The 72,089-nt window shown below is 33.0% G+C and overlaps 1 protein-coding gene across 1 annotated transcript; it reads right to left on the reverse strand.

Moving 5' to 3' along the window:
- Window positions 1–12,569: 12,569 nt before the first annotated feature.
- Window positions 12,570–18,677, reverse strand: LOC131046518 (endonuclease 2). The gene is made up of 9 exons (XM_057980277.2): window positions 18,308–18,677; window positions 15,979–16,153; window positions 15,103–15,210; window positions 14,939–14,994; window positions 14,689–14,772; window positions 13,613–13,705; window positions 13,401–13,468; window positions 13,007–13,080; window positions 12,570–12,913 (listed from the first exon to the last, which is right to left on the reverse strand). The coding sequence occupies exons 1-9, from the start codon at window positions 18,434–18,436 to the stop codon at window positions 12,786–12,788; spliced, it is 915 nt and encodes a 304-aa protein (XP_057836260.2). The 5' UTR covers window positions 18,437–18,677; the 3' UTR covers window positions 12,570–12,785.
- Between the last annotated feature and the right edge of the window lie 53,412 nt (window positions 18,678–72,089).

Genomic DNA, 72,089 nt, shown 5'->3' on the forward strand with positions numbered 1-72,089 from the left:
AGAGAGATCATTATCCCCCAAGTATAGGGACAATGAGAAGATCTTACTCAATCTTATAGAGAGAGAGATTATACATAAGCAAATCTACATTGTACTTACGCATGCAAGAAAAGACATTAGTACATGTAAAATACACATCCCAAGAAGTGGTAATATTCTTAAGAGAAGAGAGAAAGAGCATCACATATTCCCCAAGGGGAATTAGTCATAAGAACATACCATTGTAAGAAATGAATCACATATGAAAAATGCAGCCCCTAAAGGAAATAATGATAAATGAGATAGAAAGAAAGAGAAAGGAGCGTAATCCTTACCCCCCAAGTGAGAAGAATAAGAAGAAGCATTACACATCTTCTAATGGTTATAAGTTTTCCAAGAGACTGAAGGCAAGAGAAGAAGTGGATTACTCATTAAAGATACTCCTCTCCAAGCAAAGAGGAAAACCAAAGAGCAATTATATGCTCACATAAGAATAACCTTATGCAAGAAAGGAGATCTAATAATGAACAATGCACAAAGATAGAGATAAATCCATGGAAAGAAGAAGGAAAGTGAACTTCATGTTGCTACCCCAAGGTATTTAAAATTGAAATACCACCACCCAAAATGATAGAGTCCCAAATTAAGTTGGCTACTTATGTCATAGGGTGAGGAGAAACATGAAGAGAAAAGAAGTGCTAAGGCACTATGTTTTTACCAAGAAATACAACTAGATCTATTTTAAGAGAAATTCTTCCAAGATCATATTGCTTTTGAAAAAAATTCTTAAATGCATGACATTTTCCAAGAGAATGTAAATATGAACCATGAAAAATGCAATATTCGTCACCTTTCACTTGCTCAAGATTGTTGTTCTTCTTTTTAGAAGGAAAGGAAATGTTCTTATCATATTTCAATCTCCAATATATTCTTGTAGCTAGTCTTGTAGGATGATTTAAATATGTTTTAATTCATCTTCTTGACATGGAGGAGAAAAATTGTTAGAAGAAGAAGGATCATTATCCAAGATTCTAAGTTTGCCATTGTCTATGCCTTCTTGAATATATTTTTGAAAATCAGGGAAATCATCAGCATTGTGATCATGGGTTTGATGAGATGAGCAAAAAGGACGTTTTGAAGAAGAAGCATTCTTGCGAGCTCTTTTGATTTGTTGTCTTTGGAGATGATTTTTAAAGTTTTGGAGCCTAAGGAGTTCATCCATAGGGAGAGGAGTCTCATTTCCTAGCCCTTCTGTAGTAGCTTGTGTGGGAGGGTTTATAGGGACACTAATTCCTTGTTCAAACTTCCCAAGTCCTTGTCCTCTAAAACCTTGTTTTGCTATTATATAAAAGCGACGACTGTAATAATGTTTCAAATGACTAGGTGGGGGAATAGGGTCATGAATTTCTTTGAAATATGATGTATAAAGGGGAATAAAAGGATTTGTAAATGAAGAAGGAATATCATGTGAAAGGATACTCTTCTTTATTTCATCATGCTTATCCTTTTTTGGGAGGTTGGGGATGAAAATCTTCATCATCTAAAGGGTCAGTGTGACTTATTTCTATGTGAGGAGAAAGATCATTAATAAAATGCATAACATCATCCTCTCTACAAATATTTTGATGTTGATGATAGGCCCTAGGATAATAAGGAGGGTCTAAAGAGGTAAGAATGTTAATATATTGATGTTGCCCCCCCTTTCTCAAGGGTATGTGTATGAGAAGAAGATGGGCCCATGTTGGTTTCCAATGCTTTCTTTCTTTTAAAAAGATCATTGGTGGAAGAATTACCTCTCATCCCATTCACATAAGATACCCTAGGAGTGTTAGAGTTATCTTGTATTAGCTAATAATTATTTATTTAATTATTAGTCTATTAAACTCTACGCTTAAGCTAAACTTAGGCATTTAATAAATATTGTAGGTATTTAATAATTGTTCTAATTATTAAATACACATTATCCCTTTAGGGTTTCTTTAGGGTTGCACATATTTAGGGTTGCTATTATCCTTTTATAAGGATTGTATTGTACTTGTTAATTAAATTGATTCCCTTTCTGAATGATAATTTTCTTCTTCAAAGCATTTATGCTTTTTTGCTTTATGTGCTTCCATTCTTCTCTTGTGACAGGTATTTGCATGCAGGTATTCTTGGGATCTCTGAAGTTGTATTTCCTCAACTTCTTCATGGTATCAGAGCCTACATTTATTGCTGCTTGTTCCTGATTTTTCAGAAGATTTTTTGGAGGAGGGTTTCAAGTTTTTTTAGAATTTTTTATTGGATCTGGGGTAGCTGTTTTGTTTCTGATCATTTTGGGTTCAAACAGACCTCACTGTTGAGCTTAGAACTCCCCAAAACCCCCATTTCCATATAAAATTTATAAATTTTTGACAAATTTGGGTTCTAACATTTTTTTCTTTGGTTTTGCCTTTTTTTGGCACGAATTTCGAGAAATTCATCAAAAAAATCATTAAAAAAATAAGAGCAGTTTGAGCCAAAAAAGACCTCACCGTTGGCTTCCGAAGGGCATTTCTAGTCATTTTGATATATAATTCGACCTATTTCGATGACAAGTGCATCTGGGCCATGATTTTTTCCTTGGCACATTTTACGAGGCACAAAAATCCATACGGCTGTACCTGCAAATGCATCAGAAAATTTTCGTCGAAAAAAAAAAACAAAACATTATTTTAAATTTTTTTTTTACCCTTTTTATGTCCAAAAATAGGGTTTTTTTTCTTTTGGCCATATCTTGGGCATACGGAGTCATTTTTCGAAAATGAATAGGCGTCGGAAAGCTGGTTTCGAGCCGAACCTTGTCATGTTGGTAATTTTTCCAATTTCGCTGTTTGACTATGTTTTTTTCCAGTCATAGTGGGGTCTCTTTTTTGCACTCCGGGAGCCATAGAATGAGCATCCGAACTTCATTTTTCGAAAACTTTATATCATTGGAAAGCTTGTTCTATGCACTTTCCAGCCATATGATTTTTATTTCCAGATTTTGCTCCATGCATATTTTATTCAGTTTTTTGCTTTTTAGCACTCTGGTGGATATCTTGGTTGTTTCAGGTCCTGGGATCTCTTCTCTGGGTAGGATGTCTCTATTTTGGTTCTCGTTTCTATTTCCAGTCTTTTTATCATTGTAGCTTCATTTATGCAAACACACTGAGATAGAGTGTCATCATGCATTGTTTACTTGGGATTGTACATGCACTACTTATAAAGTGCCATGGGGGGGTTGATGTTTGCCTTGTTTGCCATCTACCGTTGTCCAGTGAGTGTCCCTTCCATGACATTCGCCTCATGATGTGTGTCAAGTGAGTGTTCCTTCCACGACACCATGTACTTTCTCTGCACCTTCGGTGTTCCTGGTTCTTCATCATATAGTTCTTGTTGGCCGTTCTTTTCAGTGTACCTGTCCCTCTCCTTTTTCAGCATTATGGGGAGGCTTGTCCTGTTGGTTCTAATGCTTCCTTGGTTTGATTGATCAGCTCTTCAGGCTTTGGTGTCTCATGCCATCTATATCTTCTTCGAGTTCAGTTGTTTGCCTTTGTTTGCCATCTGATTTGAGTAGTGTCATTTGAGGGCACTCATGCAGATTACAATCTTCTCTACCTGGTCATGTTATATTTCTATGGAGGTTCTTCAGATCAGCAGCTACTCTTCAACAATGTTTGCATCTATTTCATGCTTCAGTGGTGTTCTTCTTGCTTTTCCATCTTTTTTTGGAGTAGAGTTTTTTCCCATGTGGTTTTCTCTATTTCTCCAGTTCATAGAGATTTGGTTGTGATTGGGTACCTCATCAGGCCTTGTTGCTGGGACCCAAATTTGCCTTCATCATGTAGTTGCAATTTTTGCTTCATGCATTTAGTTTTTTAGCTACTCCCTAAGTTTATCTTAAGGGGGGGTCTTAGAGTTATCTTGTATTAGCTAATAATTATTTATTTAATTATTAGTCTATTAAACTCTACACTTAAGCTAAACTTAGGCATTTAATAAATATTGTAGGTATTTAATAATTATTAGTCTATTAAACTCTACGCTTAAGCTAAACTTAGGCATTTAATAAATATTGTAGGTATTTAATAATTATTTATTTAATTATTAGTCTATCTAATTATTAAATACACATTATCCCTTTAGGGTTTCTTTAGGGTTGCACATATTTAGGGTTGCTATTATCCTTTTATAAGGATTGTATTGTACTTTTTAATTAAATTGATTCCCTTTCTGAATGATAATTTTCTTCTTCAGAGCATTTATGCTTTTTTGCTTTATGTGCTTCCATTCTTCTCTTGTGATAGGTATTTGCATGCAGGTGTTCTTGGGATCTCTAAAGTTGTATTTCCTCAACTTCTTCAAGGAGAGGTACAAGGATTATGATCTCCAAGATTGCGATCTAGAAAAGCCTTAAGGTGATTAACATATGAAATATATTTTGTTAATAACATCACCATAATGCAACATAAATGATATATGAAAGCTTTGAGATCAAATTGAAAAGGAAATGACTTTGAAATCCTAACAACACAATATGACAAAGTACTATGAATGAAAAGAAGCAACATGAAATAAAAGAAGCCATTATCCAACACATGATTGTAATAAATATATGTGAAAAATAATGTAATCATATGTGAAATAGCAAATAAATCTAGTCCATTGATTGCCATTGAAAGTCTCTTAATTAAAATCTTAATTTGCTGAAAAAGAAGATAAAAAATTAGGACCCTTTTATGAAAGTTAATTTAAAAGGTGAGAGTGTTGAAATTTGAATTTGTGTTCAACCTTAAGAGGTGTAAAAATTGATAAAGTTTACCAATTTCTTGGATTTAAGAAAAACAATATAGTCAATTCCAACCCCCAAAATTTTGGGAAAAAAACTAGGGACCGGGGGCAAGTTGTAACCGGTTCGACCAACTTTTTCTGAAATTTTTCAGGGATGATAGAAATTATGATTTTATTGCAGATTAAAAAAACAGCTGATTTGGAGATGTCTAGATAGGTCAAATTAGCAGTCAAAGGTCAAAATGAGAGATTCTTAAAAATTAGGGTTTTGTTGTTTAACCACTTAATTTTCAAAATGAAAAGATAGTTTTGAATTGCAATTTTGAAATAGAAATCAAATCTAAAATAAGCAACTAAAATGCTAATTTTCACAAGCTTAATTTCCTCAAAATGAAAAATTAGGGTTTTTTATGCAATTAACCTCTAAAATTTGCAAAAAGATCAAACTTGGAAATGAAAATTTGAAATTCAAATTGAAATTATTCAGATCTAACAATAAGAAATCAAAATTAAGGTGTAAGACGTTGGGTTCACCAAAATGTAAAGTGGAAAATTGGATCGTAGTGGTTCCCCACATAGGAGAGAGAAAGGAACCCACTAGGATGATTTTCACTTGGGAGATACTTTACATTCAAAAGAGGGGTTGAATCCACTAGATCCAAATCCAAGGGGAATAAGGATGTGAATGCTAAGTGGATTGCAAGTGTTGGAATATGATTTACCCTCTTTTGTAAATAGATATGTTGACTTGTTGACTATTCAAAAAATGAAGATAAAATGGATGAAATAAGGAGCTACCGATTCTAGATTGCGCTATAACTTAGGATCTGAGATATTTAGATTGATACAGATCTGCCCTATAAATTTGGAGAAGTCATCAGGACTGGGTTGAAGTTGCACCAGGTCCTCCAAAAAATCCACATGCTGAAAAGGGTTTTTCCGTCTCTGAAAAATGAAGCTTAAACATGCAATTACAGTCGTGCACCTACAACCTACACACAAAAAAGAGAGGAAGAATGGTTGTACATAGGGTCATAGGGTGGAAAAAGAGGTGAAACTGGAGGAGATTTGGAAGGATGATGCAGAAAGGGGTCCCAATTGAGTAGGGAGATGCAGTCGCTAAGGTGAGGACCTAGAACGTAGTTAAAATTGCCAAGGTCGCAATTTTATGATGCTACAGGGTCATATGGTGTGCTAACACACGTGTGGCCCCTTAGTTACCCTTATGACCCCTAACGACACCATATGACTCCTAAGGACACCATATGACCAGTCTAAACACCATATGAATGTCCTAAGGGATCATATGGTGTCCTAAAAGGTCATGTCATGTATTAGGATGTTAAAGGGGTCATATGGTGTCTTGAGAGGTCATATGGTGTCCAAAGGGGTCATATGGTGTACCAGGATATTAAAAGGGGTCATATGGTGTCCTAAGGGGTCATATAATGTTCTAAGGGGTCATATGGTGTCTTGAAGGGTCATATAGTGTCCTAAGAGGTGATATGGTGTTCTAAGTGGTCATATAATATCCTAAGTGGCCATATAATGTCCTAAGTGGTCATTTTAGTGTTGTTAGGGGTCATATGGGGTCCTAAGGGGTCACACATGTGTTAGAACACCATATGACCCATTAGGATATCATATTGTCCTAAGGGGTTATATGGTGTCCTAAGGGGTCATATGAAATCCTGAAGGGTTATATAGTGTCCTAAGGGTCATATGGTGTTCTAAGGGGTCATATAATGTCCTAAGTGGGCATATAGTATCGTTAGGAGTCATATGGGGTCACACATGTGCTAGCACACCATATGACCCATTAGGACATCATATTATCCTAAGGGGTCATGTCGTGTACTGGGATGTTAAAAGGGGTCATATGGTGTTGTTATTGGTCATATGGGCTACACATGTGTTAGGACACCATATGACCCCATAGTATGGGGTTATATGGTGTCCTAAGGGGTCATGTCAAGTACTAGGATGTTAAAAGGGGTTATATGGTATCTTGAGGGGTTATATGGTTTCCTAAGGTGTTATATGGTGTTGTCAGGGGTCATATGGGTTTCTAAGGGGTGACACATGTGTCAGAACACCATATGACCCTTTAGAAGATCATATTGTCCTAAGGGGTAATATGGTATCCTAAAGGGTCATATGGTGACCTAAGGGGTCATGCCATGGACTAGGATGTTAAAAGGGGTCATATGGTGTCCTAAGGGGTCATGTTGTGTACTAGGATATCAAAAGGGGTCATATGGTGTTCTAAGGGTTCATATAGCTTCGTTAGGGGTCATATAGGTTCTTAAGGGGCTGCACATGTGTTATAACACCATATGACCCCTTAGGACACTATATGACCCATTAGGATCCATCATATTGTACTAAAGGGTCATACGATGTCTTAAGGGATCATGTTTGCACTAGGATGTTAAAAGGGGTCATATAGTATCCCGAGGGGTCATATGGTTTCCTAAGGGGTTATATGGTGTCGTTAGGGGTCATATGAGGTCCTAAGGTGCGACACATGTGTTAGAACACCATATGACCTTTAGGACACCATATGACCCCTTAGGACACCATATGACCCATTAGGACATCATATTTTCCTAGGGGGTCATATGGTGTCCTAAGGGGTCATGTTGTGTACTAGGATGTTAAACGGGTTCATATGGTGTCCTAAGGGGTCATTTTGTGTACGAGGATGTTAAAGGGGTAATATGGTGTTGTTAGGGGTCATATGGTGTTGATAGGGGTGATATGGGTTCTGAAGGGGCCACACGTGTTATAACACCATATGACCCCATAGGACACCATAAGAGAGATAATATTGAAAAGGATAAAAGGGGAAAAAGGGAGAGAGGTCCTAAAAAGACTTAAGGGAGAGAGAGAGAGAGAGAGAGAGAGAGAGAGAGAGAGAGAGAGAGAGAGAGAGAGAGAGAGAGAGAGAGAGAGAGAGAGAGAGAGAGAGAGATGTACTAGGATGTCTTAAGGGCCTCAAGATGTACTAAGGGCCTGGCTTATGTAATAGGATGTCTTAAGGGGCCTAGGATGTACTAAGGGGTCATATGATTTTTCTTAATAGGTCCTAGGATTTACTAAGGGTTCCTAGGATGTACTAAGATGTCCTAAGGGGTGGTATGATGTCTTAAGATGTACCACTTGGGGTCCTAGGTGTCCTAAGGGGTCAATACATGTCCTAGGATCTACTAAGGGGTTGCGCGAGTCTTAAGATCTCTTACAACGTACTAAGGGGTCGTATGGTATCTTAAGAGGTCCTAGGATGTACTAAGGGGTCCTAGGTGTCTTAAGGGGTCAAAATATGTCCTAGCATGTACTAAGGGGTCCTATAATGTTTTGATAGGTCCTAGGATATACTAAGGGGTCGTAAGTGTCTTAAGGGGTCAAAATATGTCCTAGCATGTACTAAGGGGTCCTATAATATCTTGATAGGTCCTAGGATATACCAAGTGGTCCTAAGTGTCTCAAGGGTCCATAGGTGTCTTAAGAGGTCCTAAGATGTACCAAGGGGTTCTAGGATAACATTTTAACATCTAACTATACATGTATAACATTTATACATAACATTGAAAACATCTAGAATGTATACATAACATTTAAACATATAAGAAAGAAATTTAAGCATTTAAGCATCTAACTAAGTAGGTAGGGAGAGAGAGATAAAGAGGTATATAAAGAGAAATATAGGTAGAGAGGGAGTTTGGGGAGGTGCATAGAAAGAGAGAGGAGACAAAGAGTAGAGAGTTAAGGATGTGTGAGAGAGAGAGGTGGAGAGATAGATATAGATTTTGGGAGAGAGAGGCGGAGAGGGATAGAGGAAGAGTAATATGGAAAGAGATAGGTCTAGAGCTTGAGGACGATAAAGAGAGTGATATAGAGAGTGTGATAAAATGCTGATAGGAGCCCGCTGATTGCTAGAATTTGATTGTCTGAAAATATATTTAGATCTTCTAAAATTTAGAATTTGCATTATAACTCCTAGAGATCTGAAACCACTCTCAAACATCCTACCAATATATACATGAAAATTAACTTAAAGTATAAGAAAGAAAAAAGACAAAGGGAAATGTGACTTATACTTAAATGTTATATTTCATGTATATATAGCTTATTTTTAATAAGAAAAACAAATAATAAAAAAAAGGAAACATGATCCTGTTTTCAAAATGGGATCCCATTCAAGATCCCATTTTATTTAAAAATGGGATCCCATTCTATTTTTAAAATGGGATCCCATTTTCTTTTTTATTTTTAATTATTGAAAATAACAAAACGGGATCCCGTATCCTAAATGGTAAACGGGATCCTGTATACTAAATGGTAAACGAGATCCCGTTTCTAAAAATTTTGAATTTTGGCCCAGTTGTTCCTTTGGATTTTGGCTTGGTAAATGGCTTGGAGTGCCTACCCTCTGGCTTGGACCTGGTTTGACTTGCAACTTGAAGGCCACACCAATCTTCATATAAAATAATGACTTCAAAAATATATTCGAACACCAAATTTTCTGATTTTTTTTAAACAAGGAAAACCCATTATAGTAAAGACTATCTAGATTCCAAATATATAATTTTATAAAAAAATGGTTTAATATTTTTAAAAAAAAATAATTTCTAATGAAAGAGGTCCATAAACTTGAAATAACAAGGTTTTTTAGTTTTTTAATAACTTTTTTGTCTTTAAGTTTTTTGAACAAAAAATTATATGGCATCAAAATAGAGACAATTCTATATAGTTTAAAATAAAAAAATAAAAAATGTTAAGTTTTGGTCAAATTATGCTTGCCGTACACGAGTATTTTTCAAAATAATGATTATGCCCAATAGAAAATTAATAAAAACAAGATGCAGAAAAAAATTACAAAAAAATATCCTCATCAAAGGTGAGTGAGTTACAAATATTTTCACAAAAGGATTCAAAAAAATAATTTCATTTAGGTCAAATTATGCTTGCGTATACGAGCATGGTATGGTCCTGAAAAGTGACTTTTAAACTATAGGTTTTATAAATGCCTATTTAAACTTAAATTTTAAGATCTAGGTATTAAAATAAATTACATATTTGGAAAGAAGACTTCGAGCACTACATTTTCCATTACTAACATTTTTCAAGATTCATTCTTTAAGTGCTTCAAATTTTTAGGTCAAACATAATGAAATCTAAAAAATAGAGAAAACACTTCCACTTTTTGGCCAAAAAGTGGACTCAACTTCTTGCAGTCACCCTAATTTAAGCCTCTCCACATAATTAATCAATTTAATTGCACGAGTCCCTTTCCTCTTAAAATTAATTAAATCAAATTCAATTAATTTTATCACTATAGTCCCATTATTAATTTATCAAAATTAATTATTCCCCATTCTTCTAAAGTCATCTCAATCATTAATTCTTCTAAATTCCTCTTAGTTAATTAATTAACTTAATTCATGTGATTCCTAAAAATCACTTCTCCCAGTCCTCACTTAACTTAATTAATTCTTCTTTAATCATGGTTACCATTATTCCTCAATTTTAAATTAATCCACTCATTCTCTCTCCTCATGTCACATCCTCCTATCTTTCCCACTTTCATTCTAATCCATCATTAAGCCACCTAATCATTCTCCTTAATCATTTGCACATCCCTAATCACTTTCATCCTTTATCCATTTATTCTTCCCACACATCCTCTTATTTTGGAATTTTTAATTCCTCCTATCTCCCCCTAAGGAATTTTATATTCTTTTTTCTCTTCCCAATGTCCTTGGAGCTCTTTCCCATGAACCTTGAGAGGTGTGGAGACAAGAAATGTACATCTCATGAATCCCACACCTTGTCCTTTCAATCCTTTCCTCCATTTCAAATCAATCTCAACCCTTCATTTTGAAATCAATCTTGGCTCTCCATTTTTGCCTCCTCGAATCTATAAATTGGAGTTTCTTCCCCTCATTTCTATATCCACTTTTCATACATCCTTATGGTAGCCTTTTATCTACTCATCATCACATTATCATAATGTCATTTCGATTTCAAAATAAATATCCATATTTCATCCATATACACTCATCCACAATATGTTGTTATGCTATTTGAGAGCATTCCACATTCACTCCATCTCTCTCCCACTCTCCATTAGTCAAACTTTGGAGTTAGCAAAGTTCATGGAGATGAGGAGGACAAGGAAGAGTTATTTGCAATGGGAGCTTCATGAGTATACTTTATTTTATGTTGTTTATCTCTCATTATGCTTTCATTTCAAATATTTCTTGATAATTTACTTAAAATGGTTTGATTTGCTTGACTAATCATACTAACCATTTTATAATGTTACAAGGTCAGCTTTCCCAAAATGGCAAATCAGGACTAATTAATAGTTTAGAAAATCAAATCAAATTTGATGACTTGGTTAAGTATAGAATTTTATTTTATCACAAAAGGTATGGAAATTAATTATTTTACCAATATCAGGCATTAGAAATTGGGAAGCAATAGATGGTTTATTATTTGGCATCTTGAAGCTAAGACAAGTTTTGACAAATGGCAAAATGCATACGAGAACGAAGAAAATAAAGCACACTTAGAAAGAGGAGTTACATGCACTTAATACAAGGTAATGTTTCTCTTTAGTCATGGGTTTTTGTCCCAACTTGGGTTTTGGAGCAGTTTCCAATAAGAAGGGCTTTTGGCTTTGTTTTGCATCATTCTTGTTGTAGATTTTAGCTATTTTTTGGCTATTGTTTAGATGCCATCAAAATTGTGGAGAAGGAGGCTCAAGAATGAAATTTTTGATGGTTTACAAGTGGAATAAGCATTGTATTCAGAGGTTCACTAGGGTGTAGTTTCACACAAAGATTACCATTGTGCCAAAAGGTTAAGATTTCATAGTTTTCTTATGCATTTTGGTGAGGGTTTGCTTGTAGTTTGTGTTTGTAGTTTTGGGTTTTCATTCTCAGATTAATATAGATATTATGAAATATTAGAGGCTTGATTTACTATATTTTCATTACTATAATTCAAATTTTAACTGAGATTAGATATTGTGAGTTTGGTTAAGGTTCATTATAGATAATGTAGATTTGCAGGGAGTATTTTGGGTATCTTTGTAGCCTGTTACAAAAGTCTATTGGCAGCCTCGAGGAAATGGATTTTATATTTTTGATTTTTTTTTTCATGAACTTTTACAATAAATATTTTATTTATAAGATTGGTGAAGTTTGCCTAAAATAGTGTTGTTTGGTAGTGCTTGTGAGCACCATATTTTGCTTTTAGATTTGAGTAAGTGTTGCATTATTTTGTTTTGTGTAATATCATTTTATAATAGTAAAAAAAGTGTTATTCATTGCTGCAAATCTATTAACTCATTTACACATTAGTTTTTATATATTTATTTGCATACCAACTGTGATTGTTCAATCAAATCCATTGTCAATGTTAGATGCATGTCTAGATTTTGGGAAAACATAAATTTTAAGGTTTTAATTATACAATTTATTTTCAAGAGATATTACAACTAATAAAATGTAACTGAGAGAATAATACATTGATATATATAGAAGATAGATGTAGTAGAATAGAAACCAACATATAGGATTTTATGTTATTGTTGGGCACATTTAATTGACTAAAATATTTGGGAAGAAGTATAATAGTCCTCTTAGGTTCTAAACCATTCCTTAACTCAAGATTCAAGTGGTAACTACAAATTTGCTCAATATAAACATATGAAGGAACTCTTGATCTATATGTTACATATTCATACCAAATATTAAAAAGAATATTTAAACCAAATATTAAAAAGAATATTTAAACTAACTAGTGTGAAACATTTTATTATGGAATTATATTTGTCATATACAATTACATTTGATGATTCCACAAGCACACCATCAAAATATTGTATGTTGTGGAAGTTCAAAAAATATTATGATATATGCTTTAGTTATGCATATGCAACGATAGTTATGTTCTACCTATATTACATAACTATTATTTTTAGTTGTTGTACAACATAATTTATTTTACAACTCTGAATGTACAATGTGGTCCATTTTTGAATCAAAGATACGATTGAGTGTTGCAGCCAATCTTATGCCTCCTTTTGCAAGTTGACTCTCGACAATGGGTAGACGTGAGAGGAAATAGTCATCTACATAGGAAATCACCAAAGTAGTTATGGTTTATGAAATATTAATATGAAGAAGATATAAGTTTGTTTAAATTTATATATTTATCAATCTACCTTCCAAAACATTGTCTTCCTCAACATCTTTGTAAGCCCACTTGCAAGCAAGAATGATGCTCTCATCTGCATACCTAGGTTCACAATTCAAATTCTATTCTATAAGTTACCAATGAATATATTGTATTAAAAATATATAATTTCTAATTAGTATGACATTTTCAACCTAAATCTGACATTTTCAACCTAAATCATTTCTAATATTCTAGAATTAGAAACATAACTTGCATATTATATCATATATAAACATTGATTGTTTCATGGAAATTTATTAGGCTCGTTTCTCTAAATTTGGAGTCCTTTTTTTGGTTGCATGGTTGAGAAATATAAATCTACAATATTATTAACATTATAATCATGGATTCTGGTAAATATAATATATTTTACTACTTACAATTTAGGACAAACAAGATCATTTGTGTCACACTGTTCCCAAGTAGTTACATCCTTTGACCAAATTTCCTGTTTTAAGTCAATAAAAAAATTATATATCAGAGTATTATTTGATAAATTAACAACCTACAAGCATAATAATTTTTTTTTTCTCATATTAGAAGTTAATTCAATGTGTACAACTAACTGTATAATGAGAAAAATGAAACATACAGTAATATTTTTTTGAACATCTTCTATCATAACTTCAAGATCATTGTCATAAAAATCTTTCATGGCTGTCTCAATGATCCCACTGTCCCAAACCTATTTTCAATAAAACAAAAAAAAAAAAATATTTAAGATTTAAACTTTAATTAACCAAAAAATAATAATTAATGAACATGCAACACACCTTTAAGTATTGCTTCTAGAAACTTGACTAAGAAATTTTCTATTTACATTTCCTAAATAACTATTAAACTCTATTATGAATAAATTTATTCGTATCGAATTATGAATGAAATAAAAGTGAAATAAAAGATTACTTATACACAAGTTTTAAAAATAAAATATCTATTAAAATATTTAATATCATAGTATATCTTTCACCCCTTTAAATTTTAAGATAAAGCTACTTTACCCATAGAATCATATTAACAAACAATTTTGGATGTGAAAAAAACTACCAAGAGAACAAAATGCTTATAAAAGAAAAATCCAACCTAACTAGTATCTTGAGAGATATGGAAATTTAAGGTGTAAACAAAACTCATTGAATTTTAAGGAAAAAAATCATTGAGGATAAATTGTAAACATCAAGCATTTATTTATAGGCAATGTCAATCAATAACATGCCAAATTTGAATAATTGGTGTAGAATTTGTAATATGACTTACACATAATAGACATGTAAAAAAAAAAATTGAAAAACAAAGGAAAGAGTATAGTAATTTAGAATAGATCATGATGGATAGATTTATAAACAAATCTTATAGAATGAAAAAATTACGAAAAATAAAAAATATAAGTAACATTTATTTTTAATAAAATTATAGGCTAAATATGAAATATGTTATTTATTTTATATATAAAGTTAAAATATGTAAATGATGAAAATATATTTAAATTTAATTTATATTAGATTTTCTATAAGAAAAAATATCAATTTCAAATAATATTTATTTTCTATTTTTTTTGACTAATAATAAAACTCAGATCATTACTAGTATGTCTTTGTATGAATAGAAGAAAAAAAAAAGTGTATTAGTACTATAAATTTTCAAGGTAAATCAATTAATATTACTTACATGATGCAAATTACTTTTTCGACGATACCAATGTAAATTAATTGAATTTCCTCCTCTATCTGATGTGAATCCCACATGTAAAGGCTGCAAAATTTTTCAATACATACAATCATTTATCAATAAGTCTGTATAAAAAAAATTAAATATATTTATTCAATAATAAAAAATCATATTTTCAAACTTGATTTCTTAAAAAAATTTAGATACTATATGATTTTTTCAATATAAATTATTTATTCTAAAAAATTACCTGATGAATGTCTCCCGTAAAATGAGATAGAAATAATAAAGCCTCTGTTAAATTATCTGTAAATTACAAGATTGAGATCATCCTCTAATGAAAGAATGCATCTTACTTAAAAACTCAACTAAGAAGAAAAATAGAGAAGATAGGAAATAAAAAGAGAAACTAACATTGCTTCCCACGAGACTTATGTCCATAAGTTGCAAGTTGAGAGGTATAATTTTTTATGGCTCCTTCAAGACACATCCCCTCTACTCCATGTTCATCATGACAATCCCCTATTTACAGTAATCAAAATAAATTTTAGAAAATAAACTATAAAATTTTATAGATAAGTTTTCATTCTAGCTAATAATTAATAGATCCATTATGAGTTTTCTCATGTTACTTTTAGTTCCCATGTAAGTTATACACTTATCAATGTTTTAATAAAATAAAATTACAATTTATTTTATTTTAAAAAAAATGGTTAAAATGTACAAGTCTAACTAATTGATCAAAGTTATAAGTAATAAATTTTTAATCTCACTAAACTTTTTATTTAATTAATGAACATATTGTAAAATTTGAATAAACCTTAAATAGTAATAACTAATAATTTGTACTAAAAGTAATCTACAAAGATAATTTTAAAAGTAATAAGGTAAAAAATCTTTAGAACATCTATTTTATTTTAAGAGTATTTTGTGAGAACACACATAATCTAAATATATTAGATACATTAAAAATATTCTAGTTTCCTACTTCACTAAAACTATATATATGTTATGATTATAAATGTATTTAAGAAAATCCATCAAACAATTATATTTGAACTTTGAAATTATTTTTATTAATTTTATTTTGAAATATTTAACAACCATCACATTTAAAATAATATTTAACAATATAATTAAAAAACAATATATAAAATTTTAAAAAACATATAATATACAAGATGTTAATTAAAGCATAATTTATAATTGTGACTAGATAACTTCAAAAAATAATTATATTAAAAAAAATAAAATTGGTTGTATGAAAATATAAATAATTCATGTACTTACTTGAATAGTCATATCCACACTTATCATCTGGTGTGTCAATGAAATGTAGTGAGTTGGCCCAATGATATCTAAATCGCATGTGATCCGCCCATGAACAAAGAGATGCAAGGTCATTTTGTGCATAATGAGGAAGTATATCATTCACTGCTTTCCAAGTATTTTTACTCAAAAATGGCTGCAAAACAATAAATTCAAACGCAAATGATTACAAACCCAATCAACACAGTTTAGCATGGATGGAAAATAAATAATTGCATTCTCTATAAAAAGGGTTTCTTGAGATTGTAATGATGCCACTTCAATATGGGTAGAAAATAAATAATGATGTTTATTTTAAAATGATCACACTGCAATATGGATAGCAAAAGGTTTGGGATGTAATGTCAATTTTATTAAAAATATATAATAGTTTAAAAAAAATATATTAGTAAAATAAATACTAATTTAATATATTAAGAGAAACAAGAAAATTATAATTTTTTAATTTCTAAAGAATACATATGATGATTAAATCATATAACTTGAGATTCATATATATTCATTATATGTAACTTGATATTTTCAAGAAAAATAGATTTGAGATCATAAATTTATTGGGACTTCTACAATGAAATTTAATATATCTATATATAGTTATAGATCAATAGATCCATAGATATATATTGATGGAGGATTTTATAACATTCACAAGATCAATATATAGGTGAGTCTTAGGTCCAAACCTTTTTTATTGAGGGCCAAGGACTAAAGGATACTCATTATGTAAAAGTCATACAAGGTATGATCTCAATCTCATCTCTTGTGATTTTGGAACCTTGCACTGAATAAGACTTAATCCCTATGGACTCGTTGAAATCTATTTAGCTTCACCAACCTTTGACAAAAAATATATATTTGATTCTATATATATTTATTGATCTATAGATATATATTGTTGGAGGATTTAATAACATTCACAAGATCAATATGGAGGTCAAAACCTTTTCTATTGAGGGTCAAGTAGTGAGGAGTATCTATTCTACAAATTTCATACAAGACATGATCCCGGGCTTAGCTCTTATGGCGTAGGGACTTTGCATTGATCAAGACTTAATCAGTAATGGGCTCATTTAGATATGTTCAACTACACCAACCTTTGACAGAATATTATATTTGTTTATATGTGTGTACATATATATGCATATATATACACATATATACATATATGTGCACACACATACATTAAGGGAAGATTTTATAATGTTGAGTTATCCATGCATCAATATGGAGGTGCTTGTATTAGGTTGAAACCTTTTCACTTGAGGGTCAATGAGTAAGGGGTATCCATTTTACAAGAGTCATTTAGAACATGGTCTCGGGCTCAGCTCTTATGGTGTTGAGACTTTGAACTCAACGAGACATTCACTATGGATTCATTCAGATCTATTCAACTTCACCAACATTCAAAAGAAGATTATATTTGATTCTATATATATTTAGATATACATGGATATTATATTGATGGAGGGTTTTATAATATTCACAAAATCAATACAGAGGTGTTCATATTTGTTGAGGGTCAAGTGGTGAGGGGTATCTGTTCTACAAAAGTGATATAAGACATGATCCTGGGCTCAACTCTTATGGTGTTGGGATGGTGTAATAGACAAGACTTAATCTCTAATAGACTCATCCAGATCTATTCACGTTGACCAACTTTTGACAAAAACTTATACTTCACTCTATATATATCTAAAGATCTGTAAATATATATTGACGGACGATTTTATAACATTCAGAAGATCAATATGGAGGTGATTCGTAGATCAAAACCTTTTATGTTGAAGGTCAAAGACTGAATGTTATCTATTCTGCAAAAGTCATACAGAATACCATTCCAACCTCATCTCTTACGGTGTTGGGACCTTGCAGAGAACAAGACTAAATTCATGATGAACTCATTCAGATCTATTCAACTTCACCAACCTTAAAACATAACCAATATCCAAATTATTAGGTGGACCATTCAGATCTACGACGTAAAAATTAAATAAGACCCAATATCAAAGTTATTATGCGGATTTCTAATAAGCAACCTCTGTTAAATTTGCAGACGAACTCTGGCAGAATAGATATCACAGTCCATAGGCTCTAACCCAAAAAAATATGGCTAAAACCAAAAGGAAAAAAAAAGAAAGAAAGGATAAAACTCCCCAAATAACATCAAATCAGATGAAAAATAAAAGCTGCATTAGAATACGTAGATCATGGGTACAAAGTGCAGACAAAGACATTGAGATTTAAACTACAGATATAGATTTCACAGGCTCCATTTTAAACACTGACATACCTCTGCAATCTTGCACGTAGAATAATGTCCTTCCTTTCCCCATCCCTGCACATGACCAGGAGCTACAGCAACCAATATCACCAACCCAACCAACATACAACAGCACAGGCCCCTGAATCCTCCCATCATAATAAGTTTGGGTCCTCCAAATCCTTTCAGTATCTAAAAGCTTCTCCTTTCGTGTTCTGCAAACCCTTTCAGTGTCTAAAAATGTTCTCTTTTCGTTCACCCAAAGAAAGAAACTGCTAACAGAAATTTTGGGTCTTCCCAATAACAACTCCTCGTCATAACTTATAGAAAATGAGAGCGCAAGGGATTTGTTGAGTGCAAGTCTTGACCGCTGTCCTACCTTGCGTGCACTGCTCTGTGTTGCGTGAGACTTTGCAATAGACTGTTGGGCCAACTTATTATTTTTTTCTGCTTCACACCTTGACAACCATACTTACATTAATTTAAACAGTCCGAGAAATTATCTATGATTTTGTAGAGTTGTGGCGCATGGCAATCAAGATTCGAAGGGGGTATATTCTTTTTTGGTGCTGGAATATCACTTACAGAAACGTTAGGTAATGGTAATATTCGCTTTGAAGTTTGGATATCTTAAAAAATACAGTGTGAACATCAAGCTTTGCTCACGCTGGCTGCCTGTTATGACAACGAAAGCTTTTAAAATGGGAAAATGTTTCAGACTACTTTTTCTTCTCTCTTTTAAAAAAATGATGATTAGGGTTTGGTGAAGTTTTTCTTCTTCTTCTTCCTGCTCATTAGAAATTATATTAAGGACGAGAAGTCTGCAAGTAACGTCTAAATGGTGTGAGATGACCCATCCAATTAAATCCAGACACAGTATGGAAACTACGGGGTATCTGTGCAGAATAGGATATTCATCACATTATTAATATTCTTTTTCTATTAGGTATTAATATGGCCCCACCTTTGTTGTTGGGTAGTATAGTGACAAGATAAAATTTGAATATATTAAAATTTCTATAATATAATTGGTTTTTGGTTTTGTGATGAAGTTAAATGGATTTTAGATGAGAATCAAATCTCACTGATATTATTATAATAATAGTAATTATAGTCTACATATGCTCTCTTTATGTTAATAATGTTTATTCCAATAATATTATTATTCAATAATTTCTCTCTTTATTGACTTTAAGGTGTGACATCATTTTTTATTTATTTATTTTATCTATAGATTAATATTAAAGATATATTTTTTTTACAAATAATGTATAAGACACTGAATCATCAAAATAAATAATGTCTCTTTTTCTAATGTTGATACCTTGCTTGGTTACACAATTGAGTTGACATGAATAAATTATCTAGACCACACAATATGTCACTTTTCTTAGGTCACTAAATCTTAATCATGTTTCTCTTTATCATAATATGAAAGAACATAACTTTACAATAGTTTATGTGAGCCAACACCCTTTTCACCAATCAAGTTACATTACAATTATTTTTTTTCTCTTTAATAAGTCTTAAATACTATTTTTTAATAAAGATTTTATATTACACATTTTCACATAAATAATAATCAAAACAAATGATGCCAATTATTTTAATGCTGATACCTCGTTTGAATACAAAACTCAGTTGCCATGAATAAATTATCTAGACCATACAATCTCTCATTTTTTAGGTCATTAAATGTTAACCATGATTCTCTTTATTATAGTATGAAAGAATAGTTTTTTAGGTCACTGAATCTTTACCATGTTTAGAACAAAAATTTACCATAATCTATTTCAGTCAACCCTTTTCATTCATCAATCAAGTTACATAACAAGTTTCTTTTTTCTTTAACGAATAAGTGTTAAGTACTATTTTTTAATAAAGATTTATATATTATTGATTTTCACAAAAATAAATCTATGTGGAAAAGGAATGATAAATCCAAAGAAAAAAAGAAGAAACAAAGCTACAAAGTGGCAAGAGCTAAAACAAAAGTTGAGAATAATTATGGTACTCCAACTTTCCAAAAACATTAGGAAGATCTTGGCCATTGAGAATAGACTTCTAACCACTAATCAAACCCTTTCAATTTTCCTCTTTAAAATAAATTTAGGGCAAAACCATAACAAATAGCTAAAAAAAAGAAAATAAATTTACCACTATATGATCATCTAGACACACCTTGGTTATAAAACTCAAAATAGGTTGATGGTAGTGAAGACGGTTGGGACCAACAATAAAAACCCAATTTACTGACTCTTCCTAGAGGGGCCTAGGAAGCATGTGATTCAGAATCATGTTCACTCTAGGAATTCTAACAATTTTCACCTCTACATCCTTGAGGAAAGGAATATCCGTAATAAAGTTTGGACTTAATAGAAACATAGTTACCACACCTTATACATTATCTTAGGGATATCATGAAATAATTTATAAGTGCCACTTCAAACCAATATTTATTCATTGGTGCTTGAATCTACATGAATGTACATTAGACCAGATAATAGCCATAACATAAAGATAATCTTATATCAACAAAATAACTAAAGAATATAAGATAATTTTTGAATATATTAAATAATTTTCTATTATACTTATAAAATATATTTTTGAATGACTAACGTTTTGAGATACTAGCCCAAGAATAAAATTATTAGAAAGACAAGGAAAGGGAGCCATGGTTATCAAAAAGAGACTTTAGCACAATTATTTTTCATGCCTCAACAAAGGAAAATAGGATCTTCAATTAGATATAATATATAGAGGGTTTGGACAAGAATATAACACATGGAAAAGAGGAAATCGAGACTGAGGTGAATAAGCACATCCAATCTTTTTTGGCTCTGAATAGAGCTTCGGATAATTATGACACAAGCTATTCCAGATGGAATTTTCAAGTGCATTTAAGAGCAGGAAAACAAAATTTTGATTGCTTCCATTACTAATGATGAAGTTCAAAAAGAAATAGATTAGGTACATCTAGACAAGGAACTTGGGCTAGATAGCTTTATGATAATATTCTATGAAAAATGCTAGCACATTTTTGGGAAAAGATATGTGGAAGATAGTAGAGGATTTCAAGAAGAAGAGACAATTTTTAAAAGATATCAATAACACAATTATTGCTCTCATTCCAAAGAAATAAAATTGTAGGATCTTCACAGAATTTGAACTTATATCCCTCTTCAAAATAATATACAAAATCATGGCAAAGGTCCTAGTGAATACATGAAAACTAGTCATTACTTCTCTGATCATAGAGGAACAAAATGGATTCAACTTAGGCAGAGATACCATGCATTGTATTGTCCAATGATGCAATTTGTTCGATCTCAAGGAATAAAACTAAGTGTATGTTGAGTAATCTATTTGTTAGTAAGATGGGGAATCTATCTTGTTAACTATGAGTAGGTTTGGTTTTGATTTTGTAATGCTGTAATTTGGAATTAGGGCCAATTAAGATAATAAAATGACTAATAGTCCAAATTAGCTAAATACATTGAAAGAGGAGTGAACCCAATAGATCTAGCCACAATCCAAATGAAGAAAGGGATGAAACTATGATTGGATTCACTAGTTGGGTATGATTATCCTCTTTGTTAGTTGAATTTGGAATGTAGTTATGAAATAAGAGCAAAATAGGTAATAATTGAAGAAAATTGACGAATATAGAATGCTACAGATGTCCCACATAGCTAAAGACTTGGATTTGGGCAAAAGAATAAATTCAGAACTTGTTCCCAGAACTTTGACTTGATTTTTCAGGACCAAATAACATATATTTACCTTGGTCCTCTGAATTTTCCTCTGTTGAAAGCTGAACTTGTTCATCATTGTTGACTTTGTAGGAATTCCTGAGTTAAGCTCTTGCACCTATTTCCTACATAAAAAGAGAGGGAAAGATGCTGTGGATAGGGATTTTCCAAATTCAAGCCTCGATTTAGGAATTCATCTTGAATGATAATGCAGATATTGAAATAAAATTTAAGGAGATATACCTTAGATCTATAACTATTGATTATGAAACAATGCTCTTTGGATGTAATCACAAATGTTGAATGTAATGGCATGAAAAATACATGAAGATGAAAAAACCTAATTGTACACATGATTGCATGAAGTTTGATGTAACTTTACTCCCCAATGCTTCAAGGATTAATATGTAGCCTTGAATCTCTAAAAATGGTTGATGATGAATGCTTTACAAATATACAAATATTATTGATAGGTAACGGATGGAGTCTTAGATCTAAACTGAAATGTTATGATATCTTTATATAGGGTTCCCTAGTTAAATTACCAATTAGGCTAACCTCCAATGACCATGTGTAGCCATGGGGAGTAGAAACCATCAGAGAGATAAAGGACCTGCCCCATTTCAAGATGGGGTTTGATTAAGAGCAACCATGGCATTTTGGGGTGCCCTGCTCCTCTAGCAAAGAAGACCAATAAAAAGAGAAATGAGAGAGGGGCCTTCAAGATGGAGCCCACCAAATGATGCTCATGACATCAAAGTTGGAGAATAGGGTCAAATTAGACCTAGAGAGTGGATGGAGATAGGACATGCTAAAGTAGGAGCACAAACATGAGGTGTAAACTGTATGAGTCATAGTTTATGATGCTACAAATATAATATGACTAAAATGGATGTTCAAACACACATATACATGCAACTATACTATCTATAACACTAAATGAATCTCTTTGTGAGTTCTTTGAATTTGCCAATAGGTTGAGGCATGGAGATTGATTATCTTTGGCCTCAATTTTTATTATGGCCAAAGTGATGGAGAGATTTTTCAAGAGATGGCGACATATGAACAAGTGGAATGGAATTCGAGTGACTGAATAAGTAGAAAATATCAGCTAAAGCTATTCTGGCTTGAAAGCAGACCTTTTGTACAACGTGATAGCGACGTGTTAGTCAATCGCAACCATTTATTGCAAAATCAACGGTGTAAAATGCACGACTAACATGCAAAATACCGAGGTTTCTCAGGTGTTTAGAATAGCTTTCCACAATGAGTTGAAAAATAGAAAAGTAAAACTTAATATAGATGAGCATACTAAATCTTGGTGTGGCTCAAGCCTGGGGACTATTCAGCAAAATTGGGATACCAGATTCAACAGGCTATGCAAAAGGACCCCAAATGACTAACATGCGTATGTTGACATAGATTAGTTTTTAGCAAAGGCTGGGTCCTTTTTATAGACTACTAAGCACAAATGTATACTAGCAAGGGATCACTCTGAAAAGTTAGGTGATGGTAATATTCACTATGAAGTTTGGATTTCTTCAAAAATATAGTGTGACCATCAAGTTTTTCTCATGCTGGCTGCCTGTCATGAAAACGAAAGCTTTTAAAATGGGAAAATGTTTCAAACCACTTTTTCTTCTCTGTTTTAAAAATTAAAAATTAGATGAAGATGTGGGTTTGGTGGAGTTTTTCTTGTTCTTCTTCTCACTCTTCAGAAATTATATTAAGGAAGAAATGTTCAACAAGTTAACATCTAAATGCTGTACTGTCAGATGACTCTGTGGAATATACAATGGGCCTATGGTTATCTATGTAGAATAATTTTTTTATCATAAGGAAAGGAAAGGATCTTTTATAGTCTATAATGTCAGCAATCTGTATATGGATCACAGATGGGTTTGAGAAATATGGGACTACCTCATACTCCTTGCGGTAGGCACCTAACTGTGCTACAAATGAAGCGTACATACCTTACCGCCCTTGTGAGATTTGAATTTGTGATATCTCTTTTTCAAGAGCACAAGTTCTCCACCACTAGGCAACCTGAAACTGAGCTTAATATGTATCTTTTATAGTCCACAATGTTAACATTCTTTCTCTATTAACTATTAACATGTTCCCACCTTTGTTGTTAGGAAGTGCAAAAAAATTTCAATATAAAATTTGAATATATTGGATTAAATTTTAATATTGTATATCTATATTTTTAATGGAAAACCTTACCGAAATTGTAATATTCTATACCTATATCCTCATTATATTAATCATTTTATTCCACTAATATTATTGTTCAACAATTTATCTTTCTTTTGACTTTAAGGTGTTATGTCATATTTATTTATTTATTTATTTTATGTATAGATTAATATTAAAGATAGGTTTTTAACAAATATTGTGTAAGATACTCATCAAAATAAATAATTGTCTATCTTTATAATGCTGATACATAATTTGAATGCAAAATTGAAATGGCATGCATAAATTATCTAGACCATACATAAAAAAGTTTTTTTAAATGAATATGTGTTATACACTATTTTTTATAAAGATTTGTATTACACATTTCACAAAAATAATCTAAGTGGTAAAAGTCACATCTCAAAGTCAAAGAAAGGCAAATTCTTAAATGTTAAATCCAAGGGGAAAAATAAGAAACAAATCTACTAAGTGATGAGATAAAATTCTCAAAGTTGGAGAAAAATTATGGTACTCTAACTTTCACAAAATATTAGGAATATCTTTGCCATTAAGAATGAGCTTCTGATCACTAACCACATCCTTTCCATTTTCTTCTTTAGCAAATATTGATTGTTGCAAACATGAGAAATGCCCAAATAAAAGAAAGGAAATTTACCACAATATGGCCATCCAGCGACACCTTGGTCATAAGACTCGTAATAGGTTTAAGGTAGTCAAGAGTATTGAGATTAGCCATGCAAACAAACCAATCCATGACTCTTCTTAGAGGGGGTTAGGAAGTAAGAATCGTGTCCACTCTAGGCTTTCTAATTCTTGGGATTAAGGTGTCTCAAGATTTCAAATCCTAACATTGGTATTTAGATTTATTTATTTAATATTTTGTTTACTTTTATTAACCTACTTAACAATTTTATTTGTACATGCTATTTTGTCATCTAGTGGGAGTTGACATGTTAACTTGTCATCCTACAAAGAAGGTGACGTGGAGTATTTTTTCAACACATGGAGGTAGGCATCCCACTTAGAGGATCTTGGAATTTTGTGAGGTAAGTGACAAATGAACATATGTAATGACAAATTATGGCACACATACCTATGGCAACTTTAATAACACACCTACCTATGACAATTTATGATAGATTCTATGACATAATGGAAAACCATTGGGAGACATATTTGCATGGAGAAGGTAGGTTCCCAAGTTGGGTAATTACATGCTATAAAAGGATCTACAATTTCTAGCTAGCTATGATAGATTCTCTTATAGTTGTAAGAAGGATCTACAATTTCTAGCTAGCTATGATAGATTCTCTTATAGTTGTAAGGGTTGTTAGTCGTTATCATTTTTATGACACCTATAAGAGGTGTAAATGAATTTGACATATCTTAGTATGAAAAATATTGGGCACCCAACTTATGAGATTTAAATGAGGAATCATTTGATGATGCACATGTATTATTTGTATGTTTATAGGGTGTTGAAAAAGTGTGCCAAGTGTTTTGCATGACCCCCTCTTGTCCATGTAGAAGCTCCCGCCTCTGTTGTATTTTTGTAGATGAGGTGGCCTTGGAAAGCATTATGTATGTTATGTTTTGTAGTTATGCTACTAGAATTAATCCAAATTATGGGTTGTCGATTGTATACTCCTATTAAAGAAGCTAAGTGCTGATATTGTATTATAACTAATTACTTTATTGGAAATACAAATTATCGTGCTTTTAGAGAGATTTTTGTCTCCTAAAAGGGTTTTACCCATGTATATCAAGTGTTGATTGTGTTATATATTTATGCATGTTTTTTATTTCCTTTTGAATGTGTTTCTTATATGTAATAATTAAGATTTGTAGAGAAAAAAATGCACTATCTCCCCCACTAGATTAGCATAAAGAAGCATTTTCCTCACCTTTTCTTTCTTTTGGTTGGTATTAGAGCATGGTCAATTTTGGCTAAATTGTTAGGTAGTTGGGTTTTGTATTGATCTAAGTTTGAGTGGGAACTTTTTTAGAGTATTTTCAAAATCTTCTTGTAGGAATTATATGGAAAGCACATCCAAAAAAGTTGATATGGGGAAGTTTAATAGCAACAAATTCAAACTTTAGAAGTTGAATATGGAGGACATGTTTGTATATCAAGATATATGTGCTGCAATATTTAGAACAAAACCTCAAGCTACACAACAAGATTTTTGGGATATGATGAATCAAAAATCTAAGGGCCTCATAAAACTCTGCTTGGTAGGATTTGTCTTATTGAATGTTCATGAAGAGAATATCGTGAGAGATATTAGGAAAAGCTTGGAGATTTTTATCAAGATGAATCCTTGGTAAACAAGATTTTATTGATAAAGAAGATGGGTATTGTTTGAAGATAGAAAATAGAGGATCCATTGTTGATCATCTCAATGCATTCAACATGATAATTGCTTAGTTGGGTTATTCATGATAAGATCAAGGAGGAATATTACACACTTCTATTTTGTTCTTTGTTAGGCTCATGGTACCACCTTTCTATGGTTATTGAGAGTACAACCACCAATTTCAAGATTAATGAGGTGGTTGCATCATTACTTACTAAAGGGATGTGGAGGAAAAATTCTAAGCCAGCTAAGGAGGCTCTTGTAGTTCATGGTAGACCAAAGGAGAAAGGAAAGATAAAAGAGGTAGATCCAAATCCTATGGGTAATCTAAGTCACCTATAAATTTGAAGGAAAAGTGTTGGAACTATGGTAAAACTAAAAATTGCTAAAAAGAATATAAGGAAGATAAAAAGAGGAAGAAGATTCTAAACTCAAATTTAAATTTAAACAAATCATCCTAGGGTGATGATGAAGCCTTTATCATAGCCTTTTCGACACATGAAATGAAAGATGCGTGGTTGATATAATTAGATACATATTTTCACATGACCTCACATTGGGGTTGGTTTATAAAGTGTGAAGAAAATGATGGTGGGAGAGTGTATCTTTGTGATGACTCTCATATAAAGGTTGTTTGTTGTGGAAGACTCAAGATTAGATTTCCTAATGGAAAAGTGAACAGGATTGATATTGTTATGCACATCCTAGGTTTGGTACAAAATATGCTCTTCGTAAGTAAATTGAGTGATGTGGGTGTGTAGGTACAGTTTTCAAGAAAGATGGATGTAAGATGACTAGAGATTCTATGGTTCTTTCTAAGGGTGTTTAGATTGGAAACTTGTATAAGTTGGGTGCATGCATGGTACAGTGAAATATTACTTCTATGGAGATAAAGAAGAGGGTGTTTGTCTATTCATCCTCATTGTTAGATCAAGTTGTGAAGAGGACTTTTGCTTCTAGATTTGATGGTTTTTCTGTCTAGGTACCTAAGGGTGCCATTTCTTTGAAGATGAAAATTCTAGTAGAGAAGATAATGCTATGGCACCACAAACTTGGCCACATTAGTGAGAAGGGTCTTAAAACCCTGAAAAATAAATATCTCATAGAGGGGCTTAATGAAATTGTAGTCTTGAGTTCAATTTCTACAACACTACATATAAGGTAAATAGAACTTATTTTCCTTTTCACTTTAATTCTCACAAATATTCTAGGTTGTTCAAATTGATATTGAAATGTATGGGGAAATGAGGAGTTCACTAGCTTAAACATGCAAGGTGGGAATCATTTTCACACCATATTTCATTGGCTAACAATTAATTAGATTCAACTCTAGTCCCTTAGGAGATCTCAACATTGTGGTTAATTTTTCCTTTTTTTGAGATGATATGAGTGAATATGATAATGAATAAAAATGATGTGTGAATAGGTAAAATGATAGGAAAATGTCAAGATTCAACATAAAAAAATATTTTAATAGATCAAAAAGAAAACATAGAAGTACTTATTTGGAAATGAGACATATAAAGGAAACCTATCATTAAGATCCGAGCCTGAAAATGCCAGATCAATGTGCTAGGTACCTTAGTCCTGAAGGTGTTTCCATCATCTCTAGGTCAAGAAGCTTCAAATTACTTTCTTTGAAGTTCAAGCAATAAGTGTTAGATAGGTGTACTAATTGAAATATTTGACGAGTTATTACTAGTTCAATGTCTAGAACTATAGGTCGAAATTCATAATTTATAACTCTACAACTTTCAACAATCCCATCTATAACTTACACATAGAAAGGAGGTAAAAATGTTTCATTGTACATAGAGTCTTCCTTAAGTCAAACCCTTGGTAAGAATTAATCTCCATAATATTAGTGATATGATGTGACATAGCTTATCCTTGGTAGAGGAGAGGCTAAAAACCTTGAAGAAAATGCATAATTGAGAAATGATACCTTTTCTATGAACTTCTTGCCTCAATTCCTTCACAAAGATTGATATTTATTGATACGAGTTAATGGATGCTTTCATTCATGGAGGAACACATAAACTTGATCATAATTGTTGAGCTTGAATTCTTGAAGTTAAGTCTCTCCTTAACTACCTCAAAGATGCTTGACTAAAATTATCAATTTGTTGATGATTTTAAATTAGGAGATATGGATGTTCAAATGAGGGGGAAGGAGTTGTATTTATACATAACTCACATGTTTCATGTTTAAATTTCAAAGAAGGCCAACATCGGGGAGCACATTACCATTCTACATTTTCCCAATTGTTAGGGGTCTGAATTTGGGCTTGAAAAGGCTAGACTAGTATGCCAAGTGCCATAGTCCATGATGACTAAGACACTAGACACAATAGTCTCATATTTTTGAGCCAATACCAAGGTTAGTGAGCTCAGGATTGTGTTGGGCCTCTATATTGTGCCATGGATTGAGCACAACTAGTCATGAATCAAAGGCATGAGATAAAACCACCATACTAAGCCCAAAATGGGTATAATACAGTATAAGGATGCAATTTACAATACCATGGATACATTCTATTTTTTTGGTCTTGTTAATGTTCTTCAATTTTAAAATCTATGTATTTAATATCATTCGTATATGACTCTAGTATAAGAATATTTATTTATTTTCTCAAAAGAAAATTTGAATTATTTAGGTAGTTTAAAGAGTTTAAGGCTCTCATTGAGAATTAAGATTGTAGAAATATTAAGTGTTTGAGAACTAACAATGGTGGTGAGTTTTTCTCAATAGATTTCAACATGTTTTATAAGGACCATGGGATTGAGAGGAATTAGAAAACTCCATAGATTCCTCACTAGAATGGTGTCACAAAGAGGATGAACATGACGTTGATGGAGAGGGCTAGGAGTATGCTTAGTGTTGTTGCCCTTAAATCAGAGTTTTTGGTAGAAGCTATAGCCACTATCTGATATTTGGTAAATAGATCTCCTACATCAACAATTATTGATAAGACACTATGTAGGTGTGGTCAAGAAAGAATTTTTCAAGGAGATATCTTAGAGTATTTTGTTGCAACACCTATGCTCATGTTACAAGTGAAAAAAGATCTAATTTGGAGAACAAGTATCTTAAAAGTATCTTTATTGGCTATAGTGTCAGTGTAAAAGGATACAAGCTTTTGGATCTAGTGACAAAGAAGGTTCTCTATAGAATATGTATTTTTTTTAGAGAGATGAAACCTTCCACTATTGAGTTGTAGCTAGAGAAAGAAGAGAAATAGAATGAGGAAGTGGCTCAGATTCCATCTACCCCTTAGAAAGAAGAACTGTGAGATCCTAATGGACCTAATGATGAGGAGAGCTCTAGAAGCTCTAAAGTTTAGAAAAATATTAAGAACCTAAAACATAGCCTTTGAGGAGGTCTACAAGAATTAGGAAGAAATCACATAGGTTTGGTTATTCATTGTTAGATTCTAATTGTATTTTTTCTTTGATTACTAACATTGACAAATCTTGAAATATTATTGAAGCTATATCTATGAATGATAAATATTCTTTTATGAAAGCAGTGGACTAAGAGACAAATTCTTTGAAGAAGAACAATACTTGGATTTGGTACATTTTTCTGAAGGGTGCAAGCCCGTGGGATGTAAATGGGAGTTCAAAAACAATTTGGGGCTTGATGGTAATGCTATGAAGCATAAAGTATGGGTGTTCATGAAGGGGTATTCCTAGGATAAGGAAATAGATTATGGTGAGATTTTATCTCCTGTTGCAAGATAACATCCATTCCATTCTTGTTATCATTTTCTATAGCCAATGACTAAGAAATTGAGCAAATTGATTTGAAGACAACATTACTTCATTGTGATTTGGAGCAAGAGATATATATGTCACAACCATACCATTCTATGCTAATATATAATGAAAAGGTAGTTTGGAAGTTTAAATTTGGTTTGCAAGTTGTAAATCTCTTTGTACGGTCTAAATAGTCTCCTAGTATGTACTACCAAAATTTTGATACCTATATTTTGAGTTTGGAATTTCAAAGGTCTAAATACGATCATTGTGTTTACTTCAAAATTGATAATGGTCTCATTCTCATTTTCACTATTTACACGAATGATATGTTACTATTTGGGGATAGATATTTGATTTTCGACTTGAACTCTCAATTGTCAGCATAGTTTGATATGAAAGATTTATGTGCAACTAGGTATATTTTATAGATGGAGATTGGAAGATCTACTTGGCTAATATAAAGATTTTGTTAAGTGAGAGTAAGTATGTGAACTCAACTTGTTGGAGAGATTTAACATGACAACTTGTAGATCTACAATAGTTCTTGTTGCACTAGGAAAAAAGGTATATGTGGCGGATTGTCCAAATTATCCTACTAAGATAGAGGACATGTCTAGTGTACCATATGCGAGTAGTGTTGATAGTCGTATATATGCTATGGTCTATACTAGACTAAACATTGCCCAAGTAGTAGGAAACGTGAGTCAATATATGGCTAATTAACATGGTTGCATTAAGATATATTTAAGAGAGTTTTCAGATATTTGATGGGCACTTCCAAGTATTTCCTATGTTTTCATGCTTATCTTGCTATATCTCAACATTATGCATGAGTATCTATGGTTATGTGGATTCAAATTAGGTAGGTGAAATTGATAATAGATCAACCAATGATTATGTTTTATGTGTGTGGTGATGCTATTAATTGGATGAGTAAGTGAAAAGTTGTATTCACTTTGTCCATGATAGAAGTAGAGTATATGGCAGCTACTCATGCTTGTCAGAAAGCCATTTAGCTTAGATGGTTGTGTTCAAATATTGGGTTTGATGCAGGATTGATTACTATCTATTATGATAGATAGTGCCATTTTCTTATAAAAGAATATGATTTTCAATGCTAAAAAATAACACATTTATTTTAGTTTTATTTTTTGAAGATATTGTAGAGAATGGGAAGGTAAAATTGGAGAAGGTTGATATTTTGATGAATGTTACAAGTCCATGGATGAAACTTGTGAGCATAGAGAAGTTAAGATGGAATTTTAATTCTATGGGCCTCTTGCCCCCCTGTAGTTGATTGAGAGGTTCTTGAAAGGCCTTCACAAGTGGGAGAATGTTGGAGTTATTTATTTAACATGTGGTTAAATTTTATTAGGCTACTTGAAAATTTTGTTTGCGCATGTTATTTTGTCATCTAGTGGGAGTTGGCATGTTGAGTTGTCATCCTACTAGGAAGGTGACATGGAATATTTGTCCTCACATGGAGATAGGCATCCCATTTAGAGGATCTTGGAATTGTGTGAGTTAGGTGCCAAGTGTCATGTAATGACAAATCATGACACATCTAGCTATGACAACTTATGACAACTTCATGACACACCTACTTTTGATAATTTATGACAAATTCTATGACAAAATGGACAAGTGTAAGGAGACACCTTCACATGGAGAAGGTAGGTGCCCAAGTTAGATAATGACAGGTTGTAAGACGATTTGATATTTTTATTCAATTATGATGGATTCTCTTATAGATGTAAGTGCTATCAATCATTATTATTTTTATGATAGATGTAAGAGGTGTAAGGGCATATTTCATATCATAATGTGTCAAATTTGAATGAGGAGTCATTTGGTGATGTAAATGTATCATTTGCATGCTTAAAAGTTGTTGAAAAAATGTGCCAAGTGAACATTTGCATGAACCCCTCTTCTATTTTTATCTAGAAGCTTCTCCTTTGTTCTAATTCACTATATAAGATGGGCTTGGAGAGTATTGTATATGTACTATGTTTTGCAATCGAAGTGCTATGCTACTAGAATTAATCCATATTGTGGCTTGTTGATTGTATATTCCCAGTGAAGAAGCTAAGTGTTGATATTGTATTGTAACTAATTAGTTTATTGGAAATACAAAATACTATGCTTTTGGAGTGTGGGGCTTTTCTCCTAAAAGGGTTTCCCCATGTATATTGTGCATTCATTATCGTATCTATTTATGCATGTTTATTATATTCTTTTGAACGTGTTTGTTATTTTGTTATGTTTAAGATTTGTAAAGAAAATTTGCACCATCCCCACCACTAGATGAGTGTTAGGAAGCATTTTCCATATCTTTGCTTCCTTTCACTATGTCTATCTCTACATCCATGAGTAGGGGAATAACCTCTAATAGAGTGTGGAGTTAACAAAAATATAGTTAACACACCTTATGCATTATCCCAATGATACAAAATCATTTATAAGTGTGTGTCATTTCAAATCCAACTTTATTCATTCATTCCTCAATTTTACACATGGACATAATTTTAATGGTTGAATGAAGATTAATTAGGATGCCAAATTTTGGGTGGTCAAATATGATAATTTAGGATAGTTGTATTTAGAAGATTTTCCCTCGATCATTGCTACACTAGAATAGTCCAGTGACCTATATTTGATGCCACCCATTTTTTTCAGTCATCTTGCACTATAGCTAAGGCTAGCATTGGTGTTTAGTTTATCCCCTTTGCATCTACCAACTATGTGGCTTATAAGATTGGTTGTTGGGTCCATTTTTAGTTATTTTATAATGGCGAGTTGACACAATCAACAATTCCATTAGCCATCCAACAAAAAACTTCACTTTGAAATTCTCCCTTTCTATAATAAAACTGTACTAAAAATTTACCACTATCTTCACTAAATGGAATATAAATAAATAAATGCTTGTCATTCTTTTGTTAGGCTAAATGTCTAATAAAATTATATTTTCTTAAACTACTACTTAATAAAATTATATGAAAACAAATATGAAAAAGTGACACAATATTTGACATAAAAATTTAAAAACCATTTACATTTTTCATCATACTATATAACCATTAAATATATAATTTTATAAATGTAAACGAGTCAAAAATTAATCTTCATCATAGAAATTTTTTAATACCAAATAAAAAAATCAAACAATTTAAAAAAAAAAATCAATAAATTTAGATTAAACCGATTTGCAAAGCAAATAATTTTAATAAAAATATACATTAAAGGCTACAGTACCCCACTCTTAAGGACGGGCTAAATCTAAGATAAATTGAAACCTAAGAACAAGTGAAAATAATAGTTTTTATGTGTGATTTAAGTTAAAGGTAGTGTGCTTAATGTAGACTGCTGGTTTCGTTACGTCTAAATTTATGCTGACGTGGAAGGCATGGCCAGCGTGAAAACATAATTGGAGTAGAGTAGCATTTACGAAACCCAAATAACGATGACTCAACAATTTCTTGTGCTTTTTATTTTTATTATTATTTTTATATGTAATTGCTAGTTGGTCGACCGAAGCTGACGTGGCCATGCTCATATTTCTTTCATGATAGGAATTCTCGTCTTATGAAATTGCCAGTTAGTCGACCGAAGCTGACGTGGCCATGTTCATATTTCTTTTATGATAGGAATTCTCGTCTTACAGGGCTTTCGTTAAGTAGTTGGAAAAAAGTAGCTTTTGGGTAGACTTTGAAATAAGGTTGAATTATAAATTTTGTTTCCAACAACGTTGTTGGTAAAAGTGGTCTTTGGTGGATGTTAGATTTTGTTGAATTAGACTAGGAAGTAAATATAAAAGAGAATTGGGAATTTTCATTACTAAAGGTTTTTATTTTATATATATTTTTTAATGTTTTAGTAAATTTAAATGGTTTGGAGAGGATAAATTGGGGTTTTCAGTTTTCAAGTTAGTTATTATTAGTTAATTTTTTAATTAGTTACAATTAATATTGGGATATTTTTATTTACTTAGTGATTGATACATCTTTTAGAATTATATATTAATATGTTAATATTGTGATTAAAATGTTTATATTCAAATAAATTTTATATTTTGTTGTTAAATTTATTAAAATATAATTTTAGGGAGTATTTGTGGAAATCTTATAGATAAATTATAAAACTTAGGATCTATGCATTACATGCAAAAGTTAATATTCCAAAAAAGTGAACATGCATCTAGAACCTAAAGGGCATCATTGTATATGTGAGCATCAACAAAAGAAAAGCAAGTCATGGGACGGTATAAGGTGGTGACTATATTTGTAGGTGCATATCCTAAGGACTACTTGGAAATCTATCTATAATACTAGCTTGGATTATTTTTCCTAAAGAAGGAGAAGAAGAGTCTACTTTGTGTCTTTATATTCTAACAAAGCACAAGGTAAGCATATATGGCTGGTATAGGAATTCCTAGTAAAGAAATGTTTTGCCACCTATATTGAGTCACCATTGAGAAGAACAATACAATTTTTTGGTGTTCATAATAGTAGAGATCTGTATTAAAGAAGATAGGAAATACATTTTCTTATGGCCATCCCATCAACAAATCACACACACACAATAGTATTTACATGCATAGTAATATGAAATCCAATAGTTGTGCCTTGGCCCATTATAGTTTTTTCTCCTTCTCAATTGGTTACACAACTAGTAAGCACACTAGCACCATAACTAGCTCCATCTCAAGGTTTTATATAATTTAAAATTTAACCATGAATACTTCACTATTTGACTTCTCCTAATTAGTTCAAATTTCATCTCTATATTCATTACATTCTCATCCCTACCATTTCCATTATCAAACATTAGTATTTTTCATGACCTCCATCACCATCATTCAATCTAGAAACCCATGTTTCATCTATTTTTTGTCTACAATATAGATGATGATTAACAATTCACTTGCAAGATTGCAAAGAATAATGGCCCAAATGATTCCTATCCATTGGCTCAACCTTTTCTTAGATATGTTTAGAGTTTTCAAGTTGGGAAAACACCAACTCTCTTGTTTAAGGAAATTTATGTTATATTTGCCACTATACAATCTATTTTTTAAGTTTGCAATCTATATACCAATGCAAGTTCAATAAGTATTTTTATGGTGCCTATGATCAAGCAAGATGGTGATGTAGTTCTATTTTCTAATGTACCTACTAAAACTTTCACTAAGAAATCAAGCTAGTAGCATGAAGCAGAGGAAACTATTTGAGATGCTACATAGAAAATAATTCAACTTGTAGCCTAAACATAATTGTAGTATAGAAGAGGAGTATCACAATTAGCCACATTGAAGCATTTGAGAGCTTCATCAAGTACTGTGATTGTGACAATGAAAGTGGTTTAGTTACTCTTGAAGTAGAGAAAGTGCAACATTAGCTTGTGGAATATACTAATGCAATAACATGCATTGAATTAATAAATTTTGTGTATAAAAGTAGATATTTTCTCACTAGGCATAAAAGAGGTACCACCCATTATGCTCCATGAAGAACTAATTTTTATTCTAGTTAGGATTTAGAGGAAGCATTATATTTCTCACCTTCGTATGATGGGTTCTATAATAAAATGGTAGCTAAATGTGCCAAGGATTGACATTTTGTCAATTAATAAATAATTATGGTAATATAAAAAGTCATTGAATAAAATGACTAACAAAGAAGAAGAAAGTGTGTGTCAATAAAAGGGTTAAATTTCATGTCCTTAACTATGGATAATAGGCTAAAAATAGTAGAAGTAAAATGATGTTGGGAAGAAGGATTGAAGTTTGAGTACTAATAAAACTTTAATGTCTTGCAGTGCGTGAGGCACGTAGGGAGAAAAAAAGTAGTGAAATTCTTTGAATTTTCATGCACACAATCGTATATTTTATGGAAGCATGTGTTCATTTTTACATCGAGGTTACATAGGGAAGAAAGACAATGAGGTGATCTAGACATCCAAATAAATAAAAGTCTTATGTTAGAACCATAGGAACTAGTGCACCAAAATATTAGTCAAGCAACCAATAGGATTAGTGATAAGGAGTTTAAGTAGTTATTTGCACAACTGAGTAGCCTCTCTATTAATATAATTATGTTCTAGGTTATTTAAATGACAATCAATTTCTCAAGAATGTGCATTCAAGTTCTAGCTAACATGAACAAGAATCATAATGGGTACGATATATAGTGACTAATACTAAAGGTTGGTATTTAAAACCATCACATGTATCATGTAAGAAAATTTATATTAAAAAACTTCACAAAAGAATCTAAAATTTAACAAGTTATACATATTCTTAATCATGGCTATGTTATCCTCTATTATGACACAAATGAAGTGATATTATTGTAATGTTGTAAATGTGATTCACTAGTCTAATTATGTAAACTAGGAATCACAAGTCATTTAGACAAAAAATACATTCAATTTAATGAATCAATATGTCCAACTATAAAACTCTCAGGAAAGATGGTCACTATGATTGATTATTCTTTTTATGCAGTCTAATTGATTAGATAAGATAGATGCAAAGAATTAGGATAAATAGTGTAAAATTGATAATAAAAAACATTAAAAAATAAATGCATATTTGGTAACGAATTGAGATGTATGGAACTAGAAAGGGGATGCAAAGAGAAACTTTTGCCTAAATTTTAAGCTAAAACTGGGTGAACACTTAGGAACTCTATTCCTGTCAAATGATCAATAGAACATGAAAATCAAATTAGAAACTTGAGACTCTGGACTCTCTTCTAAGCAAATTTTAGCATGAATTGGGAGGACTATGACACTAAGGGTCCTATTCCAAGAGGACTAAGTTCCCTAGTCCTAAAGGACTAAAGGGCTAGTTGCCAGTGTCCAGGTGTCTTCTAATGAAATTTGTGAAGAGATATTATTTCTAGGTCCTGAGTGCTCTTGTATCTTCAGATTGAACCTCAAATCTATTTTTTAACCTCAATCTTAATGATGTTGAAAACATAAGTTGTTGTACTTTGTTGTCATTGATGTCAACCTGTCCTATGTTGTCATTGATGTCAACTTGTCTTGTGTTGTCATTGATTTTCATGTAAGGATGACATAGTGGAAATATTAATATGCAAGAACAAGTATTTATGTGTTTTGGTATTATTTATTATGGTGTCAAGTAAGGATGATGTAGTGGAAGTCTCAATATGTAGGAAATATAATTTATGTGGTTTGACTATCTTGTGGAAATGTTGAAATATTTTTAGAAGGCTAGTGTAAGAGAAGTTTCAATATGAAAGAAATAATATTTATGCAGGAAAGAGTTTTTAATATCTTGGTAGAAGAATACCTTGCATTTCTCTAGTATGTCAAGATTACGTGTTGTAGTTCTGGATATAATGTCTATGTTCAGTGTATATTATACTATAGGATTTGTAGGTCCTATATTGCTCAATTGGTAGAGATGGTTGTTGATGTTTCTAATAGTAAGTCTATCTATCTGAACAAGTCCAAAGAATACTTGGTGGCTTCTTGATATATAGATTTGAGTGTTGTAATTTGGAGGACATATTCATATAGTCTATGCAGTGTTCCAATTCAATTTCCAACTGATGTCTCATACATAATTGGAGTTTTTATGTTCTAAGCTCTATGTTGTCTATTGGTTTAGATTCTAAAGGATTTTGGTGATGTATCTGTACTAGTGAAAATTAGGGTTTTCACCATTAAATGTAGTAAAACCACTAATTTTGCTTAATTATCATCACATTAGGAAAATATAGGAATTTGATCGATCTAATCCTAATAGTTCTAGATTCTGATCAAATTCCAAGGGTCTTAAATGTACCTCTTCTTTAGCTTAAGTTAAACTAAATTATTGAAGATGCTGAAATTAAGGTAAATGTGTTGAAATTGAAGTAAAAATGCATGAACAATGAGCTAGAGTCATCAGATTGAGCCACGAACCTAGACATGAGCAATGTAAGAGAGTTCAGATCTATTCCCAAAAGGTTCTCTTGATTTTTCACAACCATGGTGGTGGTTGCCCTGGTCCTCCACACTTTTCACACTCCAATGGGGGATCAGTTCATCACTATAAATAAAACTAATTCTGAAGATCACAACTTCATACCTATTCTTGTGCACACTACAGAAGGGAAATAGGTTGAGAATAGGGGCTTGCCTAAGTCAAACCCCAACTTAGGAATTAACCTTGATTGAAATATTGCAAATATTGAAATAAATGATGAAAGGACATATGCCAGATTTGCAATTATTGATAAAGGTATTTTTTTTCTTTAATGTAATCACACATGTTGTATGAAATGACATGAACATGACAAAACCCTAATCACACACACATGTTTGGATATGAATGATGTAATTTTCTTAACAATGAATGAATGAATGAAGAATATGGAGCCTTGAAGATATTTGAAAATGTTTGTCAATGCTTCATGGATGCAAGGATGCTTGATTGCTCGAATGGACAGATAGCTTAGATTGGATTAGATGAAAATGAGTTGAGAAGGATGCCTTATATAGGAATTTCATAATTGAAATCACCTTTAGCTTGACTTAGAATCAATATATTTTCACACGGAGATAAATTTCAACAAGATAAGACCACCCAATCATCCTCCTAAAATTTAGGGAAAAAAGAACAAGACCATGGTGGTGGGTGCCACGGTCCTATCAACGTTTTTTTGAATTTCAAGGGATGCAAGCTATCATGATTCTAATGCTAAATGTAGCTCGATGGCTTAACCCAAGATGTGTAGATATGTGAAATATTCTTTGAGAGTTGAAATTAGGGTAGGATTAAAGAAAAAATAGGGTAAAATGATAAAAGGCACACCTAGAATTAAGGGCCGAAATAAGAGTGTGATGATGTAATAAAGTGGAATAAGAACTGTGATATTAAATTAAATATTAATTAATTACAATAAAAGTCATATAATGCATAGAGGAAAGGGAAATACTAAAATAGGTTCTAGGAGAGTGTGAAATTGGACACACCAATATAGGGTCTAGAATTTAGAACACTACAGTACCAGGTACTCGGATCATATTCCTTTGGCCCTAGTTTTCTATGAAGGATAAGTTTGCTTAGTGTTTTGGGTCTCACCATGGCATGTGTAGATCCACATTGTGAAACTTGCATTAGAGATTCGTTTTTGAGCTGACAAGCTAATGTGTTTTAATCCTTATCTGCATGTTTCATTTGATACTAACATTGGAAGATCTATTAGAATGTGTGATTCATTAGAATCATTGGAAAGAGATGTGTTATGATGTTTTTGGGTCCTCTTTATCTCCTAGAGTGGACCACAATGGTTTTTATTGGTACGGGTGCTCAAATTTATATAATATGGTTTACTCTACTTGTGGACAATCTAATTGGGGGTTTTAATGATTAATTTGTTTATAAATGAGTGAAAATGTGTGAGTGATTGTATGGAAGGAATGTTAGTTGACAAGTAGGAGACATTGGTGGTTCACAACCATATTTAATTTTGAGGTTCTATGAAGGTTAGTTGTGAATAGATTTGATGATAATATCTTCCATGTGATAGAACTTTGAGATAGATTTTTAAGTCAAATATGTTTACCATGATCAAGAGATCTTGTTTCTTTCAATTCATCTATTCCTTTCTCTATTGGAGGATAGAGAGTCTCTTGTCACCTTTCTATATCTTGCCTTGAAATAGTGTGGTTCAACCCTACAAGAAATTTGTATCTTTCCCTAAGGTTGTGTACCTTAGTTCTACAAGTCCTCTTAGGAGAAATGGGTTCTAAAAGCAATATTGTAATAAGTTATATTTGTATTGTGAGTTTGATTCTCATTGTAGTTTTATTTGCTTGGTTTTTTCATGTAAATTAGATGTTCATGTGTTTGGTGTTCTTTATATTTTCATTCATTAACACCATAATTATATGGTTGTGGTTTAAAGTTTGAAGATCAGGAATTAAGTACTCTTGAGGTTTGGATTGACTCACCCCCTATCACTCATGTGGTGTGTTCAACAATTGTTGTTAGAGAAAGTCTCCTCTTAAGAAGCTTAACCAGTTGAAGATGGTTCAAGATGACACAAGATTACATGTTCAAGGCTCCAAATTTTGATGGCACAAATTATGCTTATTAGAGAGAAAGGATGGAATATCATTTGGAAACTATGCCAGCTAAAATATGGGAAAGCATTAGGAAGGGATATACTTCTCTACAAAATGGTCCTACTAATTTGGATGAAATGATGAAATCAAAGCATATGAGAGTAATGAAAAAACTACATTTGCAATTATCACTTTCCCGAATGATGTTGTATTTAGAAAAGTCACAGGAGAGAATTCAACTAACAAAATTTGGGAGAAGTTGAAAATTTCATTTGAAGGTGATGAAAAGATAAAGAAAGACAAGATTAAAACTCTAAAGTAGAATTTTGAGAATGTGTGAATGCCTGATGATGAAAATATTGATGTTCATATTCATCAAGTGAAAGCAATTGTAAATACCCTTAGAGGTGTTTGCAAAACACTGGAAGAAAGTGAAGTATTAAGGAAGATAATTTGGCAACATTTCCTACAAGCTATTAAATGAAGAAGTATCATATTGAGGAAAACCATGACATGAATAAGTACATGATGGATCAGCTCCTTGGTTCACTCATGGGCTTTGAGATTTATAAATTGGATGACATAAAAAATAAAAGGAAAGAAGATGCATTCAATGCCACAAAAAAGCCTAAAGAAGAACTAGAAGAGAATGAAAACTTGAATGAGATTGAAGAAAAATTTGTGAGAAGATTGAGAAGAGGAACTGAGAAGTACAAAGGTAAGTTACTCATAAAATATTTTAATTATGGAAGAATAGGTCATTATGCTTTGAGATGTATGTATAAAGAAGACTATGGTGGAATACCTAATGATGATAACAAAGGAAAGGAGAACTACAAATGAAATAATAAAGATATCAGAAGAGATGATAAAGACATGGAAAAGAAGATTTTTTGTTCAATAAAGGCCTACTAATTTGAAGAAGAATATGACAACGACTCAAATGAAGAATCTTTTATTTTGTCTTTAAAAGATAATAATTATAGATGGTTCAAAAGTTTTGAAGATGAGAAATCTACAAGTATGAAGACTACATTACATGGAGAAGTGGAACCAAATGCATGGATCATTGACTCCAAATGTTTAAACCATATTACTGGTGATAGAGATAAGTTTATTAACCTTGAAAAATATGATGGTGGATCATATAAGTTTATAGGAGAAGAAACTCCACCTATTTATGGGAAAGAAAGTATTTCTATTGATAGTAAGCATAAAACTAATTATGTTTATTATTTTAAAGGTTTGAGACATAACCTATTAAGTGTGAGTTAGATGTGTAGAAAAGGTTATAAGGTTATGTTTGAGGGACAAGAATGTGAAATTAGAAAAGTAAGATTTGGAAGATTGGTTATAGAAGGTGGAAGGACTAATAACAATTTTTACTATGCTAAGGACAATAATGAAAGTAATTGTTTACTGGCACAAGTTTGTAATTAGACTAAGGATATATCCATGAATAGGGCAATCTCTGCTATTGTAATAGACATGAATGGCTAAGAAAAAAAAATTGGGCAAAGATGGTGGAAGAAGAATTGAATTTGAAAGTAGAAAGCTGGACAATGGAACAAGTACATAACCCTACAAATAACAATCTAGCAAAAGAAAAGTGGGAGCTCATAAAGAAGCTAAATGAAGTTGGTAGAGAAATGTTCATGGATGAAGTAAGGAACTCCAACCAAAAATGGTTTCTCTCATATTAAGATTAAAAAAGTGGTCAACAGTTTTCATGTTCCTCCTACCTAGATCAGGTACTCATCAATCTTCTTGATGGTAACTATTTTTCATGCAATAAGTTTAGACATAGAGATAATGAATGCAGAAATTAGATAAGATAATGACTATTTAATGGTCATTTTTACAATTGTACCAAGATTGGTCATAAGGATAATGAGTGCAAAAGTGGGATGATGTGGATTTTAAATGGTAGGAATGATTGTTCCTTCAACGAATGTCATCCCACTTACAAAATTTTGGTCACAAGATTGTTGAGTTCAAAAGTGTTGTTAAAAGTAATGGAAGTATTATAGGAGATACAAATGTTTGAACAAATGGAAATGGTTCTCAACAAGGTTCAACATACTACAACTACAACAAATTTGGACACATTGCTAAATTCAATACAGGAATAAATGGGAAGAATGGTCTAGTAAAGAAGATTGATGTTAATGTAGAAAGGAGATGATGCAAAAGACATGGGAAAAGAAATTGGAAGAAAAGGTGGAAGAAAAAAGTGAGGATGGGTTTGCACCCCTTAGTGGTGCTAATTATTTTTCTAGTGCAACTAAATAGTATGCACAATCTGAGTGGGAGAGTGAAATGAAGATCTTTTGACCCCCCCTTGTAGATTAATGCTGAAGATATTTTCAACATGGTATAGATTCTAGTGTCTATCTTATCATTGGTGAGGATATGAAAGAACATACAGAGGATTGATCATGCATATAGATGGATAAGTTGTTAAAATTATAAGATATTATGGCTCTTGGAAACCTCTATGTTGGAGTAGGTTTAAAAGCTAATTCTGATGATACAAAGGAAGAAATTGCTAGAGTTAATTTTCTTAAAACAATACAAAGGATTCAAGAACAAATAGGAAATATTAAATGATAGAAAGAGTATAAGTAGTGGGGCATCTATCGTAGGGGAGCTATCTAGGATTTGGTTTTGATTCTTGGATTGATGTTGTTGTTATCCTTAAGAAAGCATATAAGGATGGAAATTTTTTGTAAACTATTACATCACTCTCACGGGAAGTACTATAGTTTCTTGTGATATTTCAAGTTATAGTCTGATGTGATTTACTCATAGGGAGAAAGAGCTTCAATTTAAGGTAGAGCCATTCAAATTTATGCTTGTTGTCCTTGACATAAAAGGGGGAAAAACTTTAGTATAGTGCCCTTTGTACTTGAACTCAAAGTGGGAGAAACATACAAGTTGAGTTTAGTTGTCTTTTCTATTGATGATACATGTGTGTTGCCATCAATGAAAAAGGGGGAGAATGCTGGAAACTTGAGTTGTTGTGCTTTATTTTCATTGATTTAGAAATTTCTTGTATTGTCATTGTATTGTAGGGATAGTATAGTGTAAGTCTCGATTTGCAAGGAAGATTACTTATGTGTTCTGGTACTGTTGCTTGTGGTGTCAAATAAAAATGGCATAGTGGAAGTTTCAATATGCAAGAAAGAGTATTTATGTGTTCTGACTATCTTATGGAGATGTTGAAGTATTTTTGGAAGGTTGGTGTAATAGAGGTTTTAATATATAGGAAACAATATTTATGTAGGTGTGGTGTTGCAAATTGAATCCCTATGCAATGTCTTTCTCAAGTAGGCCCTATTTAAGAATGTATGGCCTCCCACATTTGGTTCTACTCAGCAAAACCCACTTCAACATGTTAGTATGACATCTCTTCCTCATTTAGGACCTGAAGTCACAATTTGGACCTACTTTGGATAGATTACAATGCCTGGGGTGCCCCACACCTGGTATAATGGTGCCTAGGGCACCTTGATTCTGGGAGCATCATACTTAGGGTTCCCCACTACCCTTAGTTTGGCCCCAAATTTGAACTATGGAATGCTCAGCTAGGTTGAGCTAGAAATATTTTTCCTTGTCATCTTGATCTGATTTTCGTACCCTGAAATGATTGGGAGAGGTATATAAGCAAGGTAACATCCATTATTTTAGGTAACGTGAATATACAAAGGATAAGGCATTCAATCATTCAAGAATTTAATATTTAAGGCATTTAATCCTACCATATTCTTCATTATGGTAAGCTTCAATGACCTTCATGGAAGCATATCTTTTGTGATGACCCTTTAGGTCTTTTATGTAGAGTCATGCTATTGCCTCAACAATCGTGATCATCTTCAAAGAAGAATTTTCATGATCAAGGTATAAGACACTTCCATTTTCAAATATAGCCTTTGCTACCTAACAACACACCTTTCTTTCACGTTCAATTCAATTATATTTCATGGTTAATTCCAAAACCAGGGTTTGAATTTGGAAAACCCATTTCTTCCCCACAATTTCCTCTTTTTTGTGTGTGTAATAAAAATTGACAAAGCTACCAAAATAGGTAAAAAATAATTAGGTGGAGACCTATAGTCTGCAATTTATTGGAGTTGAAACTGATGAGAGCGGGCCAAGCTAGGTGACTGATTCTCAAGAGCGGGCTAAGTTGAGCAATTGAGTCCATACACATTTGTATAAAATTTAGACTATAGGACCATTGTAGTTTGCTTCATTATATTCTTTCCTAGAATTTTGTTCTTAGTAAGTGATAGTCTAATACACACAAAATAGATCATCTCCTCACTCATTCCAAAATATTCATAATCACTTTCAACTCATAATGAAGGATCATTTAATTCACCTTGTGGCCAAGGATTTCAAGCCAAGTGGATCATATTCAATGTAAGAGTGGAATAAGCCTAAGATTCTTAGTTTGCATGCATAAACTAGTGAACCCTATTTTCACACCTTACATTTTGGTGAACCCAAAACTTCTTACTTTATGCTAATTATGATTTTCCTTTTTCAAATCTGATTTAGGTGCCTTGAATTGTTCATAATGGGATTCACTAAATCTGTTTGGTTTACTATTTCACATAAGATACATTGCTTCTTAGTTATATTTATCAAAATCTTGTGTTTGATAATAGTTTCTTTCACTTAAAATTGATTCTTTTCATTCATAGTAATAGATTGCATGTGGCATAATTATAATTTTAAAGATATTTCATGTTTACCCCATAGTTGAATTTGGATGGTAATTGTGAAATTAGGATACAACAAGGAATGATTGAAGTAAATTGTCAAAAAATAGACTACTACAGATGTCCCATGGACCCACAAACTAAGATATGAGCAACATAAGATATTTAGAACCTATTCTCAAAAGTTTAGTTTGATTTTTCATGACTAGGTAGTACAGATTCTCCTTGGTCGTCCAAATTTTTATCGGTCAAAAGTTGAACTTCTTCATCGTTGTAGAATCTGCCAGAATCCTCAAGTTTAGTGCCTAAGCCTATTCCATGCATATAAAAAGAAAGGATATAGGGTTGTGGATAGGAGTTTTCCTTAAGTAAAACCTTGGTTTAGGAATTAACCTTGAATTGAATAATGTAAACTTTGAAGTAAATGCTAAGGAGATATACCTTAGATTTGCAATTCTTGATAATGATGCAATGCTTACTGAATGTAATCACAAATTCTAAATATAATGGAATGACAAATACATGAACATGAAAATCCTAATCACACACTCACATGTGCTTGCATGAAGATTGATGCAACTTTGCTTCACAATGCTTGAAGGATGAAATGCAGGCTTGAATCTCTGAAAATGCTTGATGATGAATGCTTCATGATGCACAAATGATGGATGGAGTCTTCTCAATTTATTTTGGGTCTTAGATTAAAATGAGTTGATAAGATGTCTTTATATAGGGTTCCTGATGCCGGAGCATCCAGGAGGGCAAATGAACAAAGGAGGACACCAAGGACTAAGGAGAGTGATATGACATCACTAGAGGTCAATTGGAATGTTTTGAAGCCTATAATGGCCTATTGTAATGTTGAATTCAATAAATTATGTAAAAATCCTAAAGGTCCTGATAAAGGCCTAAGGACCAAAATGCAATGTAATAGGATGATGGAGTCTAGATAGGTTGGATAGGAGTTTATTGTGATTTAAATGATCTTATTATGTCAAAATAAGTTGAATGGGATAGGTTTTAGTTGATTAAAAGTATTAGAAATAAAGTTGAAAATTCAAATTTTGAATTTCAACAACTAGTTCCAGTTTTGGTGGGAAATAAGTTTTAGAGTTGTTTTGACATTTTAATCACTTGGATTAGTTGGAGATTGGTTGGAGTTGGTTGGGGAAGGTCTTATAAAGTATCTAAAGTAATTTTTGTGTGGTTGGATGATGCTGGTACGGACTTGTACGGACTGTCTCAGAAAATTAATTAAAAAACTCTTTATTTGCTGTCAAATCCTTGTTTTTTCATGCTTTCTTTGCATTGAAAGGCTAAGGGATCATCATTGCTGTACATTGGGGGTTTATTGGTTGTTCCTTTTATGTATTGAGTGCATTTTTGAAGTCTTGAAAGTATCATATTTTTATTTATTGCTGACTGTCCCAGAAAAGACAGTGATTTTTTCACTAATTTGTGAATTTCCAAGCATGTAAGGATCCATCCTATGAATGTACAGGTCTGATTATCATAGGATGGATGCCAAATAACATGTAAAATAGTTTAATAACCCATTATTGACAGGAAGGAGTGAAGAGTGCAGGTGTACACCATGAAAGTTGCATGAAAGTTGAAGAAAAGTGACTGGAAATGATTGAAAATGAAGGCTAGAGTGTAGCAGCAGAGAATCTAATTGAACAAGGGGGGTATTTTATGAATTGAAGTGTCTATACACACCATCTTGAAGGTTTTTGAACTTTGGTTGAGCCTTGGAAGTGATTGGAAGTGATATTTCTAGAAAGCCCTAGGGAAAAGGGTGATTTAGTGAGGTTTTTTGGTGTTTGGGTATCTAGGAGTGCAACCAAGACCTAAGACCTGAAAAATCCTTGGTTTGGGAACATAATAAGAGACTGTACAAAAGGGTTTAATCTGGTGTTAAGTTTTGTTGGTACTTCCTTTGTAAAGTGGGTGGTTTTTAAGGCTAAAAAGGGGCACATTTGAGGACAGCAAAGGGTCCGTCCAAAACAACCTATATTGGTTTTCTGATATGTTGTGTAACATCCAAATGGGTGTCTAAATATGTAATTTTTTTGTCAAGTGTTTTGGGATGATTTGGAGAAAAGTTGAAAATACCCAATTTGGAGGCTACAAGGAATAGAGCCTAGAAGAGCAAGTTTGGTTTATGAGTTTGAGTCTGAGTTTGGGGGTGTGTAGAACCTTGTCTTATGGTGTTTGGGATGTTTTAAGACGAATAGAGGTGTTGGAACAAACCATTTTGATGTTATCCTTGGTTGGGTGTGTTGAGTTGAGTTTGGTTTTGAATCACCTAGCATGTAGAGGATCCTTTGATGTGTCTCCTTGAGTTGATTTAATCCTTAGGGAGAGTTCCAGAGTTGATCTCTCGGCATCAAGTGGTATCAGAGCATCAGTAAAAGATCTGGTGAAGGTTTGGTAAGGGTAGTTATGGCACCTAAGAATCAATTGGCAAGAGAACTAGAAGAATTGAAGGAAATCCTAGAAAGGGAAAGAAGGGAAAGAAGGGAACAAGATGCAGCAAGAGAGTAGGCTAAAGCAAGAGAAGAAAGACAATGGAGAAGAGAAAGAGAGAATATGCAAGCAAGGATAGAAAACCTTGAGAGGGATAGAAGAAGAAGAATGGAGCAAGACAACATAGGGAACAATGATGAAGAAGAAGTGAATGAGGTAGCAGACCAAGAGCAGCCAACAAATGACATAGATGACCCTGAAGAAAGAAGGTTGGTTAGATTGTTGAAGGCAGTACAAGGTAGTGGAGGTAAGAGTCATATTGATTTTCCTATCTATCAGGGGAAGATGGATAGTGAAGAGGTGTTGGGATGGCTTGATGCCTTGGATAACTATTTTGAGTTTGAAGAAATGGAAGAGGAGAAGAAAGTGAAATTTGCAAAGACAAAGTTGAGAGGTACAACATTGACATGGTGGACTAGTTTTCAAAATGATAGGATGGTAAGAGGATTAACAAAAGTGTCTACATGGTCAAGGATGAGAAGTTTGATGAAGGAGCAGTTCCTACCTTCTGATTATACCATTCATGTGAAGAGGATGAGGCAAAATCTGAAGCAAAAAGAAATGGATGTAATGGCTTATACTGAGCAATTTCACAAGCTTAGTATTAGAGGAGGATATGAGGAAGAAGAGGAGAAAATAGCCAGGTATATAAATGGCTTGAGATACAACTTACAAGATGAGATTGGTCTACATTACCTAGAACCTTGGGTGAATGCTATCAGTTGGCCATTAGGGCTGAGGAGAAGTTGAAGAGAAAACAAGAAAGATCAAGTAATGGTGGAAGAGGAGGCATTTATAATAGAGGAAGAGGTAATAGAGATCAAGGGCAAGGCAACAATGAGAAAGGCAAAGAAAGTTTTTCAGAACCAAGAGGAGGATACAACCCTAGAGGTGGTAGATTTGGAGGAGGAAGAGGAAGTGGAATCTTTACAGGTAAGTGTTTTCATTGCAATGAGATTGGGCACCAATCATTCAGATGCCCTAAGTGGAATGAATCAGAACAAGGCAGAGATAGAAGAGTGTATATGGTACAAGAAGATGAGAAGAAAGAAGAATCAAAGAGAGTAGACCCAGTTCTTGAAGGTGACTTCTTGATGGTAAGGCAAGGTGTGAAACTTCAGCAAGAACCAAAGGTAACAATCTTTAGAACTACTTGTTTATGCAAAGGAAAGATATGTAAGGTAATCATTGATTCAGGATCACATAGTAATCTTGTGTCTCTTGATATGATAACCAAGTTAGGAATTGTACCATTTGACCATCCTAATCCCTACAAGGCCACTTGGGTTACCCAACAACAGCATGTCGAGGTTAGTTTGAAGGCTTATGTGAATTTTTCTATTGGTCCATATCAAGATAAGGTATTATGTGATGTGGTTCCTATGACTTGTGCACATTTGATATTAGGAAGACCTTGGCAACATAGTAGAAGAACAATACATGATGGTTTTGATAACACATATTTGGTTCATAAAGATGGTCAGAAATATAAGTTGAATCCTTTACCTTTGGGGGTCTTGAAAGAGTATCCTATAATATGTTTTGGGGAGCATTTACCAATGATAAGGCAGGTTGAAAAACAAGAAGATACTGGTTGGAAGGAAGATGTTAATTTGCAGCAGACTATGAGGAAGAATAGTCCTCTTCATGATGATTTATGGGATTTATCTTTTGTACAAGTTGGTTCAGTAAAATGTCCTATTGTTGAGCAAGGATATGTGGGTGTGAAAGAGAAGTTGCAGGTACAACAAGTGGATCAGAGAAGAGCAGATGTACAGACTAGTTATGAGCAGCCATGTCCTAGACAAGGACACACCAAAGCATGTTTTGTTTCTAATCCATTTTGTGATGTGAGTACAGGTTGGAAAGGAAGGAAGCAGGTCACATTTGGGGACTATCTGATCCCTACTCAAAGGATGATAGCAAAAAGAAATCAGACTGATCATTGGAGCAATTCTTGGGACAAGAATTTTCTTATTGGTGGGGAGTATGATGCCGGAGCATCCAGGAGGGCAAATGAACAAAGGAGGACACCAAGGACTAAGGAGAGTGATATGACATCAATAGAGGTCAATTGGAATGTTTTGAAGCCTATAATGGCCTATTGTAATGTTGAATTCAATAAATTATGTAAAAATCCTAAAGGTCCTGATAAAGGCCTAAGGACCAAAATGCAATGTAATAGGATGATGGAGTCTAGATAGGTTGGATAGGAGTTTATTGTGATTTAAATGATCTTATTATGTCAAAATAAGTTGAATGGGATAGGTTTTAGTTGATTAAAAGTATTAGAAATAAAGTTGAAAATTCAAATTTTGAATTTCAACAACTAGTTCCAGTTTTGGTGGGAAATAAGTTTTAGAGTTGTTTTGACATTTTAATCACTTGGATTAGTTGGAGATTGGTTGGAGTTGGTTGGGGAAGGTCTTATAAAGTCTCTAAAGTAATTTTTGTGTGGTTGGATGATGCTGGTATGGACTTGTACGGACTGTCTCAGAAAATTAATTAAAAAACTCTTTATTTGCTGTCAAATCCTTGTTTTTTCATGCTTTCTTTGCATTGAAAGGCTAAGGGATCATCATTGCTGTACATTGGGGGTTTATTGGTTGTTCCTTTGATGTATTGAGTGCATTTTTGAAGTCTTGAAAGTATCATATTTTTATTTATTGCTGACTGTCCCAGAAAAGACAGTGATTTTTTCACTAATTTGTGAATTTCCAAGCATGTAAGGATCCATCCTATGAATGTACAGGTCTGATTCTCATAGGATGGATGAAAAATAACATGTAAAATAGTTTAATAACCCATGATTGACAGGAAGGAGTGAAGAGTGCAGGTGTACACCATGAAAGTTGCATGAAAGTTGAAGAAAAGTGACTGGAAATGATTGAAAATGAAGGCTAGAGTGTAGCAGCAGAGAATCTAATTGAACAAGGGGGTTATTTTATGCATTGAAGTGTCTATACACACCATCTTGAAGGTTTTTGAACTTTTGTTGAGCCTTGGAAGTGATTGGAAGTGATATTTCTAGAAAGCCCTAGGGAAAAGGGTGATTTAGTGAGGTTTTTTGGTTTTTGGGTATCTAGGAGTGCAACCAAGACCTAAGACCTGAAAAATCCTTGGTTTGGGAACATAATAAGAGACTTTAAAAAAGGGTTTAATCTGGTGTTAAGTTTTGTTGGTACTTCCTTTGTAAAGTGGGTGGTTTTTAAGGCTAAAAAGGGGCACATTTGAGGACAGCAAAGGGTCCGTCCAAAACAACCTATATTGGTTTTCTGATATGTTGTGTAACATCCAAATGGGTGTCTAAATATGTAATTTTTTTGTCAAGTGTTTTGGGATGATTTGGAGAAAAGTTGAAAATACCCGATTTGGAGGCTACAAGGAATAGAGCCTAGAAGAGCAAGTTTGGTTTATGAGTTTGAGTCTGAGTTTGGGGGTGTGTAGAACCTTGTCTTATGGTTTTTGGGATGTTTTAATACCAATAGAGGTGTTGGAACAAACCATTTTGATGTTATCCTTGGTTGGGTGTGTTGAGTTGAGTTTGGTTTTGAATCACCTAGCATGTAGAGGATCCTTTGATGTGTCTCCTTGAGTTGATTTAATCCTTAGGGAGAGTTCCAGAGTTGATCTCTCTGCATCAGTTCCCTAGGTAAATTACCTATTAGGACAACCTCCAATTGTCAACTATAGCCCTAGGGACCAAATTCCATTGGGGAAGGAAAGAACCTACTCCATTTCAAATTAGGGCTTGTTTAAGGGGGAGTAGGGTGTTTTGGGGAACCTTGGTATAGGATCAAGGCATTCCATGTCCTAGTCCTCCAAAAATAGGACCATCAAATGATAAATAGGAGAGCGCAACCTCTAAGATGGGGCCCACCCAGTGGTGTCAACAGGTGACATTAGGGTTGGAGAAAAATGGGGCCAAAGCATGCCTAGGGGGAATGAAATAAGACATGCTAAAGTAGGAGCAGAATCATGAGATATAAATTGGACCAGTTACAATTTACAACACTACATACATTAATACAAAATAAGGTTCAAGGTGCTAATTTACTATAATTCAAAGAACATAATTGAAAAATTAAGTGCAAACAAATAAATTGTAGAAAATGAGGAACTTGGCACCAAAAGACAAAAAACACCACTCAAGATGTGATTCTATTAGGAATACATGTTCATGCATCATATTATCATTTCTATGATGTATAATGATAATTTTTTTTTTTAAAGTGCTACTCTAGTGTGCTCACTCACCTAATCTATCTAACTAGAAACATGGATGCACTAGTAATATTGTATGTTATAGAATTATAAAGAAGCATCATTAAATAATGATATTTAAACCATTTTATTCATAGAAAATAGAGATTATTAATAACTATAAAAGAAGTTACACATATCTTTTTAGTTTAATATTTTTAAAACACCTACAAATACAAACAAAAAGAGATATGCTTGGGTTTTTTGGGAGCTTGGATTTAGGTCAAGACCCTATATTAGTGTTTCAACTACCAAGGGTGGAGAGTGATAAATAGAGTGTACAAATAGTGTGTCATCCTATCCTAAGTGCATCTAGAAATTGAGATCAATGGCATACAAGTAATATAACTAAAATGTGAGAGATGAAAAGGGTCTGAATATTCCAAGGTGCTTAGGGGAACTACAAATGGAATGGTACAATGGTAATGAAAAATCATAGAAATAAACTAAGAATTTTATATCACCTTTTGGGCCCCTTAGAAAACCATTCTATAGGACATTTGAATATTCTTGGAGTGGGTAGTTAACGAAACAACTCCAAGAAATCACCTAAAACCAAAACGCCTATCACATCTAAATAGAAGAAGTCATGATTGGTGTTATACAACCTTGAGAGAGATTGATTCATATAAGAATCTGATATTGAGATTAGCCTAAAAATGAATTGGATAGATTAAAATGAATACAATGAATGCTTATAAAATAAAAAGGATAAAACCTTGGATGAAAAACCTAGGAGGGAATTAAGTTAGATCTTGACAAAAGTCTTAATCATGACTTGAGATAATTATCCTATAATTAGCTCAATCTGAATATAGAGAATTACTCCTAATTTTAGCTAAGTGTAATTATAAAATAAGTATTATATCACCTATTGAAACTTGAAGAAGATAAAGAGATAAGAATGATGTTAAATGACATAATGAATTTAAGAAGAATTCTAAATAACTGCTAATATGATCACAAGGAGAAACCAATTCCAGAGAAGATTTGTAAGGAGTTGTAGAGTACTAAAGAAAGTGAATGTGAAAGAAAATATGATAATAAAAGTATAGATTCAAATTAGGAGGAAGCAAGGAAAAATAATAGGCTACTAAGCCATTTGACTTCATATTGAGTAGTTACCATTGACCTTCAAGAAAGTTGTAGGTGACAAAATAATGACAAATGGTCACTTAAAAAGGAATTATTATATAGGAAATTGGCATGTTATATGAAAATCTATCTAGAGTGTACAAATGCCTTGACAATTCAAGTTATCAAAAGGATGAATAGAAAAATAAAAGGTTAATATAATTGCAACATCATGTTTATAAAACTGACCATGAATGAGCAAGTCTTTACACTATGGGAGGGAAAAAGGCTAATGAAAGGGATGAAATAAGCCTAGAGACACACTATAGGGATAGACAACAAAGTGAGTACAAAGCATGGTATGAAGTTATAAGAGTATGTGATTTTCTCAGTTACATTTTGTCCTCACTTTAGTGAGCTTATGGAATTACATGAATGTACATAATAAAGTAGAAAAACAAAAATATCATAAAATAAATAACATCATTGAAATAAGAAAGGATATTGTAGGTTGAAAGTAAAAATTTCTTAAAGTGAGGTGATGATTCTCCTAGGCCAAGATTCTACAAAATAAACATTCAAAGAAAAAAAATTCATGCAAGAAAATTAGAAAACATAAACAATGTTTAAAATTGCTATGTTAGAACATCATAAACATATATATGAAAATAAGTAGTTTAGTTTGGACATATTTTGAATATAAATACACCTAAATTTGAGTCTAGAGTTGATGAATTTAGAATGGGGAGTTTAGGCGGGAGTTGTGGGAAGGGAGATTGACCAGAGAAGTCTACGACTCAATTCTTTGGTAGTCTATAGGGCATGCGGTATGCTGGACATGAAGGGGGAGGGACATCGGTTTGCTAGTGAGGAGGCCCAATCATTTGTTGGGAAAGGGGTCTGAAGAATTTTGTGTTTGCCGATGCTAGGGTTTTGTCGAATGTCGCCATTGGTTTTGGTGCAATGATGTCCATCTGGTAGAGGTGGACTAGTGAGGCTCCAAGGTCACAACAAGGGAGATGACCGTTTGATGGTGGGTTAATTCTTGTTGCAAATTGCATCTCCATTAATCTGAAAGTGGAGACGGAAGATGAAATAGATTATAATGTTTTTGTTTTTTCCACACAAGATGTGATTTGTTGGTTTAGGAGTTTTTGTCCTAGCCTTCCTCGGTTGCATACCTGAATCTTAGAGCATTGGGAGCCTCTTATTACTGGTAAAGTTCATATTTTCCCCATGGCTAAGGGGTTTTTTATTGCAAAGTTTGATAACGCGCAAGATATAAATAAAATCTTATGTGATCATTATTTTAGCTGGGAGGACAATTTTTTTTTATGATTAAGCCTAGGTACTTTGATTTCAACCCTTCTTCTAAAATGTTTAACAAGATCACGATTCGGGTTCAACTTCTTAATCGCCCCCTTCATTTATGGGTTGATCCTCTTTTAGGGGAAGTGGGTGATACCCTTGGAGATTTTTTGATTGTGGATGATGAATCATTTGATATTTTTCACTCCACATTTGCCCGCATTCTAGTTGAAATGGATGTTTCAAAAGGGGTTTCTGCTAAGATATTACTCAAATCTTCTAAGGGTTGTTGGGTTCAATATTTGTACTATGAAGGTCATGAAGATATCTTAAAACAGGTCATGTGGTTGCACAATGTGGATTTAAGAAAAATACATTGACAACTACGTGGTGCAAAGGTGCTTCTCAATAACTATATGAGCAACATAGAATTTTTCTCAGGTGGTTGTGATGGACTCACAGGGTCTTGGGGCATCCTCTCCAGATGTCACAAATGGTGGGGTTGTTGAAGCTATGCAAGATTATCATGTTGAAACCCCTAAAGAGAGAGAATTTGCCTCAGGTTGCAATTTCTATTGATAGTGTTCTGACTATCAAATCTGGTGGCTTTTCTTACAATGTTATGCCTATATGGAAGAAAAATAATGATATCTATGAGACCGTGGAGACTCTTTTTGCAGGCATTCATTCTCAGGATAATGGTAGTCTTTCATTGGCTAGGCATGGTAAGGTAGCGGAAGTGGAAGAGGGTTGGATTTTTGTTAAGGGTAAGAAAGCTAAGTTCTATAATCCATCTTTTGACATGATTCTCCACTCCCAAAAGAGTAGCTCTAAATGTAAATCTGGATGGTTCTTGGTTGGGGGCTAGCTGTTGGCTATTGTTTTTGCATCTTTTGTTTTTGGTTGTGGGAGCCTATTTTTAAAACCCATGTATATGGATATGGGAGTCAAAATAACCCATTATTGTCTGGTGCGTTCATGTTCCTTTTGTTAGGACAACTTTCTGGTTAAGGGTTCCAAATCCATTCAAAATCTGATTGTAAAGGGTTTTGAGTCCCTTAAAAACTTGCTTTTGCCTTAATAAAATATATATATGGAAAGATAAGTAAAATGTGTAAAAAGGATAAGAGCACATCGAAAAAAAATAAAGAAAATTTTTGAATCATTAAAATGAAAGAGACATTAATGTGGTAGTTGTTTCAATGTTTTTTATCATTCTTAAAATGTAACAAAATCAAAGCTTGAGATAACAAATAAAGAAATTAATACACCAAAAAGAAGAATTTAATGAGTCTATTGATTATTTCAAAGAGAGAATACATACTATAAGATAGGAAAGTAATCATTCAAATTTGAGAATACATTACTCATTCACTAGTTTTCTTTTTTCCTAAGGGTCATGCAAAGCACACAATACCTTCATAAGTCATAAACACTACAAACTAGGTTGTAGGGTTACCATGGGATGTCAAAAAGGTAGGTCATATGAGATGTATAGGTTAGGAAGGGATATTACTCGATGAATCATATGCTACTAAAGTGGGCCATGTGGATAATATGAGTTAGCAAGTTGTGTTGCTAGGTGGATCAAAGGCTAAGAAAGAGTAGGTGATATGAAGCACACAAGCTAGTAAATGTCATTGCTAGGTGGCTAATAAGGTACCAATGTTGTAGGAAGCATTTGAACAATGTGGATGCATAGGTAGTTAGAATGTATGGCCCCTTACAATGTTTGTATGCATGGTATGTAGATATTGTATGATAGCATAAACGAGAAAAAAGAGATCCTTTGTAGGAAGAACACATCCTCCTAGAAGTTGTCCACGTCCCCCAAACTATATGTGAAGAAAATTATGATAAATAAGGTTTTGTTATTATTAAAAAAAGAGTATGGTGGCATTTAAGATTGTCTTACCATTAAGGGTAACAAGTGAAGAAATACAAAGAGAGATGATGTAGGGAGCTTATGTGAAAATAGACAAGCTTGAGAGGGAGGGATTAACTTTATGCCACATGTCTGTGATAAGAATGGTGGAATTGATCATAATGTGATGACAAGGGTGCCTTGATATCACACCAAAAGGATCCTGATGTAACAATGTAGACATTTCTTCATATCATGACAATGGTAGTCCTAATGATATAATAGAGGAATAATTTTTTAACCAAATATAGGTGACCTCAATATCATGTATCATTTAAAGAAGAGAGATGTGCTATATTTTATCTTGCAAGGATCAACATTCATTGGTGGATTGGCCAAGCACTCAATGATATGGACAAAAAGAAATTGTTGGTTGGATATGTTTGGGAGATTTTCTACATATGGGAAGAGGAAGACTAATCGAATGGGATTTTAAAAGCTTCAACAAAATATACTTTTTGTTTTGGTGTAAGAGAAAAAGATTAAATGCTTTGGATGGGTTTAGAAGAATCATATAATACAAGAAGCAACCTTTTTTTATTTCAACTTTTAAAAAGAAAAAACGTAGAGACCTCAACAAATAAAAGAGGTGATGAAGTTAGAAGAAAAGGTTATTAACATAGAATCATTATAGAAAAGTGTGATGTCAATTCCACATCCCACTGCCCCTCATTTTAGACTATATTTGCATTTCAACTTTAAATGTTCCTCTTCTGATAACAGATCTTGAATGTTATATGAAACCTCAACCAAAAACATTAATTATCTTTATAAAAGAGCACTAGAAATGTAAGCAATATTTAAACCTAAGTAAGAGTGAAAAGAAATCTAGTTGTGGGTGGTGCTTCCCCACACGTTACGAAATATTGTTTTAAGTAGTTCCCATCACTCGAACAAGCTATATTTGTAGAATCTCGCGTGTTTTCTTTATGTGGACTGCTCGTTTTGTTCCCCGCAAATTTAAGGTTGTGGAAGGGATTGGCAACGAGAAAACATATTTGGCGTGTTCACAACTTGTAAAACGTTAAAACTGCCACTCAACCTTTTAAAGGAAATTTGTTGCCTCCAAGTAAAGATGCATGAGAGGAGTGGAGTAACATTAACGATATTGAAACGTGGACGACTCAAGAATTTCGCATTTGTTGCCTCCAAGTAAAGATTGCATGAGAGGAGTGGAGTAACATTAACGATATTGAAACTTGGACGACTCAAGAATTTCGCATTTGTTGCCTCCAAGTAAAGATTGCATGAGAGGAGTGGAGTAACATTAACGATATTGAAACTTGGACGACTCAAGAATTTCGCATTTGTTGCCTTCAAGTAAAGATTGCATGAGAGGAGTGGAGTAACATTAACGATATTGAAACGTGGACGACTCAAGAATTTCGCATTTGTTGCCTCCAAGTAAAGATTGCATGAGAGGAGTGGAGTAACATTAATGATATTGAAACGTGGACGACTCAAGAATTTCGCTTGGTTTGAACTTTGGATATCATTATAATAATTTATAAGCTACAAAAATGAAGTTGATATGGTTACGTTCAGATTTTGTTTCTTATAAAAAAACTTTTGAATTTTTGGAAATTTTTTTATTATATCAAATGAAGATGGTTTAAATTACATATATTAAGCTTTGACTTCTTATCTTAAAAGTGTTAAACATTCTCCCGAGTTTAATATGTTGTCTAGTATGTGTGGTTTAATGTTGGTCGATCAAATAGGATAGGCCCAAACTTTTCAAAGGCTTTTGCCAAGTTGTTGGCAAGTAGTTTTAGTTGTTTGGTAGTTTGATTTGTGATGTGATTTTAATTATTTATTTATTATATGAATTGATTATTGCATTTTTGTTACTTTATAATAAAAATATAATATTCTTCATCATAAAATCTGGTTGTTTTAGATGAAAGAAAGTATTTGACTATTTTATTTTATTTTATTTTTTAATAAATTTAAATTATTTGTACAAGGATAAGTAGAAACTCAAGTTTTCAAATAATCAACCTCTTATTTACAAATTATTTAATCTATTTTTTTTAAATTGATCATAAATTACATTGAGATATTTTCACTTGTTTAATAAGTAATGAAGTTTTTAAAGTTTGTACATAGAATTCTAATTTTAATATAGCTAATATTATAATTAAGAGTTTATATTTAGATGAAATTTATTTTTTATTGTTGGATTCATTAAAATGTAAATAAATTCCAAAGGGTTTTAGCTCAATCGGTTGAGCAAAATTGGTGAGGAGGATGGTTTGTGATATAGAAGCAATCCACAAAGGTATAATGTACATAATTGAAAAATTAAACAGAAACACATAAATTATACAAAACTAATGAACCCAACATGAAAAGACAAATAACGCTAACAAAGATGTGAGTGTGTTAGACATATATGTTTATGCATCACATTATCATCTATATGATCTAGAATGCTAAAATACTTTTAAACAATGTCCCAGTCTACTCTAGTAATTCACCTAATCTATGTAACTAGAAACAAGAATGCATTAGTAATATTTTATATTATAAAAATATAAAGAAACATCATTTAAATATTGAGACTTACACCATTTTATGTATAGAAATAGAGATGAATAATAAGTATCAAATCACTTACATATATCTTTGTAGTTTCATGCTTTTAAAATACCTACAAGTATAAAAAAAAGAGAGGAGTGTTTGGGTTGTTTGGGAGCTTGCCTTTTGGTCAAGCTCCTATATTACTTTTTTAACCTCCAAGGGTAGATAGTGATAAATAGAGTATACAAATAGTGTGTGCTCCTATCCTAAGTGCATCAATGAATTGAGATCAATGGAAATACAATAAATATAACTAAAATGAGAGAGATTAAAAGAGTGCATATTCCAAAGTGCTTAGGGGAACTTAAAAGGGAATGGTAAAATGGTAATGAAAAATAATAGTAATAAAATAAGATTGAAACCACCTTTTGAAACTTGAAGAAGCCATAGAGATAAGAGCACGATCTTAAATGACTTAATGGCTATGAAGAATGCTAAATAAGTGCCAATATGATCACAAGGAGAAAGCAATTCCAAAGAAGAGTTGCCAAGAGTTGTAGAGTACTAAAGAAAGTACATGTGAGAGAAAATATGAAAATAAAAACATAGATTCAAATTGGGAGGAAGCAAGGAAGGAGAAGAGGCTAGCAAATTATTTGACTTCATCTTGAGTAGTTACCATTGACTTTCAAGAAAGTTGTAGGCAGTTAAACAATACAAATGGGTCATCAAACAAGGAATTATTATAGGAAATCAACATGTTGCATGGAGATCTATCTAGAGTGTGCAAGTACCTTGACAATGTGAGCCATAAAAAGGATTAAACACTAGAAAAATGAAAGGTTAATACAATTACAACATCATCTTTATAAAAAATTACCATGAGAGACCAAGCCTTTACACTCTGGGAGGGAAAAAGGCTAGAGACACACTAAAAGGATGGACACCAAAGCGAGTACAAAGCTTGGTATGAAATTATAAGAATATATATATTTTTTAGTTTCATTTTTCCCTCACTTTAGTGAGCTTATCAAATTATGTGAATATAAGAAAGTAAATAGCATCATGAAAATAAAAAAAAAGGCATTGTAGCTTGAAAGAAGAAATTTCTTCAAGTGCTGTGATGATTCTCCTGGGCCAAGAATATACAAAATAAATATTCAAAAGAAAAAAATATATGAAAAAGCATTAGGAAACATAAACAAGTTGGGCAAGTGCACCAAGATGTGGTACCAAAAGGTGCCGCAATTTATCTTTTCATAAAAAAATGTCATTGGCATAAAATAATCATCCAAGCCTTTGGGTTGGATGCCCAGGGCAAATCGAAACCAAAGGTTTGGTATTTTCCAATGCAAAGAATTTGGCGAGCACCAAATATGGCCTCGCCAAATTCAAAATGTTGACTTTTCACATTTTGCGAGTGCCAAATTGGGCACTTTCCAAATGTTCGATATATTGGTTAATTGTAGATTTTGTGAATGGTCAAAAGTTCTAGTTTGGATACAAGTCATACTAAATATTTAAGTATAACTTATATTTCATGTCTATATTGCTAGGATGTTTGAGAGTGGTTTTAAATCTCTAGGAGTTGTAATGTAGATTCTAGGTTTTAGAAGATCATATTATTTTTCAGACTATCAAATTTCAGTGATCCACATGCTCTTATGAGAATTTTCTCATTCTCTCCATCTCACTCTCTTTATCTCCTCAAAATCTAGACCTATATATATCTCTATCACTCTTTTTATATCCCCTTTCTACCTTTGTACCTCACCTTCCCTCCTTACCCCCATATATGTCCCCCCTCTCTCCCTCTCTCCTATTCTCTCCCTTTCTTATTGTTTCTCTCCCCTCTTTCTATTCTCTCAATCCCTAACTCACCCTCCCACCCTCTCTTTTCCCATCCTTAGGTCTCTTCTTCCCTCCATCTTTACCTCTCTACCACTCCCTCCCTATATCATTATCAACCTCTCTCCCCCATATCTCTCCTCTAAGTTTCTCACCCTCTCTCCCTAGGCTCTAGGACTTATATCTCTCCCCTCTCTAGTTATTTACCTCCCTCTTTATCTCTCTCCTTTCCTCCTTATCCCTCTTTCTATTTTTTGATCTTCTCTCTTTCCCTCATCTATATATCTACCCCTCGTCACTCCCTACGTACCACTCCCTCCCTCCCCCCTTACCCTCATTTTATTTGTCCCCCCTCTCTTAATCATCATGTCTCCCTCTCTTGTATAGGGTGTACGTAATAGAGAGATGATATATGGTTTAGGTATAAGGTCGAGGATATAGATTTTAGAGTTGATTGTATTAGTATAGGGTTTGTGTGAGAATTTCCCAAGATCTAGAGGCAATGGAAAACACAAAAGAGAGACAAATAGATTCGATAAGAATAAATTGTCTTTGTATCAGTGATGCAAAATACTGATCATCTAGATTATCAAAAAATATTTAATACAATGTAGATGAGCCTGATTATAAAGGCAAGGCCATATGGATATGTGAGCACACAATCATTACATGTGGCTCAATGAGAAACTGGGGTAAGTAAGGGTAGCTAGGATAAATAATAAAATATTCCACAAGAGGTGGATCACTCATCGAAGGTGGAATGTAACAACAAGATAAAACCACAAGAGGTGGAATTTATCCTACATACAACATCCCTATGTGCACACTTACCTAAGTGTCTCATATCCAGACAACTATGAGATGCATTATCCTTAGTCAACTTAAGTAAGCTCTAATTATATCCTATATAAAAAAATAATTACACCAACAGTTTGGTGTACAAGATTTCAATGGTACAAGGTTTAAGGTACATAGGGTTGAGGGTATTTCCCATATTGATACTTTCCTCTATCTCTCTTCTTTCTCACATATCTTCCCTCTCTAGGTCTCTCCCTCTCTCTGTATCTCTCCCTTATTACCCTCATACATTTCTCCCTCTCTATTCCCCCTCTCCATTGTTTAGGTCATCACCTCTCCCTCCTACCCTATATAACTTCCTCTCTCCACTTTCTAGGTTTCTCCACCTCTATACCTCTCCATCCATGTCTCAATAGGATCCTCTCTATAAGTCTCTCTATCTATCTCTCCCCTCTCTCCTATCTAGGTATCTATCTTCTCTATGACCCTCTAGGTATCTCACCTCTCTATCTATCCCCTCTCTAGTTCTCTCCCTCCCTCTGCACTACTCTCTCTTCATCACTCCTTATCCATCTCCATTTATGAACTCTCTCCTTCACTTCTCTCTCTCCTCAGCTCTTTATCTTCAATAAAATATAGACCTATTACTCTCCATCTCTTCACTCTCTTTCTCTTCTCTCTAGGTCTCTCCTATACTCTCTCCTTCTCTCTCTCTCTTTCCTTCCCTCCTTATCTCCATATCTAACATTCCTTCCTCTATTTCTCTTCTCCACTAATTATTCCCCTCCACACTCTCTCCATTCTCATTATCACTACCTCTCTCCCACCCTCTCTCTCTTTCCATCCATGGGTATGTGCAGGATAATGGTGGGTCAAACAGGCTCTTAAGTGGCAATGAAAATTAGAAAACAGAGTTAGGAAACTTGACGTAAAATTTTGAATAAGTTATCAAAATTTTTTCAAAAACATGTAAGAATAGAATCTGTAGAAAATTGAATGTAGTTTCTAAGCTACTAGTTTGTTTTTTGAAAAACATAAATCTATTTGACAAAAAATTAAAATTTCAATGTAGTAGTACTAAAATTTTAGGAAAAAGATAAGAAGCAGGTGTCTGTCTGACCACCCTAATCACAGTCAAATCATAATAATTTTTTATAAGATTTTAGCTATAAGTAGAAGACTCTTGTCTGGATGTGACACATATTTTTTTATATTTTTCTTTGAAATAAATAATTAATTATGATTTTTTTACTGCAGCTTTTTAAAAATATAAAAAACTCATATGTCTGACCACCATAACTTGGTCAAAACTTTATAAAATTCATTTTTTCTTTTTTTAATCCTATAGTATATGAAACATAGAATGTGACACATGTTTCAAATTTAAAAAATGTGATACCATTTGAAAGTTATAGATATTTTTCAACCAACCTATCATTAGAACTTTAATTAGCATATCGCCACCTTTTGGCCCCTCATGATCCTGCACATACCCCCATATCTCTCTCCTTTCCTCCATCTTTACCTCTCTACCTCTCCCTCTTTGTCTCATTACCAACCTCTCCTTTCCCGTCTATCTACCTCACCTCTATCTTTCCACCCTAGGTCTCTCATCTCTCTCTTCCTAGGCTCTAGATATCTCACCTCTATATCTCTCACCTTGCTAATTCTTTCCTCTCCACCTATTTACCACTCTTTCTCTCTTTGTGAACTTATCTCTCTTATTTTATTCTCTCTCTCTCTCACCTATCTACATCTTCCCTCTCTAAGTCTCTCAGCCACTCCTTTCCCAACTCTCTCTCTCTCTCTCTCTCTCTCTCTCTCTCTCTCTCTCTCTCTCCTTAGCTCTCCATTTCTCATTATTATTCTCTATCTCCTCTTCTCTCTCCCTCTCCTCTCTAGTTCATTGCCTCTCCCTCTGATGCAGAGCATCATGAAATAATAAATCAAATAACCATTATCAAATCTTCTCCATATATCATAAATTAAACTTGAATCATTTAAACCCTTCATCTATTCATTTCTTGCAAATGAAAACCATGAATTTGTCCAAACTGTGAAATTTACTCTATTCTGGTCATGAACAGTCATTAATAACTCTTAAAATATAAATCACCCAGACAATCTCTCTAGTCAGATTCTATAAATTCTAGTTATAAAACATTCCTCTAAATTATAGAAAGCTCCAATGGTTAAATCCAAAGTTATGATGATTGTGCCAAAACTGGTCGCCGTGAATCAGGGTTTTGGGTAGTTCCAAACGGTTTTCACCAAAACATTCATAACTTTCTCAAAACTGAATGAAATAAGATCAAACCAAAAGAAATGGAAACATTATTCAATATACTACACTATCATTATGGAAATATACTTTTTTCCAGGCTGTACATGGTCATACCAGGCTTGGAAACAAGAGGAAAAACTTCCAAGATCACAAAACAAGAGATTGAAGACAATGAAAATATGAAACCAAAATGTTTCCAATGCTTTACAATTCCTTCTCCAATTTTTACATACCCTTATGAATGACCATTATAGAGGTTTTATAGCCTTTTTATCTTCACATGGAAGTTACAACTACCCAACTTCCTCTTATGACCATACAACCTCCCATTTTGGTCTTTTTACAACTTTTGAAAAGTTGCATTTTACAACTTTTACAACTTTTGAATCAAATGACTTGAAACAGGTTCAAAATAACCTTCAAAACATATTAGGATGGAATAATAATGTATTTTTGTCACCATTTTACTCCTCCAAGGATATTTTATAAAAATTTTACCAAATGACTAATTCAAGACCTTATTAGGACAACTTGGACAACTCATTACAATGGGCTCTTTTAGCCTTACATATTGATTCATATTGACTCAAAATGACATTACAAATGAAAATGTAATTGAATAGTTATGAAGTCATTTTTATCCTCTTATAGACTCATTTTATACCTTTGTGTTAGGTGCTCCTGCACCATACTCCCGAATTTGAAAAGTTTCCAAGTCCCTCGGAAACATGGATGAAAATAACTTGCAAGAAAATTTTGAGTGAGATCTTCACCTTTGTCTTCATTAATCTTTGCCTCTTTGGATTCTCGTGATGCTTTTGCTGCATTTTTGTTTTGTTTTGTTTTCTACTTCAATCACAACTCCCATCAATGGAGTTCATACTGGTTGCTCCTCAAGATGCTACTGCAAACATAATTCCACCCTCAATGCTGCACCAAACTCACCAACTACTTTGCCTCACCCATGAATCCTTTCCTTGCCTCTCTCCACAGGTCTTTTGGCAACCCACTGGACCTCCTTCTCAGGCCCCTTGGACCATCTCCTATGGCCCCATGATAGACCTTCATGTCTACCTACTTGCAGCTAGTGGATATACATCTGCAACCACAACCATTAGCAAACCAAAATACCAATCACTTGCTTAGCCCAGACCTTTTGCTGAACTCTGATACCAATTTGATACAGAGCATCATGAAAAAATCAATCAAATAACCATTATCAAATATTCTCCATATATCATACATTAAAATTGAATCATTTAAACCCTTCATCTTTTCATTTCTTGCAAATGAAAACCATGAATTTGTCCAAAATGTGAAATTTACTCTATTCTGGTCATGAAATTATAGTCATGAACAGTCATTAATAACTCTTAAAATATAAATCACCCAGACAATCTCTCCGGTCAGATTCTATAAATTCTAGTTATAAAACGTTCCTCCAAATTATAGAAAGCTCCAATGGCTAAATCCAAAGTTATGATGATTGTGCCAAAACTGGTCGCCGTGAATCAGGGTTTTGGGTAGTTCCAAACGGTTTTCACCAAAACATTCATAACTTTCTCAAAACTGAATGAAATAAGATCAAACCAAAAGAAATGGAAACATTATTCAATATACTACACTATAATTATGGAAATACACTTGTTTTCAGGCTGTACATGGTCGTAGCAGACCTGGAAACAAGAGGAAAAACTTCCAAGATCACAAATCAAGAGATTGAAGACAATGACAATATGATACCAAAATGTTTCCAATGCTTTCCAATTCCTTCTCCAATTTTTACATACCCTTATGAGCGACCATTATAGAGGTTTTATAGCCTTTTTATCTTCACATGGAAATTACAACTACCCAACTTCCTCTTATGACCATACAACTTCCTATTTTGGTCTTTTTACAACTTTTGAAAAGTTGCATTTTACAACTTTTACAACTTTTGACTCAAATGACTTTATACTTCAAAATAACCTTCAAAATATATTAGGATGGAATAATAATGTATTTTTGTCACCATTTTACCCCTCCAAGGATATTTTATACAAATTTTACCAAATGATTAATTCAAGACCTTATTAGGACAACCTGGACAACTCATTACAATGGGCTCTTTTAGCCTTACATATTGATTCATATTGACTCAAAATGACATTACAAATGAAAATGTAATTGAATACTTATGAATTTATTTTTATCCTCTTATAGACTCATTTTATGCCTTTGTATTAGGTGCTCCTGCACCACCCTCCCTTGTATAGGATTTAGATAATAGGTTGTAGTATATAAGGTTTAGGGTATAGGGTACAAGACTAATGGTACATAGTTTAGGGTAAATAAGGTTGAGGGTATTGATCATATTGATACATCCCTCTATCTCTTTGTCTTCCTCTCTCTCCTCTTCCACCTCTCTCCCCTCTCTAGGACTCTCCCTCCCTCCCAACCTCTCTCTATACTCTTTAGGTTTCTCCCTTCCTCCCTCTCTACCTCTCTAATTATCCATCCTTATACCATTACCCACCTCTCTTTATCTCCCTCTATCTATCTCACTGCTCTCTCTCCCATATAGGTATCTAACTCATCCCTCCTTTCCCCTCTCCATTTATGAACTCTCTCTCTCTCCCTCCCTTTACTTATCTATTTCCTCCTTCTCTAGGTCCCTTATTCCTTCCATATCTTCATTTTCCTTCATCCATTTCCTCTCTCTCTCTCTCTCCATCTATTTGATTTAGGGTTTAAGGTATAGAAATTCTATAGGGTATAGGTTTTATAGAATAGGGTTGAGGAAATGATAGACATAGGGAAGGAGATAGAAATGTTAGGGAAGAGAAAAAATAGATTAAGAGAGCATACAAAGGGAGAGTGGTAAGAGGGGGAGGTAGAGAACTAGAGAGGGTACATATAGATAGATGAGATACCTAGAGAGGGAGAGAGAGGTTAGAGAGCTAGATGGGAAGAGAGGGGTTAGTGAAAGGAAAATAACATGGAGTATCAATAAAGAACTAATCAATGAGAAATTGTTTCAAGTAGATTATTATCGTAAAAATGAGAAGCCAAAACCAAGACTAAGCACACCATAATCCAAGAAAGAGACACAAGGTTTTTAAGGGAGAAAACACAAACAAAAAATCCCCATGATTATTAAATGGTATAAAGCCTAGGAAAAATACAATGAGAGAAAGAGAGAATGACCTTAGAATAGCAATGCTTCCCTAGAAGAAATGAGAGAGACACCTCAAATATATAGAGGTGAGAGAGGACTTGCAAATATAACTCCCAAGTATAAGGATACCAGTTGTCATCCTATCTGTGTGAAAAGTGTCACAATCCTTATATGGAGGAAATCTAATATCCCTTAATTAAAGGAAAATAAAATAAATGAATTGTCCTAACACATATACTAGAGGATAAATTGCATGTAGGGATTCCAAAGGAATGTCCCAAACTAAATACAAATAAAGAAATCCAAGCCAAGTAAAGATTAAATATTCTAATAATGAGATATATAAATTGGGATAGAAGAGGAGATTTTATGAATTAGGAGAATGAGAGAGAAGAGGGAGGAGAAAGGACAACTTAAAGAAAGAGAGCGATAAGGAGGGAGGGAGGGAGGGAGAGGTTTATTGATGGTATGATGAAAGAATAAGTATCTAGTAGAATACTGAGAGGGGAGGTGGGGGCGGGGGGGGGGGGGGGGGGGGGGGGGGGGGCGGCGCGAATCAGCATACTAAAAAATTGATACAAAGTTCCCAAACTCAAATTCAATCACACCAAGTAAACATATCTCAGTCAAGATCAATATTCATAAGAATACTTGACATCAACTTGTTTGACTGTTATGACAACTTAATAGTAAACAACTTTAATCTTGTAAACATCAACAATGCTTAATCATAACTCAACATATTCATCTCTCAATGCTTCTAGTTATCATGCCTTATCAAAAGTTAATCAAATCAACAAATAAGATCATAACCACAAAAATATTCACCACTTGACACAAATGTTTATACATGGAAAACCCAAATAGGTAAAAACCACAGTGAGATGAGACTCACAAGGATAGCTATCTGAACTCTTATAAAGTTCACCTTGTTAGGAGCCAAGCTTGTTAAAGCTTTACAATAAGTCCTGTTAAGAACTAATTCCAGTTAGGAATCACCCGGTTAAGGGATTTAAAAATATGCCTTGATTAAAAGCACAGTACCCTGTTAGGAGTAAACTCGTTGGAGGATTTAAGAATCCAAGCTAATGGACCACCTTGTTAGAGGATTTAATGAGTAACCAAGATTGTTAGAGCTTACCCAGTTAAGGGATTTCACTTCTGCTATAATTGTTAGAAAACAACAGGTTTTCTTGATCTGTCCGAGTAGCACTACATTTGCTTGATCAGATCCTTTTAATCTTCAATCTGCCTTCACTCAAAGTGCAGATCCATTCACTGGTTAGGTAACTATGCACTCAACAGGTTTTTGCCAATCTTGCCAACAACCTTTACAAACAACTTCATTGACCTTAAATACAAATCACTTAGTCCGATAACACAACAGAAACCTAATTCTCATAATCGAGATTACAAACAAGTCGGTACAATCTTGACCGTTAGAAATCATGACAATCTTTTCAAATTCTCCAAGAAAATTCCAACCGCTCCATGAACACCACTTCATCAGACTTTGTAACTCATCACATGTTGTGCATTAGATGCAATCCACTTTTCTCCTTCCCTAGACAATAAAAAATGCGTCAAAACAATTTGAACTTATCCTCATACAATGATCACACGTGTCTTCATCATTACCGCTAATCAAATAATAAACCAACAATCTTGATTGGTTAGGGTTTAACATCTGATAGGGTTTACCTATTACATTGCATAGAAAGGTTTAACCCTTTACACTGGTTTACCAGTTTGATTCACAAACTTTACATACCGGTTTACAACATCTTCCACAAATCTTTTCTTACCTATTACTAAATAATATCAAAAACAACAATATCAACAATATCATGAATACCATTACCGGTTCAATTGACATCAATGACAACATATCATTAATGCAATCTCTATGCAAAAATGTCAACAAACTCAAAATGCCGACATATACATTAATACCACAACACAACAACATACTGATTTACATGGGGAAAACACTTTCGACAGAAAAACCCCACACTCCAAAACAAGGTGAATATATTATTCAACAATCAATAATAGATTATAGTATACTTGCAGAGAAAACTCTTTAGCAAAGTACCACTAATCAAAGACTCAAAGGTAGCTCAATAGCCATAAGAGTCTTACACATAACCTCTAACTCACGCACCTCGTATATAGGAGATACGATACAAGAAACCATCAAATGGAACTACAAAACCATGAGCTAAAACCATCCAATAAAGTGGACCCAACCTTATCTCCAATTGAGATTCCCTATGGCATGTCAAAAGACACATCAACACATTTTCCTCCCTTTTACAACTCATTTATGCATCCGATGCAATTCATATTTCCTATTTTAGGAGTCCAAACTTCTGGAGGCCATAGCTTGTGAACCGTGTGCCCAATTGAGAAACCTTTTGAAGCGTCAAAAATCTCAAGAAGTACTCCATCACCTAGTAATCTGATATTCTAGTTATGACCATTCTTTAGGATGTTTAAGAAGGCCTAAATTCTTAAAAATTAAATTTAAACCTTTCATTGCACCCTCCAAAAATGGAAACTTTAATATCTTCAAAACTAATTATGGTTTTGTGACAAAAATTAATCAACATCCTTATCTAGCCAATCTAAATCTTTGGGGATAATTTTACACCATTTTGTGACAAAACAAAAAAATATTATAAATATTAACCTCATGTAAATGCAAGGTTGAGACACCATTTTCCCAACATAGAGAATGGAAACATCAGCATCTACAACCTCTTTCCCATATGCATTAGGTACAGGTTAGCATCCTTCATCATAGTTCAAGTCTTTTCAATAAGCATCTCATTCTTTTTTTCTATGATATCATTCTATTGAGGAGCCCTAGGAAAATAAAATGGTATATTACAATGTTTCCCATAGAATATATCAAATTTATTTGATGTATACTATCTTCCTCTATTAGTTCTTAAACATTTGATACTAGAATCAACTTGATTTTTGAAACCGTAGACTTGAATACTTTCAACTTTTCAAAAACTTCAAATTTATCTCTTGAGAAAGTAACCAATGTCATTCTAGAATAATCATCAATAAGAAATGTATAAAATACCTTTCGCCATTAAGTCTGGTTTTCCTCATAGCTCTGTATGAATTAGCTCCAAAAGTATTTAATTAGGATACTATTTTCTCTTAAATCTTGTAGTGCCCCTACCCTAGTCGGCCTTGTAAAATTGGTTTGACCTTGGTTGACTTTTTCTATGTGGCATTCTTGGATGCTTGATTTACCATTATGTAATGTTGTAGTCTTATATTTTGAATATTGTGCGTACCTGTTATTGTGCTTTCACATCGATTCTTGTGTAAGTCTGAACGTTTCCCTATTTCTTGTTATAAAACTCGTGCTAATGCCTTCTTTGAATATATATATATATATATGTGTGTGTGTGTGTGTGTGTATGCTTGCATGACTCATGGTTGCAGGAGATTGCAGATACAGTACCACCTAGGTGCGAGGTCCATCTCCATCAGGATTCGCAGGGTGAGTATACCTCTTTCATCCTTAGAATTTGGATTAGGTGGTCGTAAAACCCTCATTTTGCCTTAGTCATGATCAAGTGAGCGTCGTGTGTGGTCCATCAGTTTCCCTTTTCATTTGGGTTTGCATGTTGTGTGATTGATTGTCTTTCTTGGGTTGCATGCCTCATGTGTGGAAAAATAAAGTATTTAATCCTAAGTATTTAATTTAATTTAATGTGTTCAGTTACGCATTAGAAATTGAGAAATTAAAATAAATAGGTTTCTTTTATGTGATTAATCATTAATTAAAAAGATCCCTATATTTGTGTTTGTAGCATGTTTAAGTATTTAATTTGATTTAATGTGTTCATTTATGCATTAGTAATTGAGAAATTAAAATAAATAAGTTTCTTTTATGGGATTAATCATTAATTAAAAAGATCGTTTTAATTATGTTTGTAGCGAGTTTAATTTAATGGTTAATTTTAAATAACTAATTTAATTAGTTTATGCGTTTTAAAAAAGAAAGATTTAAAGTTATTTGAAATAGAAATAATTTAATCTCTTTTGCGTTTTGGAAAAGAAAGGTTAATTTTACTCATTTAAGAAAATCAATTTTTATTAGAAAAGCAAGTTTAATATATATGTTGATTTTGATATAGTGTGAAAAGATTAATTTGAGAATTTAATTTATTAAATATTCTATCCTCATCAATATTGTAAAATATAAATGTTAGCTTAGTTAATATTGAGAAAATTAAAATTAAATAAGAGAGAAGCATTTTAATTTTAATTAGAAAAGCAAGTTAGATTATTTGAATAGTTGAAAAGAATGATTATTTTCAATTTTTATTTAAAAAGTGCTTAAATTCGAAATTAGAAAATTAGGTCAAAATTGCATTCTTTTAACCTAAGTTGGGAAAATATTTTGGGGGTTGTTGAATTTTTGGGGAAGAAGATTCTTGGATGGAAAAAAAATTGGGGATTTTGGGAGAGAATGGAGGACATCTACAACTGCAGATTGGGCTCTTCTCCAAAGAAATCTTGTCAGGAATGCTATAGGAGGTAGGATTCTTATTTACCTCTTTATTCCATTTTTAAATCAAGAATTGTGTTTGGTTGTTCTTCATGAAAAAAAATCTGGTTTAAAAACCCATGAATGTTCTCATATTTGAGTTTCAACTTTGAAAAGAAATGGGCTTGCAATGTTTTGTATTGAGCAAAGATGGTTGAATTAGTTTTGTATTGTGGAAAAGATTGTAAAATTTAGTTGCCTGGAAATGACAATGCTTGTTTAAGAATGGTTGAATCCATTCTCTAGTTGTCTCAGAAAATTTCTCAGTCTATTTTTTATTTGGAGGCTTTAGTTTACTTGTATTTTATTTGGGCTTTCTAGTGTTTTGCTATTCTGGAAATTTTTTTTTGATCGATAAAAGGCCAAAGCCAAAATTTTATTATTTTTTATAAAAAATATTACATCTCCATTCAGTGTGGGCATCGGTAGGAAAGAATGGAGATAAGAAAACCTCCGGTCTAGCCCAGATCCCTTCTGGGATCAGATAATATAAACAACTGTACATTTTACAAATCCTCATCTGAGGATGTAGGCTGACATAATAAGACATTTTAGATTCTTTCCGTACATAATATCTTTCAGCACTTTCCGGATGGATCCATCTTCTCAGATATGGCTAATCCACAAATGCTTTGA

This window comes from Cryptomeria japonica, chromosome 7, assembly GCF_030272615.1.
Source record: "Cryptomeria japonica chromosome 7, Sugi_1.0, whole genome shotgun sequence".
Classification (NCBI taxonomy): Eukaryota; Viridiplantae; Streptophyta; class Pinopsida; order Cupressales; family Cupressaceae; genus Cryptomeria; species Cryptomeria japonica.

What these genes read in the sequence shown, in the direction of transcription:
- LOC131046518 (XM_057980277.2), bottom strand. Translation starts at nt 18,436, where the DNA reads ATGATGGGAGGATTCAGGGGCCTGTGCTGTTGTATGTTGGTTGGGTTG. An exon ending in TAAGTCTCGTGGGAAGCAAT is followed by an intron (nt 14,995 to 15,102) that starts GTTAGTTTCTCT and finishes TGTAATTTACAG; the next exon opens with ATAATTTAACAGAGGCTTTA. An exon ending in ATGTTCAAAAAAATATTACT is followed by an intron (nt 13,469 to 13,612) that starts GTATGTTTCATT and finishes GACTTAAAACAG; the next exon opens with GAAATTTGGTCAAAGGATGT.